Here is a 72,089-nt window from a genome sequence, read left to right on the forward strand (position 1 = left end):
TCAGTAGTCTACAGACCACCCTGTGGGAACAAAAAAGATTTATTTTCCTTTGTGAATAAACTGCTAGCTTATCTCAGCAGCACCGGCAAAATGTTTGCCATACTAGGTGATACGAACATAGATATGATGGCTGAAAATACAATAACACGAGAATATAATCACCTGCTTTACTCTTACGCATGCTCGAATATTATAACCTTGCCAACACGAGTTAAAGCACATAGCCAAACCTTATTAGATGTCTGTATCACTAATGTACATGATTCCACTGTGACTGCTGGTGTCATGTCCTTTGATATAAGCGATCATCTTCCAATTTTTTGCTTTCTGCCTTGTTCGCAGAAATACAAGCATAATGCGCCTGTATATTCCTACCGTCTCATAGATACAACGACGCTAGCCTATTTTCGCTCTCTTATTCGGGAAAAAAACTGGGAATCTGAACTAATTGAAAGTGACCCAAATAAGGCATACAATTCATTTTTCGATAAACTAATCACTTGCTACGACATAGCCTTCCCACAACATAGTGCTACAAAACGACCCAAAAAAATTAGAAAGCCGTGGATAGATGTAGAGCTTTTTACAAAAATCAAAAACAAAAATAAAATGTACCATACATTCCTTAGAACTAGAGACATGCTTAAATTAGCCAAATTTAAGGAGTACCGTAACCAAGTAAATTCAGAATTAAAAAAGGCAAAAGAAAAATATTATGAGAAGGTGTTCTCGCGCATATATACGAATCCAAGAAAAGTTTGGCTGGAAATTAAGAAAATATCTGGAGGAAAGGCTAGCCCTCAAGAGCTACAAATAGCTTCGGTTAACGGCACTCTTTCAGGTGAAGAAGCCGCCTCTATCCTAAACACTCACTTTGTTCAATGCTGCAGCAACATTTCTGCAGCAGATCCAGAAGGCAATTGAATGAGTCATTTGGGAGGGAGTGGCCGAATACTGCACCACGGAGGCCAATTCCTGTTCTGGTGAAGGAGTGTCTTGCTGAATATTAATGGGTCTTCCTAATTTGGTTGTACCTGGATTAGTATAGCCCCACTTGTTCTCGGCCTTTCTTTCGGTGTCAGGCGCCACTCCAAGCCTGGAGGTGTAGTGTACTGGGGTAGGTGAGTTTCCCACCTTCAAAAAAAAAAAAAAAAAAAAAAGACCGCGAAGATTCGACTTTCTGACTGTGGCAACCGAGCATCCACGCTAGCTCACTCAGATAACCCTGTGGGCTGTCAGGCCATCTTATGTTTGTGAATTGCAGCCCGGAGGACCCTACGTGCCAGGAAACGTGTTTGAATTATCCGTGATATACTGCTTTTGCTCATCGCAAGAGGTGACACAACACCCAATTTCTCATTGGTTCTAACATCGTGGTTTGGGAGTCACCCGTACGCATGCGGCCATGAACGCGGTTAGACACGCGACATATTTTCGGCGAACTTGAACAACACTTAAAGGTATTGTGAAAAAAAAAAGAAAATCAAACAAAGAAAAATTGTCAGTGCTTGCCGGGAATTCACGAGTCGCGTACGGACGGAGGTACACCAAACAACTTATGGTCACGCCTCCCTGCCTCAGGCATCGGGGAAGCCTTTCCGAACGAGACGGAATTGATACTGATGCGTCGCCCAAGGCTGAGATGTCCGGTGTGAGGAGAGTGCATTGGCAGAGACTTTCGCTCAAAGGGCAAATCCTGAGAGTGGCGAGACGGGCCGCCAGAACAATATGGTTTTGAGCCACGCGTAAAATGGCCGACCTTGGAAGCGAGCTTGCTTTATGCTTGGAAAGCGTTTGCACGATGCCTCCTTTAAGATACAGCCAATGCATCTGCGAACAGCTGCACATTATTTGTACACTTCGCGCGGGAAAGCTATCGACGGCCCTTTTGCCGCCGCACTTGCAATACTTGCAATTTAGCAGTGGCGAATACACGCTCGTAATCTGCGGTAGCCCAACCGGAAACACGTGAAAACGAATATAAGTGCAAATGTTGAAGAAATAAATGGACGCAAACTACGACCCTTCTTGACGTGCCGAAAATATGTATGTGAACTTTACAACTGCTGTCGCTACGTTATTTTTTTCCGTATTCTTTGCGTGATACTGCAAGCCTTCGCATCTCTTTTCTCTATGGCTTTCGCCGAGGGTACTCCACAGCCACTATCCTCACTGAAGTTACGCATGAAATCGGTCAATGTATTGATGGAAGGGGTCAAATAGATATGATCTTTATCGATTTCCGCAAAGCATTCGACAGAATATCCTATAGAAAGCTGCTTATGAAGCTGTCTCATTTCTTAGGTAATACCAAGCTATTCAAATGGATTGAGGCATATTTGTCACAAAGGGAACAATTTGTTTCATTAAATTCTGTTAGCAGTACCAATAAACCAGTTCGATCGGGTGTGCCGCAAGGATCTGTTATAGGCCCTTTACTTCTTTCCATTTATATTAGTGATATGGGAGCAGGTTTTTCGCTGCAAATATCCATCAAGCATTACGCAGATGACACCATTATATAGGCTAAAATATGCACTCCTAATGATCAACAGGAGCTTAGTAACCATTTACAAAAAGTCAGTCTCTGGTGTGATGAATGGCAAATGGAATTGAATGCATCAAAAACTGTTTGTATGCGTTTGACGCGTAAAAAAGATCCTTTAATATTCCCCTACAGCATTAACGGAGCCGAATTAGCTGAGGTTAAGGAATATAAATACCTAGGAATTCATGTCACACATGGTTTGAACTGGTCGGTACATGTCGACAACATCTGTAATAAGGCCATGTGCACACTTTGGTCGTTACGACGAAAACTTCACGACGCCACACCAAGGTAAAAACAATGGCCTACAAAATGACTGTATTTCCTGTACTGACCTATGCGAGCCATGTTTGGGAGCCGTACACTCAACAGAACGCACTAAAATGTGAGCGCGTACAAAACAGGGCCTTGAGGTTTATTTTTAACACATACGCTAGAACCCAGTCCGTCACCAAACTTAGAAATAGAGCTGGCCTCATGACTGTCAAGCAAAAAATGCAGCTTAACAGGCTGACATTCTTTTTTCACGTATTAAGCGGAGACTATAAAGTAGACTTAGAAAAACACATCACATTAGAGAGACCTGCTAACCCCAGAACAAAGCATCCAAAACATATTAAACCACTTAAATATAGAACAGAATCCTTCAAAAATTCGTTCCTGGTTCGAAGCATAGACGATTGGAACAACTTGCCACATGATACAGTAGAATGTACTGATTTACAATCTTTTGTAAAGGCTGTTACCAATTATTCGTAAACGGTTGAGAATGCGTTTTATTGTTAGCTGTTTGTCGGTTGCAGTTGTTTGGGCGCGTTACTTTTTGTTGACCCATATAGTGCTATAACTTACTCATTGTAACTCATGTTGTTTGTTGCTTCATATTTGTTTATATGCTGTGCCTTCCTAGCCTGATTGCTTTGTATTGAATTGTATGAACATCTACTATGTCTAGTTTGATGACAGCAATGTAACCGCAACTCCTGTCTTGGCTTGTGCTGACAGTATGAATAAATTATATTCGTTTTGCTGACGTTTTTTGGGGGAGACTGGGGTTCTGACCAGAAAATCAGCGCAAGGTATGTGAGTAGAGTCAGCCTAAGCCAACTTCGTTATCTTTAATGCCGGCAAACATGATTTAATTATCCGCGATATACCGGTGTTGCTGATCGCAAGAGGTGACAAAACATAGTATTTCTCAATGGTACTAACATGCTGGTTTCGGAGTCTCCCGTACGCATGCGGCCATGAGCGCGGTTTGATACACGATATAGTCAGTAGAGTAACTGGGTCGCAATCCAAACACTTCAGGTGAAAGAATACTAAATTTGTTTACGCATTTTATGAATCATCTTTCGAATATTTTCTCGATGACCTTGCTGCAGGAGGGTAAAACACATATTGGCCTATAGTTAGATAGTAATGAGCGATCGCTTTTCTTAAAAACCGGCGTAACCCTACCACGTTCAAGCTCGCCAGGAAAGGTCCCTGCTTTGAACATGAGGTTAATAATTTCAGAGAGTACAAATGATATTGATTTAAAAATTAATTTACTATGACCAGGATGAATGTTGTCTAGTCCCGCACTAACTAAATATAAATTGTTAACTACTGATACTACCTTATCAGGAGTGATTGAACACATATAAAGTGACTGTGCAAGACGCTTTGCTGCATATAAGTTCTGTTCAGCTTGAGTGGACATATTAGGAAAAAAGTGGCTGATAGCATCTACAATCATAAGTGGTTCTAAATAAGTTTTACCATCGTGGGAGATTTTGACTATGCCATGAGGTCCTTGCTTCCTGTTCAAGAATGACATTACTATTTGTCATTTTTTCTTCACGTCAGAGCCGCATTTAAGTATTTTTTCTTCATAATATCGGGTTTTAGCTTTTTTAAGTCGAAAAGAAAGTGTGTTGCAGAATTTATTGTACCGCGCACGTAGGCTTATATTGGAGCGATCGAATCCCAACCAAACTGATTCGATGTTTTGAATGTTTTGAATGTTTGGGCCATAGCCAGAGACGCGCCTTTGACAGTCTACATTGATACAGATGTCCTGAGAGCGCACATCCGACACCTGACTCGGATTCCCTCACACCATCTTGCTTGCTTGCCAGCAAAAAGGCCACTTTCAACTTTTGCTAAAACTATTGCAAGACATCAGTCGTACTTGCCATCAGAATTTACGCCCGCTTCACGATTGTCAGATCCATTGTGGTGTCTGCACCGGCCGCAAGTGCACCTGACAATTCCAGGAGTCAGAAAGAAAGCTGGAGCGCCATTGCAAGCTTTGAAGCAAGCAACTTTGGAGCACATTCACAACGTGCACAGATTCCGGAAACATGTATACACAGATGGCTCAGTAAAACCCAACAGCGCTGCTGCTGCAGTCATCATCCCGGCACAATCTGAGGAAATCAAATTAACAACTTCATGTGTGACCACATCGACGGGTGCAGAACTCGCGGCGCTCCGTGCTGCACTTGATTTCATTAAGCAGAAACCACCGCAACAATGGACAGTCTTCAGTGACTCCAAGGCAGCCCTTCAGTGCATACGAAGCCCAATGCGCCACGGACCCAATGAACAACTGGCCTCAGAAATTCGGCACATATATCATCAAAGCTATGATAAGGGACACAACATAATCTTTCAGTGGCTTCCAGGACATTGTAACATCAGCGGGAATGACCAAGCCGACGAAGCCGCCCGATCGGCACATGAAAGTGGTCAACGAGTCTTCATTCCGCTTTCGCGAACAGACGCTGCGGTTGGGCTGCGATTGATGTCCCGTGAGTGTACTTTGCCCCTGTGGGACTCAAATGTTTTCACCCTGTGTCGGTTGCGTTCGTTGTCTCCGGACATACGGATGCACCTCCCGCCTGGATTACCACGACGTGAACAGACCATGCTTTACCGTCTGTGGCTAGGCGTTGCCTTTACAAACGCCTACGCTTTCCTCATAGGAATGGCCAACAGCCCCACGTGCGACACATGTAACATCGACGAGACGCTCGCACACATTATCTGTGTCTGCCCGCGATACAGTGCTGAGAGACAAGTGATGTGCAGGGTACTGGACCAGCTGGACAATCGTCCACTTTCAGAACTAAAAGCTTTAGGCCAATGCTCCGAAAGAACATCCGCGTTGAAGGCCTTACTCGCGCTATTAACGTTCTTGCGGTCTACGGGGCTTCACGACAGACTCTAATGCCGCCCCCTACCGTTCTGTAGTGAACGCGCTTTGTTCGTGCTTGTCTCCCTTTCTTTCTATCTCCCCCTTCCACTCTGTTTCTCTTTTTATCCCTCTTAACCCTTCCCCCTGCGCAGGGTAGCCAACCGGAACTACCTCTGGTTAACCTCCCTGCCTTTCTCTGCATTATTTTCTCTCTCTCTCTCTCTTTGAATGTTTGATTATTCACGGACCAAAAAGTTCGTCCGAGGTGATGGCGGAGGGTGAGCCACCTGTGGCGTCGAGCGCATTTTCGCCATTTCTCTCGTGTACTGTTGTGTTTGACTTCGGTCGTCGTTCTCGAAGTATCTCCGTCCTCCCGTTTCTCTGACAGTCATACCATGGATTCCGACAGCAAACGCACCGTCGTGAAAGGCAAGTGATCGAATAGAAAACGCCGCAGGTCGATCAAAGACGGGAGTCAACAAGCCCCCGCAGGATCGCGACTTACAGGATTCACTACGTGCCTCTTGACCCCACGAATAAATTGAATATTGTGCACAGCAGAACCCCATGCCTGCCTTTAAAAGGTGGCCAAGGTCACTACCAGGTCAGTGAAGTCGGGGTCAATAGCAGGAAGAACAATGCAATTATTCAGTTAACCACGCCAATCATCCGGGAAAAACTGAAAGCCGTGCGCGTTCAGGGGCGTGTGTAAGTTCGCTCTTTTATTATGCGTAGTAGTCGCGACTACAATGAGGGTCATCTCTGCCGTCGCCATTCACATTGGCGACAATAAGTTGGAAAAGCAGTAGCCTTCTCCAATCAAGAAAAATGTCACTGTTTCGCCCGAAAGGCCAAGCATCAATTGCGATAGCAAATCAGTAGATATCTATACGACGTAAGGATAGTAGTTTTATCGGCCGTATAAGCTTGTAAGCATTTGCTTACTAACTAAATTAACAAGCACTGTGTCACGCGCGCACAGGTAAATATGAACACACCTCACTCGATGACCGCGGAGACTCGCTGTCAAAACGCTGGAGTACGTAATCGCGGCAGCAGCAACGAGTGAATTGAGCTTCGTGCATCTCTCGCTTCAACGCGAACGAAACGTCAAAATCACAGCGCATGCGAAGCTACCGGCACTGCTCGCATTCTGGAAACATCGCAGATCGCTTTGAAGATGACCGCGCGGGCGCGCACTTTGGCCACGTCTCAGATCGCTTTTAAGATACGGCGCCCTCACGGCCTCGCCGTAAGCAGAAGCCGCCGGAGAAGAACGCTCCCCCGCCCCTCACCTGTCCCCTATGTACACTTCCGCCGCGCCTTCCTTGCTAGCGCAGGAGAGATTGAGTCGTGTTGGCCGGCTCAGCCTCGCACACTTTCACTCGCACATACAGCACACGACGCACGGCGACGATTTTATCGCCTTTGGACTTTATACGAAGACTCACGGCGACGCCGACGGCAGAAATGCGCTCGAGTGTGCATATAATTGCTATGGCAATAATAAATATTTTCATCGCTTTGGCCACTCAAGAAACATTAGGCCGCTTTACGAGAGATGTGCCCTACCTGCTCACGCCAAGGTGGCCTATGCGAGGCATTCGGTCTGCACTTACGTACACCGACCGCTGCAGTGCCGCAAGTGTTCGGCACGTTAGCGCCGTTTGCAATGGCAAGGCGGCACCACGCCTGCGCTGCGCAACCATGACCCGCATTTGTGAAGGATTGACGCAGCGAAACGCTTGAATAGCGATGGCTCCCATGAGGCAAACTCCAAATGTTGAGCGAATATAAAAAGGAAATCGCAGCACTACAACACGTGAGTGCCAGCACTTTGACACAGAAAGTTCCGGCAGCATCAGTGCCCAAGAGCAGGAAGCGTTTACGTCGTCAGGAAATTCAAGAGGAGAACAGAAGCCCCCTGGCTTTAGTTGCGCATGTCGAGCAAAAAGGTGGTCAAGACAACGTCGAATGCGAGGCAATATATAAAGGGAACAGAAGCCCGGACACAAATACATGGCTAAGCTCACCAATACGAGCTCGGAGCTCCGAACATCAACTAAATGAACGAGTGGTCCTGCCTCCCCGTCTGAACAGGTAAGCGAGGCGATCCTGCGACAAATGATTGACGCCCTGTGGCAACTGCCATCTCGGTCAAATACGCCTGTGGAGAGAAGCGCTGTGCAAACCATGCAAGCCATAGATGGTCTCCTGGCGGTGTTCCACATGAACCTGGATCACTCTACACCATTGTGGACGTGCCGTGAAGGACGCACGTGCGGATTGCACAGAAACACTGGGCCGTGAAGCAGCTATCATCATCACCTTCGCCATACAGCCTTCACCTTCCTACCCTGTCGTTCCTCAAAACCCCTTCCCCAGTGTCGTCTAGTAGGCTAGTATCACATTACTAAGTCCGACCTCTCCACATTTCTTTCATTAACGTTCTTCTGTCTCTCTCTCTCTCTCTTGGCCAGGAATAGGTACATACTCAGCTGTCCGAGAATAGAGGTACGGAGAAAACACCGCAGGTTGACTAAAGACGTGAGTAAGCAAATCCCCGCAGGATCGCGACTTGCAAGACAGGACTACGTGCCTCTCGACACCTCGAATAATAAATAATATTATAAATAATTGAATTGATGAATCTGTATAAATAATAATAATAATATTAATAATAATAAGTATAGACAGGTAAGTATTAAGCGATTTTCATTAAGGAAGCTCTGAAATTTAAAAAAAACTTATTATGTGACATGTGCGCACGCCTTAAGGCATTACTTATTGCCTAATTACACGCAACAGAGGGTTGGCCACTGGTGTCACTTGGACGTGAACATGCAGTGCTCATATAAGTGGAAATGTAATTTTCTGCAAGATATTGGCCGCTGCGAAATTGGGTTCTGTTAGTTACAGGGAGATTCGCTAAAAAAAGTATTTTTTATCATGTTCTCCAAGCACTAAAAGCAACCGTGAACTTTCTGCAAAATGTAGAGCCATTTGCAGCAAGAAAAGGTCCTAAGAAGCACGGAAGTCACGATATCTTTAAAAATCGGGTAGCCAGACGCCGCCACAGTGACACGCGTGAAGCGTGTTGTGCGTGCTGGGGAGGTTGTAAAAATGGGTACAGGGGTAAAAAAGGGTTGCGTGCCCAAACACACAATTATTTATTCAAGCTTTACAAATGTCACATGCCTAGCTTAGGTTGCATCTAGTGTAGTGTCGCGAGCCCATATAAGTGTCTCCTCCACTAGCAGTCCCTGTGAAGACGGCCCTCATTCGACTGTTTTTAAATTATGGGGTTTTACGTGCCAAAACCACTTTGTGATTATGAGGCACGCCGTAGTGGAGGACTCCGGAAATTTCGACCACCTGGGGATCTTTAACGTGTGCCTAAATCTAAGTACACGGGCGTTTTCGCATTTCGCCCCCATCGAAATGCGGCCGCCATGGCCAGGATTCGATCCCGCGACCTCGTGCTCAGCAGCCCAACACCATAGCCACTGAGCAACCACGGCGGGTCACATTCGACTGTGTTAAAAAGAGGTGGGCAAAGATTGGCATCCCTCTGTCCTGCCGCCCAAAGCGCTTCCCGCCATTACTCGACCCTACGTGTAAAACGCCAGCGCTTCCCAGCCCAGGAGCCGCCTAATTTCTGCAACAAATTGCTCATTTGTAAGCACTAACGGCTAATGATCATAGTATTAGAGTTCGTTTATTATCCCTTACTTTGGCTGAGTGAGTTTTCCCAGTGACAACCCGTTCCGCTTTGATCGACAAATGTTCCTCTGAGGTATTTATCTCGGAAAGCCGAGCGAGAGGCTAAATTTATCTGCTAATGTGCCATGCTTGACGCAACAACGGTGTCACCTGGCAAGCACCCCATGCATGATAAAGTAATGAGTGCTTCTTCTTCACAACGATACCAAAGTCCGTCGCGGTGGTCTTTACGGGTGCAAAGATAAAAGCGATGGTATCGCTACACGTTCTTGTTGCATACGGTATTGGCAAGGGGCTCCCTGTGCTAACCGAACTGAAAGCGGTTTCACGTGAAAGAAAACAGATAGGCAAATGAACTGGCTGTAGGACTTGATAACAATTTCAAAGCTTGTGCGATAAAAACTACCTTTTTATGCTAGTAAGGAAGTTTCCTGCACATTATTTTCAAGCGATTCACTCCCTTATCTTTTTATATCAGGTTGACGTCTATGCCGAGAAGGAAAAAGAAATTAGCAGGCTGCGACGCAGCTTCTGAGTTTGCTTCATTTATTCGGTATTCCTTAAACGCGGTATTCCTTCAATTAAAACGTGCCCTGCTGCACTTACATTATTTTTCAGGTGCGTTTTATAGCAGTCTCCAAAATTCGTCACATTATCGCAATTTTAGAAATTGTTGCACGTCAGAAAAAAACCTTCCCACTGTCACCTAAAGTGACCTTTATGCCGATGTCACGAAATCACATCTTGTGTACGCTTCATGTTTATGTTTCTGTTTTGAGATACTCAGTTTTCAGTTTGTGCACAAGCGCATCACATAAAATACCATGGTAACAGTAATCACCTATTTATTAATTGCTTCTTGGACACACCCAGGCATGAACAAAGGGAAACAACATAGAATGGAAATAGAGATATTGTCCCTGCACCTTTAGTAAAATCGTTGATGGAGAATGAAATATGTGTTGCCCCATTACGTGTTAGCTCACTAATTTCGCAAATAACTAGGCCACAAGGTCTTCTTTCCTCGTTTGTTTGTTTCCAATCCTTATAAGCACTGTTTACCAAAGAAGGCAAAAGTAGCCTATATAGGACCAATTTCTCCTTCGCACACATTTAATAAAAACGGTTTATTATTGAGCAATAGTAGTATTGGTCTCGGTAGAGTTTTTATACAGTATCTTGAAGGAAAACAACCATCCGTGGAGATTATTCTGGCTTGACGGAAGCGGGAACATTTCAGTATCTATGTTATAGTGATGTAACCAACAATGGAATTTCTTTTGCTTCTCTTGGTGGCCTCCAAAACGTCCTCGTGCTTTCCTGCAGGAAAAGGCAGAAACAGAATTGCATAATAAAGCTGCAAGATGTACCACAGAACACAAGAAAATCATAACATATGCACCGCAATTTCTCACTTGCACTGCAAAAAAATTAAAGTGAGCGTCAAAAGTCTATTTTTGTTTTTCCTGTGAGCATCATCATTCATTATTTGAGCCCAGAACTGCAAAGCCAACATCATCTGCATTGCAATTGGAGCTACTGGTGCTGTGTTGTTAGCGCATGAAGTAGTGTAGAACAAAAATTTCTTTACTGCTAGTGGACAGGGAGAAGAAAGGGGAAAAAGGGGAAAAGGGGAACATTTATTCTCTCACCGTATGTGTTAGTAAACCAACTGTAACGCAATAATTTGTCGATTTCTGTTGTTATAATTTTCTGCATTAACTGATGTACAATGTGTGAAAATATGTAACGTTATGTGTGTTCGCTCACTGCCAATGAATTGCCACTAAGTAACGTATAATACACGCGTATTTTGCGGGTACGGGAGCCCCTGCCAGGCGCTGTGCGCCTTTTGCTCCTGCACCTTTCTTGACATTGTATTCAAGATGAAAGCAACATTAATTCATTCATTCCACATGTGCTCATCCATCCTGTGTGCGCTCTTCCTAAAAGACAACAGGCGCTAAAGCAACGTGCTGTTTCTGCGCTCAGACAGTGCAGCGAAGAGTACAAGTGCACACTTTCCAACAAGGCCCCGAAGCTGCGCAAGCTTATCTTGAGGGGGCATAATTGACGTGATTATTCGTACGATGACAGGATTCGTGTTTAACAAAGCTCCCCTGTGCAACATTTCAAAGCAGGTTTAAATTCCGCCTAAACGGTAGTTGAAGCAACACATGAATGACGTCGCCAAGGGCCACATAGCCGCGAACGCCCTGGTCGAACATCGCGAACTAACCGGACACAGCATTGACTGGGACTCGGTAGCCATCATCGCAACCGAGAAGCACTTGTCTACCCGTTTGCTTTTAGAATCGCTATACATTACGCCAACTTTGCGCACGATAAACAGGACGCGGAGTAACATTCCCAAGATTTATGGCGCCACCTAAGCCATAAATAGTCGCGCGCCCATGCTTATATCTTCACTGTGATCAAGAGACCCGTACGGGGACCGAAACGTCATTTTCATTAGATTTATTTCATTCTTCGCGAGTTCATGGTCTTTAGGCACAAGTATGTTTGCCCGCCAGACGAGTTTTCGTTGAACACTTGACTTTATTAGGGTATAACATATTACAGTATTACATGCTTTAGGCGTACAAATTTTCAGCGCCACACTTACAACTAGCAAATGTTTATAGTTGTAACAGAATTAGCTACAGCTTGAAGTAAGAAACCTCTACGTTGCTTGGTCTTAATAAATAATAAAACCTTAGTAATCTTAGGCCTAAAAAGCTTACCTCTGCTTAATGGACGCTGTTTTTGTGCGAGGCAGTAAATCCCCTAGAAAACGGAAAATGAATATGTTGTGATGACATAAAAGTAAAAAGCAGTTGAAAAGATCAACACTGCAACAAACATTAATGGTCAACAAGCCAATGAATTACGAAGTGTTAGGGAGCGAACGCTAAAAAGCTACTCCAGTAGACATGCAAAGGAAATATGTTTAGTCAATGAAGCCAGGTAACATATGGAGCACATAACAGAGGTCCGTAGGAGTTGCAGAATACGCAGCAATGCAATGGGAATGTAGCATAACATGAGAAGGTATAATAAGTAACCAAATATTGAACCGGCTAGAACACAATGTTATTGCGAGCGCTTTAAAATGATCATAAGGAAAACAGCCGTAGGAGACATTCTAGTTGATCAGGAACAGAAATGGAGTCCATCAAACACTTAAGCAAAAACGCGGTTGTCTGCAAGAGTAAAAAGAAATGGGTGCCGAAAGAAGACAAACGCAGCTCAGGACAGCAAAGGGTCATGCCGGCTGATGCGAATAGAAAACACTCAGATGTAAAATTCAGCTGGCCGCCGCAAGACAGCGGTGCCGTTCAAGACAAAGGCCACCAATCGCCAGTAGCTGCAACACATGCTAATTGTGATCAAGCAAGCCCGCTGATCATTATGTCTGTGTGTGTGTGCGTGTGTGTGTAAGAGAGGGAGTGTGTGTGAGGCGCTGTACGTGGTATTTGACAGAAGTTTTAGATGGAAGGCTAGCTGGAACAGCTGGAATCCAATGCTACACAAGAGAATCTAGCAGAAAATGGCAAGGTGGGCAGCCCTCGTCCCGTCGGGATTTTTGCTGTCGTCGGTAGGTGGTCGTGAAGGAGGGGCGAGCTTGCGGCATTATTCCGCGCGACGGGAAGCTTGAGAGGGTGGCGTACATTCGGTACGCCACCCTCAGTAGGCATCGATGTACGATGTCGTATTCAGAGAGGAGTGCGTTGAAGACATGGGAAAATAACATACGTTGTTGCAATCTCAGCGCTGACGCCCGTTGTTGCAAATGGGTCGCAAGCCCCAAGGGTAGCGCTGGCCTGGCGGCCTGGGGCACAACTGGAAGCATCCGAAGGTCCCAGCAAAGCATGAGTCGACTGGTAACAGAACAACTTGTTTATTCTAACATCGCAAAAGAGCGGGCGGTCAGGTCGACCGAAGTGGAGAGACGGGAGAGCACGTAACTCAACGGAAGAAATCGGAGCCTCTCTTGGCGTCCGGGGGCAGCTGCTCGTATACTCTCGGAGTTGAGGGCAAAAAGGAACGTCTCGGGATGAGGCCACGTGACGGCGGGCACGGACACGCTGAGAGACAGGTTGAGACGAGTGTAGTGACGCATCCGCCGGGCCGGCGCCGGTCAGACCTCCTCGCTTCACACTTGGGGAGCTCCTCTCCCCGGCTGCCGCGCTTTGACAAGCGTGGGCACCAACATGCACACACACACACACACACACACACACACACACACACACACACACACACGCACACTTGAAGACACGTGGCATTGAAACATGCCTGGACGCGCTTGGCGGGGAGGCGTATCGGCGGCGCTGAACGGGCCAAAATGTCCGCCGCTTTGAACGAAGCCCCGGCGTCCGTTGCATCCGCGCCGGCTATACCGCGCGTCGTAGGCGAAACGTAGCAACGTCCTCTTTGACGCATAATTTCGTGATGCACGCCGTCGCGGAGAATGAATTGTCGCAAGAGGAAGGATGAAACATCAGTTGCTGTAAAGGCTGGTAGAGCTGCAGTTTCCGTGTAGCGCGTGAACTGGTCCATGGCAACGCTCCACGAAAACATGCATAGGAGGCATGTACAAGTGATAACGATGAATGTAACAGTAACATATTGGGCGCTCACACTAATGCCCCCTAGCCGCGGAAGCAGCCGCCAGTCCACGTGGGAATATTATGAGATGCGTTTAATATATTGTTTTAAACTATGGACACGTGCTATTCTCTGCCCCACAGCAGTGGCAGTCGGAAGGAGCACGAACAGGCGAGGCGCGATAATTAACAGGCAATATATGCATCGTACCTTGGTAAAGTCCAATAAAATGAAGGATAAATTTTCCGCATAAGCCGGGAGCATACACAAGTGTTTGGATGAGAACCTGCTATCCAGGGAAGAAAGTCACGGTGTGGCGAGTGGAGTCGCAGCGGCCTTTGCGGTCTCCCTGGGAGATAACGGTATTAATAAGGGCGAAGTAACGGCAATGGGCAACGCGAGAAACGAACTGCTCGGAAAATGGAGCTACGGAGGGTTCAGGAAATGAGAAGAAAGAGGCATCCAGTACGAAGCTTAGATAGCGGCTATATATACACACGGAAAAAAGGTGAAAACCCGGTGGTGCGTTGCATGGCAGTATTGTTCGCGAAAATTACAAACGGCAGAATTGCGTCATAGTTCGTGTAGTCCGGGCAGATGAGCATTTCAGTCATGTTAGAGTACGATGGAAACCTTCTTCCAATTCATTTTCCTGCTAGTGGCAGCCATAGTTACCTTGTCTTATAAAACGTGCTTGACGCGCACAGAACTTCCGTAAGAATAGTACATAAAAAAGTCTCGCCGCCGTCGCTGAGGAAAACGCGCGGAGCTCCATGGCGTAAGAAATTTCGCAGGAAGAAATCAGGAGCGGAGCCTGATTGCAGAGTAGTTGTCTCCGAATAGCGAGTGGCATGATTAACAGCAGCTATCCCAATCCAACGATTGTCATCGGAGTTGAAAGGAAGAGGTGCGTAGAAGTCGATATCAACGATTTCGAAGGGCGAAGTGGGACAAGGGATAGGTTGGTGGAGACCAGTAGAGCAGACGTGGGTCGTTTGCGGCGTTGGCAAAGCACGCAAGAGGCGACCTACTTGACCACGGCTGAAGCAAGGTCAGGCCAGGAACGGCGAGTTTATATTCTGGTGTTCTTGTGGTAGCTGAGATGACGGGCCGTGGAATCGTCATGAAAGGCTCCCAAGGGTCCTGTTTGTAGCCATCGATGTGGTAAATGTAACGGCGACAAGCCCCGCCATGAATGTTGAACTGTTTAGGTTGTAATTGTCTAGCCTTGTGAGAAGTAAAGAAAACGAACACGACTCGGTGTGTACGCTGGTACTGAAATTCGACGCTGAGCTATCGGGGATGGGAAGAGTGTAGCGAGAACGAGTATCGGCGCCTTGGTGCTTCTTTCCAGACATTTAGGTGACATTGAAGTCATACTCCGGTGAGCAAAGCCTTCAACGACCAAGGCCTCCCGATAATTTCATGAGCGATGAATGCCAGCACAAGGCGTGAAGCTCGATAATTATTGTGAAGTGGTGCCCATAGAGATAAGGGGCGAAATGTTAGACAGCACAAAAAATTCTGTTGCATTCCACTCTGTGAAGGTGCATGGCCAGCGAATCTGTGTAAGTGGGCCCCTTAATGGCGAACTGTCCATTGCCGCGCGTGAAGCGCCGTACGCATATAAATGAAAGGCGAGGCGCGACTAATCGCCCCTCCATGATGTGGGGCTTCGGAAGATGATGAGGCACCGGGGGCATACATACACATGTATTGATGCAAAAGTGACACGACACCTTTTACTAAGGCATTCCGGCGCGTGCAACAGACACTCCAAGGGCGCACAGTGCTTCACCGTACCCAAGGCGATCGTGTGTTGGTCGACATCCCGCAGTGCAGTAATGGTTGTGAAGTCACTCGAAAACCACAAGCGGTCACGCACCACACAGGCCACACAAAATTCGCTCCCCAGAAACTCCCTCTGAAACCTGGCCGTTGCTCCGGTGAAACGTTCCCAATTCGCGGGATCGAGGCCACATGGACGGTTCGCATTTCTTTCCGCCTCGCCGTCCTGGCGAACAGCACGCTTACGGGACCGCCACCAGGGGAGAGCGGAAGGAAAGAAAAGGAGATACGCAAGTGCTTGGAACGCCGCCAAAGTGCAAACGTAGACGCGGGTTAAAGTGTAGTGTCCCTTCTTATCAGATTAATATCTGATACGAGTTGTATTGGGACCTAAGATGTTAAACTTATTTTTACAAGTTGGCGGAGTGCTTAAAGCCTGCTGCACTTGCGCCACGGGCCGGTCCCGTGTTACACTATCTACGGGATCGGCCCACGTAAGGAGAGAAATTCCCGGTCTACGCGGCTCGATAGACGCACGCAATTTTTTCTATAACCTAACCATAAGCAGCTTCTCTGTAAAACAGTACATGAGTATGGCTAATCTGTGCTTATCTCGTGTGTTATTGTCCTGCTCCAACAGAGACAGGAGAGTCTGCACCAAGCATATCTTGGTCCTCATCACAGGAGCCCTCATCTGCGCCAACAGGAAGGAGGTGGAGCCGAATTCGCAAGGCCTAATAGACTCACGCAATTTTTTCGAGAACCTAGCCATATACAGCTTCGCTGTAAAAACGCCGAGGCACTCCTCAGTCATTTTGCGATTCTTCTCTGCAGGATTTACTGAAAGACTTTCGTAACCAATAATTCGTTTACGGAAGCCATGGTCACCTTGCTAGAGAATGGCTCCGAAACCATTACCACTGGCGTCGGTGTGGAGGATGGTGGGTATGGTGCGATCGACGCGGCACAGTACCGGAACGGACGTGAGCGCATCTTTCGAAGCCTGAAAAGCACTTTCGCAGTATTTTTGCCAAACGAAGGGTAGAGCTTTTGCGGGGAGTTGATGAAAAGGGGACGCAAGTTCCGCGAAGTTCTGAATGACGCGTCAAAATTAGGAGGCGTTTCCGAGGAAACTGTGCCGGTACTTTTTTACGCAGTGTATGGGGAATGTTGAGGACTGCGGAAAGCTACTCAGGGTCCAGTCGAATCGTTTATTCACTGGCCTAGTGGCCAAGAACCTTGATGAACACGTCTTGTCGACGAATCAGCCTTTCTTGTATTATGCGGTAGTGCAGCCTAGGCAAGACAACCGAGCATTTCGTCAAGGTGCTGCAGACGTGAGAACACGGAAGAAAATACTATAATATGATCTAGATAGCATAGGCACGTCTTCCATTCTAGAACACGCCAGACACTCTATCATGCGCTCCAATGTGGTTGGCGCGTTGCATGGCCCAAAAGGCATTACATACTCGTGAAGCCCCTCTGCGGTGGCAAAAGCGGTTTTCTCCTTCTTGGATTTGGACAACGGCATCTGCCAGTAACCAAATCAAACATCAAGGCTGGAGAACTGTTCCGCACTTTGTGAAGTATCTAGTGCGTCGGCGATTTGTTTCACAGCACTAAACATCTTTGCACGTGATTTTATTTAGCGCAGGATAGTCGGCGCAAAAGCGCAATGAAACACCTTTTTCGGTAATAGAAAAACTACGGACCACCAGAAGCTTCCCGAAGGATATATGATAATTCATCGAAACATGTTGGATACATTTTTTTTCAATAATACTCCTATCGGTAAGAGACACGCGATGTGGCCAACAGTTAACAATGCGGGACAGGCACGTACCCAGGATTTTTTTTCGGGGGGGGTCCACCACCACCTCCATCATCATCATCATCCTGTTTTATGTCCACTGCAGGAAGAAGGCCTCTCCCTGCGATCTCCGATTACCCCTGTCCTGCGCCAACCGATTCCAACTAGCGCCCGCGAATTTCCTAATTTCATCGCTCCACCTAGTGTTTTGCCGTCCTCGATTGCGTTTCCCTTCTCTTGGTACCCATGCTGTAACCCTAATGGTCCAACGGTTATCTAACCGGCGCATTCCATGACCTGCCCAGCTACATTTTTTCCTCTTGATGTCAATTAGAATATCGTCTATACCCGTTCGCTCTCTGATCCAAACCGCTCTCTTTCTCTCTTAACGTTATGCCTATCAATCTTCGTTCGATCGCTCTTTGCGCGGTCCTTAACTTGCTCTGAAGTCTCTGCCCCATATGTCAGCACTGGCAAAATACACTGATTGCACACCTTACTTTTCAATAATAATGGTAAGCTTCCAGTCAGGAGCTGGCAATGTCTGCCGTATGCGATCCAACCCATTTTTATTCTTCTGTGAATTTCCTTCTCATGATCAGGGTTCCCTGTCATTAATTGACCTAGGTAAACATACTCCTTCACAGTCTCTAGTGGCCGACTGGCGATCCTGATCTCTTGTTCCTTTGCCCGGCTATTTATCATTATCTTAATCTTCTGCATATTAATATTCAACCCCACTCTTACACTCTCTCTGTTAAGGTCGCCAATCATTTGTTGTAACTCCTCTGCATTGTTGTTGAATAGAACAATGTCATCGGCAAACCGAAGGTTGCTGAGATATTTGCCGTCGATCTTTACTCCTAAGCCTTCCCAGTTTAATAGCTTGAATTCTTCTAAGCACGCAGTGAATAGCTTTGGAGAAATTGTGTCTCCCTGTCTGACCCCTTTCTCTATATCTATCTCCCTGCTTTTCTTGTGTAGAATTAAGGTAGCTGTAGAACCTCTGTAGATATTCTTACGCGAAGGACGAGTCAGTAAGACGAGAAACTATTTACAGATTATATTTACACAACGGTTGCAGCGCTGACCGGTTAGATTCACAGCGCGAGCCCAGTTCGTTCTTCCTCCTCTTTTCTGGAGTGATGGAGCCTACGCGCCTCGTTCAAACAAACGAATACCACACGCATGTAGCAATATTTTCCAAGCTTTTTACGTAAGCGTTCTGTACTCCTTGATTACATAGTGCCTCTACGATTGCTGGTATCTCTACTGAATGAAATGCCTTTTCGTAATCTATATAAGCCGCATAGAGAGGCTTATTGTACTCTGCAGATTTCGCGATAACCTGATTGATGACATGGATGTGATCCATTGTAAAGTATCTCTTCCTGAAGCCAGCCTGTTCCCTTGGTTGACAAAATCCATTGCTGCCCTTATTCTATTAGAGATTATTTTGGTAAATATTTTATATAATACTGGGAGCAAGCTAATGGTCCCATAATTTTTCAATTCTTTAACGTCTCCTTTTATGTAGATTAGTATAATGTCTGCATTCTTCCAGTTTTCTGGGACCCTTGCAGTCGATAGACACTTCGCATAAAGAGCCGCCAGTTTTCCAAGCATTATGTCTCCTCCATCTTTGATTAAATCGACTGTTATTCCACCTTCTCCTCCCGCTCTTCATCGTTTCATGTCTTGCAGGGCCCTTCTGACCTCATCGCTAGTTATAGGAGAGTTTCTGTATCCCGTTCATTACTGTTTCTAAGTGAGGTATCGTGACTCCTCTGGGTACTGTATACAGGTCAGCTTAGAATTTTTCCGCTGCTTTTACTATATCTTCGAGATTGCTGATGATATTATCCTTCTTATCTTTTAGTGCATACATCATGGTTTGTCCTATGCCAGGTTTCTTTTTTACTGATTTCAGGCTGCGTTCATTTTTTACGGCTTCTTCAGTCTTTCTCATGTTATAGTTTCGAATATCAGTTATTTTCGCCTTGCTGATCAGTTTTGACAGTTCCGCGAATTGCGTAACGCTGTGCGGCCGCCAGTCCCATACAACCGCGTAGAGCGCAGGACTGCGATTCTAGACGTACTGCGCTCACCGCGAAAGGTTAGAAAAACACCCACATAAGCACAGCAGAGAAGTGGCTACGTGAGGCGGTTCGACCGATAACTGTAGAAACGTCATTCAAAACAAGTAATTGTTCTCCACTTCCGGCGGCGTTTTCTCTATTTCCTTTTTAAATAAAAAGATGTTGATCCATAAATATTCTCATAAACAACGGTTAACTTTTTTATTATTTGCTTTGCTTGCAGTTTGGTTGTTGCCTTGGCTCTCTCCCTTAGTAGATCGCTTAATTTCTCAACTCCTTGCGATTTTTGTTTCCAGTTGCCAATTTTGCACGAAAAGTGCTATACAGTTAGGGAAAAACAGACGAGGTAACGGGCGACAGTCATCTTGCTTATGGGTTTAAGGGTTATTGCAGGGTTTCATGATGGACGCTCTTTCACATTATTTTATTTCCCACCTTATCTAACCCATATCACGTGTATATGGTTCCGGGCATCTGCCAGCGTTGCGGCGAGCCGTAACTCAAGGAAATAATGAAGCAAAGGGATAAGTTAAACGCAATGGGCGTTTTCTCCGGCCGCAACTCGTTCCATGAGAGTACAGACCAGCTGAGTAACAGCCGCATCCCTCTCCTGGTCCCAGGATCAGCCTAAACAAAGAAGGTTGAACTAAGAAAAGCAACAGCTATGCGCGTGACGGTTGAATAGATGGTGACAACTGAACGCATCTCGAGTTAATCGCGCGGGTGCGGAATCTATGAGAAAACTGCCCTTCACATTACAAGAGATGTCGATAACTACCGCCATCTAAAAGGAGTGAAAAAGGCAGCATAATGCTGACCGATGAACAGCTGCCAAGTCTCAACATTGATCTGGAGGCGCTTTAGGAATGTGTGAGGAGTGGTGGCGTGGGTGGGGAGGGGGGGGGGGGGGTTATGCCACATTGATTTCGGGGGGGGGCCGGGCCCCCCCGGGCCCCCCCTTGGGTACGTGCCTGATGCGGGAACCATCAGATGGTCTATTATGAGCTGCGGCAGTAGTGGTTCCATGGCAAGCAAACCTGGGGATGACGGCAGGTGTCAGATGTGGGCTTACGGTAGCCAACAGAACTATGGATTAGGAGACGGCGAGTTTGACTCTGGTAGTGTATTCAAAGGAATAACAGTCGCAACAGGCTTAGTGTGAACGTCGCAATTGGCTAATAACGGGCTCGGGAGTGCAGTTTATGGCGGTAAGGAATGGAAACCCTACGGAGATGCGAAGGAGGCCTGGGGCGATCACAATTCCTCTAAACAAGGTATGACGATACTGTAAAATTAATACATTGCCATCCACAATCTTGTCAGAATTAAGTGTGATAATTTATTCTCCGAAGGATCATCGCACGTAATCAGCGAAAGTGACGAAGCTGACGCGCCTTTTCTGAATGAAAAGAGAATGACTGGAAGCAGTCAAATGTATGTGGCACTGCCGCAAGAGATAAACGTGGAGGCAGAAAACAAGAAATTTTATCCCTAAATGAGTCCGCAAGTGTAAGTGTAAGTTCGCACTGAGTACTGCAAGTACAAGGCGATGACAAGTACGGTCACTGAGGAGGCACCGACTGTGCATAGCGCAATCGGGTAAATGGTGACGTCATCAACTCCACGCAAAAGAGGATCACTATATGAATTGGTCACTTTTCGGAGGCGGGAACATAAGTCGGCACGATCGATATAGCAGCACCTTTGTCTATAAGAGCTTCTGCATGCACACTTTCTACAAGCCCTAATAACAGGTTTGACGGTAGCTCTGGTGGAATTGCAGGCTGTCCGGTGGATGCAGTTATCCCTCCTTAACTGCAGCGTAGAGCTTTCCGAGTGGCCGTCAGAGAGCTGCGAGGCCGGCCGCAGAAACCACACTAAGCGACGACCTGGAGAAGGTGATCGACACCAGGATCACGGTAGTCAGCAGCTTGGAAGGAACTACTGGTGCAACGAAGGGTGGTTGGACGTCCGCTGGCAGCTCCTAGATGTACAGACGTCGCTACGTTCTTGAGAGAGGTAGCCGCGCCTCTCATCTTGCTGGCGCATTTGACAGAACCGGGGGATGTGGTCTCAAGAGCCGCAGCAGTAACAAGTAGGGCGGGCAGGACGCCAACCGGAGTAATATGGCTGTGCATGTACTGGCGGTTATATTGAAGTCGAACATACATGACCGGATGGTGTAGGCGCAGACATGGTGGTAACTGGGGACAGCGTGGCAACGTCGCCATACGTAGGCACAGGACGCGCGCCAGAAGCTTCTGAGCCCCTGAGACGCAAGGCTTACGCGATCTTCTCTTTAATGATTTCGCCCAAGACGGTCGGAGTAGGGAGGGTAGCTTCGGGAGCACAGAAAGAACATTACCCGTGGAGCTCATCGCTATAGATGTAACGGATCAGTGTTCGAAAGTCTATGGCCGTTGGCAAACGAATATCGGAGGCATTGCTGCAGAGGCTAAGCGACGGCTGTTCCTCAAGTTTCTGGTAAATTATGATGACATCCTGATTGCTGGCGGGGTTCAGCATAGCAAGGGCGTTAAGGGATCGCATTTATGATTTTAATAAAATCGCCGTATACGATCGCTCTAGGACATGGTGGAGTTTACGAGCACGCGCATTGCAAGGACGTCCTCAATGTGCGAAATGTAGGATTCTCCAGCGAATTCAATACGCTCTCCGAGTTTGTTTTTCGCAATCGCAGCGCCAATAATGCCAGCACCGAAAAATCTGACGGATTGATGAGTGAGCTCGTGCACGGAGCTGGTGCAGAATGGCCTGGCTCACGGTGCGGAAACCATGTAGACGGGAATATTCATCAGTTTCTGAGATCTGTCCTATCTGTTGAACTCGCTGACTAAGTCGTAGTTTTCGAGCCAGTCCTGGACGTAATCTGCTCGTAGACCGGTGAACACTCGGGGGTCACGGTGGCGACTGCTGATGGTCACTACTAAAGGATAAGGCCGTACAAAGGCGGTGGCGTCGGACGTGCCAAGATTGTCTTGAATGGATATGGCAGGCGGTGTTATGCGTCGCATTGGCGGAGCTCAAGGGAGAAATTGTGAGAAGACATGGGGGAACGAGAAGCAACCTCCAACACTTATGAGGAACCGCTTTATTCCCGCCGAGCTCGAGTTATGACGACGAGGACGAGGCCACGCACGCTGATAAGGAAACGTAGAGATGAGAATGTTTTACGCGTGATGATGGCATATGTAACTGAGGAAGATTAAAGTTACAATCCCACATTGCGCTCATAATATATATTTTGTAACGTTGTAGACAAGATGAAGAACAAGTTAGGGCCGAAACTGTCAGCCGCGAAAATGGCTCTTTACTAGGCGAACTTGTGCCTAGAAGAGCAAGTTATACTCGAAGTAGAACGATAGCTGCGAGCACAGTCGGCAATTGTCGAATTGTGATCCCCAGGTGAAGCACGACGGCAATTTATACATAATTACCGAAAGATTCAGCCATTGTTGCTGAAGGTTGCGTGCGTTTTAGAATTCACAGCAATTTTCGTTTCGCGCGAGAAATCTGACTACACAGGGTGCGGCGGCGACATAGATCAAAGATTGAATCCGCGACAACATTCGAGCAATTTCTGATGCCAGAATGCGCATCTGGCAGTGAGCGACAACTTTGTCATTCTTTTTAACCCGTGATAATCGGTCACTGGAAACGCGTGCCGATGACTTCTCCCCTCACCCTTTAAAGGTATCGCCCCGATGCTCCAATCATAACGCGAAAGCGAAACCTAGAAAAAAAACGTAGTAAGAAAGTTGCAAGGCAAATCAATCTTGAGTTAAAATCGATGAACGACTACGTCTCCCTGAGCGAGTTATGAACGAGACAGGAGCGGTACTGTACTTTACTGCGTCGCTCCTCGCGTCAGAGCAGTAGGAAGAGCGTGAGACACAAATATTTTTACCGCTCTATCCTCGGAATCGGCCCCCATTTGGACGTATCATGACGTGTTAAATGATTTTAAATAATTTCCGCAATTTTACGTCACAACTACGACACGTCGTTATGGGGGCAGGGCTTCCGTGGCGTGATAATTTCAGCATCAGATTTCTGTACTTGTGGTCCTCTGTTCGAATTCGGCTGTTGAACTATTTTATTGATTTACTTAGTTAAATCATCACCACTTCAGCATAATGGTAAAACAATGAAGCCGGTAGCAAGATAGCAGAATATTAGAGGAAGTAAGGCTTGTATCTTTACTGACAGAATGAATTGCAGTAAACATCTGCCGGCTATGTAAACATGCATGGCGTGACGTCATAAAGATCCCCAAAGAGTTCATGACAATATGCTGGAACGGTCAGGAAGGAGCGACCGATTCGTTACAGGAATCCCGTTTACCTCGTCAGCAGTATCTTGCGTAAATGGCAGTCTCGGCACGTCCTGATGTAGTGAGCGACGTCAACGATGAAGCGCGGCTAGTCATGCCTCTGTATCCTCGAAAACATGCCGAAGGACCGGAGCTGTCCAGCGATAGGGTCGTCATGGAGCATGTGCAGAACCTCTGACCACAGGCCCGATGGCGCAACGAGAAGATAGTTGGTAGGAACTTATTCTTCCCGAAGACGTTGTTTCGCAAAGGAAATCGCAAGGCAATTTCGCAAGGCAATGCGCGCTTAAATAGTTTCGGAACAAAGCGGGTCTTGCATTCCAAGTACTCAGCAATGTTTCTTAGCAGCTAGTCTCCTTGCTGCTGGTAGGCGAAGTCGTTTGCGCTTATTGTTCCTCAGAAAGTGTCCTCGTCTTAGTTGCCTTGCGGTGGAGGGCCGATGGGGGCGCGAGACAAGCAGTCGGCTTCAGAGTGTTTCCGTCCGGACTTGTAAATCACGGTGATGTCTCTCAGGTGTGGAGCCCGATGCTCCACGATTTCGATAGCGACCGGCTGGCGAAAGGTGTAAACCATACGAACATTTTTTTTAGTAGGACCCTGTCAATGCCTACTCAACTTGCGTCGGTGCGGATTTCAGTGCCGGCCTCTTCGTCCAAGAGGGCAAGTACTGGTGGTGTCTGCAGGCGTCGTTTAATCTACTCGAATGATTCGACATCTCGCGTTTTCCACTTGAACTCGACGTCTCATTTCATAGAAATCTATTTGAATGATTTGACATCTCTCGTTTCCCACTTGAACTCGACGTCTCATTTCATGGGATAAGTCAGTGGCTCTGCAGTGCGGGCCAAGTCCTTGGCATAGCGTCTATAGAAGGCGCAAAGGCCACGAAACTTGCGCATTGCGGGAATTTTGCTATAATAGCTGCCTTCTGCGGAACAGGGTGGAGTCCGGACTTCCTGATGGAGTGGCCCAGGGACAGGAGTTATTTGCACACGAAGCAGACCTTTTCAGGCTTCAGACTGAGTCCGAATGACTTTAGCACTTGTAGTACAAATTCAAATCTATTCTGGTGATCGCGAAAATTCGCGGAAAACACCACGACGTTATCTAACTAAAATATACACGTCTGCCACTTCACGCCTGACAGCACCGTATCAATCACGCGCTGGAACATTGCAGGCGCCGAGCAAAAGCCGTACGGCATGACTCTCAATTTGAAGAGGTCATCCGCCGTAATAAAAGCAGTCTTTTCTCGGTCGCGCTTGTGGTCGCGCTTGTGGATTTGCCACTAGACGGTATTCATATGCATCGAAAAAAAAAAAAACCTTGCATTGCAGAATCTCTACAGTACGTAGCCTCTTTGTGCGAAGGCCTTTATGTCCTTCTTGGTGACTTCATTGGGCTACAGTATTCGACGAAAAAAATACAGAATTCCATCACTCTTTTTTATCAATACAACAGGAGACGCTCAGGGGCTTCTGACGCTGGATGATTTTGTCACGCACCATTTCATCGACTTGTTACTTTACAGCTTCTCGTCCTCGTGTCGAAACTAAGCAGGGTTTCTGACGGAGGGGTCTAGGCCATTCTGCGGTTATTATCCGCTGCTGATTAATTGGTGTTAGTCGAATCATTGATGAGGCCAGAAAGGCAGTCTTTGTACTGCTGTAAGAAGCGTTGAAGCTGTATCGGTTAACACACGGGAGACATGGATTGATGTCGAACGTTGATTCAGGGAACGCGGGCATTGACGCAGATGCAGCAGAATTGGAAAGGGCAACCAGCCTGTTGGCTTGTAGAATTTCTGCCATGTATGCTATCATCGCATACTCGTTGAGGTGTTTGCACTCCTGACTGAAGTTTGTCAGAATCATTATTGCTTTCCTTTGATGCAGTCGAGCGATACTACTTGCGACGCAAATTTCTCGGTCGAGCCGTCGAGGTTGGTCATTCTCGACGACGTCTTCTAGAAGAGCGGGCGTTTCGCTTCCGACGCAACTTATGAATCTAGAGTGAATCTGGATGCTGACGTGATCTTTGGCCGCATTCAAGGCGCGGCAACTGAGACTCCTATCCAGCAGTATTCCTAGGTTCGTGGACAGCGTCATGGTCTTGGACTTATGTCGATGACAGCAACATGTTGGCCTAAGAAGTTCCTGTACAGGATTATTTCATGTAATCACTGTTGCGGGATAACAAACGTAGCAGGGTAACTCTGCTTATGAACTATTACTCTTGCCATGAAAGTTACAATTGGCGATATTTATTTACCTCCTTCTTCAGAGCCATTCCATGCAGTCTTAACTTTCATTAACTTGGCGGCGACAGATTCACTAATGATGGAGTTGTCGTCTGCAGACTATACCAGAGCAATGACTGTATGATCGTGGAGAAGCACATCGATATTAGTGGCTTTTGTCTTTTATTGCAGTGAGGTCGTGGTGTGGAGTCAGGGCTGCGGCGCGTCATCAAGTACGTTTTATGCGGCGTTTTTTTTTTCTGGCTTCGAGGAGCCGTTTGGATGGCGACGTGTCCTTTCGGCATCGTAGAGATGGTTTTCGCAACGTCATCGTCGGGGAAGGAGGAGCTTTCGTATTTCGACTAAAAGAAACCGCACCACCATCGGTTGCTGCTTTCAGTTTTCTGGATAAGGGCGAACGGACCGGCTACGGGTTCGGCCAGTTTACGGTCGGCGCTGAGGCAAGATGCAGCGACCTGGAGAAGGCGAACGGGAAGGCTGTCCAGGCCTCTGTTAAGTCGCTGCGAGTTAGTCGGCGATTTCGCGTGTTCGCTCGTCTTGCAGTGGATGCGCCGCGTTGACGGCGAACCCTCATAGTCTAATCTCGCTGTATGGGCATCGGCGGTAGACGTGGTCTGTTTATCCGCAGCGATAGCATAGCGGGCGGTGGCGAGAGGCACTACATACGTCTGCCTTCTTCGGGACCCTGCATGGGCTGTAGGTGGCGGTGTTCGTGGCGGCTGGCTACACCATTGCGGCGTTACGGGGTGCTGGCACTGGTGTGGAGCTGACAGCAGGCGATGACGGCGCAGATCATTGTTTCCGGCAAGGGCTGCAGCGATTGGTGCGCTCCCAGTTACACATCGAGAGCTCCCAGTTACCGCCGAAGTTGTTCTTTCGCGAATTCAGTGATCGAGGCTTAGTGTTTGGACTTGACCCTTCGGCGTAAATACTTAGCGATTGTATTGCCGTGTGCGCACTTCCAGTGTCTTCTCGATGGCCGTTGTTTCCGTTTAAATTTCTGCGACAGTCTTGATAGGGTTCTGGATCAATGGGCTCTTACTTTACACCCCGCATCAAGACGCGAACTTTTTTCTCTGACATGTCGATATTGGCGTGGCTAAACTGCTGAGTCATGTCCTCCGTGAACATTGCCACGTTCTCATTTGACACTCGCGCCCGGGCTTCTAGCAGGGCTTCGGCCCGTTCCCTCGGCACGACACTTGCGAAGCCGCTGAGACAGAAGTCCTACGTCGTTAGTGTCTCTCGATCCTCTAATCTAGTTTTAGCGACGCCTTCCAAGGCGTCGCCAAAACTAGATGCAACGAGATGCAAACAGTTGCAACTAGATGCAATAGCACCTCTCTAGATGCAAACAAGAGAGGTGCAATTTGTCCTCAGTGTTCCAGTTGTCGAGGGTCATGCTGAGCATAAAAAAGCTAAACCACTGTTTTGAATAGGTAATTCAATTATGCTCATTTCTTCTAGTTGATTCTTATTCTATATGTTGTCTGACCAAAATTTATAAGTTGTCTGTTTCTTTTAGTGTAATCTCTGACTCTACAAAGACAGCCTGTTGACAAAAGTCGTTAACATATGTGCTCACTTTAGGCGGCCCCCTTGTCTAAAAGGAGTTGCTTACAAGACTTCAAGCTGTACATTTATGTCGATTACTCTTTATTGACCGTCTGTCGATAAAACTAGCAAGGTGCATATTTCGCTTGGTATATAGCCAATACCGAGCATCATTTCTTCAGGCTATGGTCGGGAGAATGCACCCGATTAAACATCATGTTTTCTTCGAAGGGGGGACCCAATGCTAACGAGAATTGTTTTTTTTTTTTGCTTTGCATAATTCTTTGAATATTGTAGAACTTGGTCACTTCTAAAGTACAGTCTCTCGAACCCAATGGACACATCCTACGACTTGCGCACTTTTCAAAAATGCTCAGCAGCTACATCGAACTGATTGCCCTGAGTGGTCCCACCGTTTTCTGCATTTGCTCTATAGCTGGAAATTGCAACAATCTTAACCTACCTAATCCTGAAACAGTTCTCTATGCAATCGTAGAGTAACTTCACTGTTCAAGGACGTCGTCTTACGAATCTCGTGATGCAAACATTTCTTGAATCCCAACTATACTTGGAGTTAACTCTCATACATCTGGCTTTCTGTCTGTTTCGGTCTGAGCTAGAGCGCTGGAGGTTACACGGCGAAGAAGTCAAAAGGAAAAGCTCCGTTCAAAAACTCAGTGTCTCGGAGGCGAAAGGGCTCGCCATGGCACGCCATGGTAGCCGCCGCAGACTACACAACGCCGCACGTCATTGCAATTTCGGACCTACGCACAGCTTACGCAGATACGCGCAGTGCAAATATGAAATTAGTTTTCTGTCTATTTGATACCGCAGAGATATATATGTTTTCGTTGATTCACGTCAAGGGAGAAAGAAAATGGTAAATGAAAGGCAGGGAGGTTAACCAAGACTGAGCCCGGTTGCTACTCCACACTGGGGAAAGGTCGAAAGGGGAGGGAAAAAAAGAGAGAAAGTCCACTGTTGATATCGCCGACGTGGTAAAAGTTTTCTGCTCTATATTCAGTGACGCTCACTCAGTCCGGATCATAGACGGTCGCTCAATCCGGTAGCTTTCAAATATCGCAGCAGCACTTTTGTGGAGTTTTGCAGCTGCGATGTGCCAGGCCATGGTCGCGAGATCTTGCTCAAGGCGAACGGTTTTCTATCTAACTGATTTAAAGCCGTGCAGAGGTCGTGTATTTCATTTTCAAAAGATGGGCAGTAGCCCAGTAGATGTTCTAAAGTCTCTTCGACACCGCAGGCATTGCACTCGGTGCTATCAGCCATTCCATTCAAACACGTATATGGAGTGATGAATGCGACGCCCAAGCGTAAGCGGCACAGCATTGTTTCCTCATTTCGCGGAAGCCCATGTAACAGCCGCAATTGCATAGATGGGTCGAGGGAATGCAATCGATGCTGTGTGAATTCACGTGCGTGCGACTTGTCCAGTGACATACAGTGCGCTGGCACGCTTAAGTGTGGGGCTCCGTCTGTCGTCAATAAAGCTGTAGAAACAAGGTTCGCTCCTTCATGTGCTTTCCTAGCAGCTTCATCGACGAGGTCCTTCCCGGATATACCGCAATGACACGGCAGCCACCGAAACACGACGTCTTGTCCTTTCGCGATCATATGATGGTGCGTTTCTCGTATCTCCGACACGAGCTGTTCACAGGACCCGCGACGAGGAGCTGACGAAAAACATTGCAGGGTCACCTTCGAATCGCGGTATATCGCCCACCGATCAGCCAGTTGGTTCTTAATGTAATAAATGGTACCTCAGAGGGCAACCTCTGAGGTACAATCATCATCGACATCAAAACATTTATCAAGGGAGAACAAAAATTGGAGGAGGCTTAAGCTTCGCCTTCAAGAATGGAACGCTACAGCGTTCCCATCGACCCGCCAAGGGGTGTAAGACAATGCGCTACGGCGCAGCGATCACTTACGAGGCGCCCCGCATCGGACTTTGCACCCACCAATCACGCACTGAGCGTCAAGCAACGCAGCGTTCGGCGCGGCAACGAAACGTGAGCCTGAGCAAGCGGAACGAACCAAAGAACTCGGTGTCTCGGAGGGGGAAACGATGTACGCCAGCCAAACGTCGTGATCGGCACGGGCAGAGAGATAGACAGGTAGTGATCTAAAGAAAGGAAGGACGCTTGATTCTGCAACCAGTGAGGGAGCACAGCGAAGCGTCGTCAGGGGAGAGGGAGTCCGGGCCATGACGCGCCTCATACTGGTCCCCGCACAGCCCCAATGCGCGCGTGGCGCGCCACCTGTCGGGGCAGCGCCGTACATTGAGAGGAAGGGGTCTTCTGTGTTTGCCGCAAGATGGCTCTGCGTGCGTGGAAAGCGCGGAAGAAATGTAGCGGAAACGCATTTCACTACTCCTGTAACTGCGACTTCTGTAAGTTACATGTTCATAATTACCGATATACACCGCAGTATAATTTTCTAGGGCTTGCTTCTAAGGCAACATCGCATTCACTAGAGGCGCTTTTGTACCGCTTTGAAGCATCAAACTCGTAGGCTGAGTGGTAGCGTCTCCGTCTCACACTCCGGAGACCCTGGTTCGATTCCCACCCAGCCCATCTTGCAAGTTATTTTTTATTCATGAAATGCCTCCCGGGATTTATCGCTCACGGCCAACGCCGACAACCGGGTTTTCTGCGACCGACAACGCCGACAACCGGGTTTTCTCCTTAACGCTGTCGCGTTAAAACTTGACACACTCAGGTTATTCTTTCACGTCCGGCATTAGAAAACCGACGAAGAGGGCGATATAGACTCGAATGCAAGTAATGCGGTGAGCAGAATTTATGTTGCCCAAGGACGCTGTTTTGCCAACTGGCAGCAACGACAATGTAGTATCAGCCCAACAAAAATACTGGGGAAAACGGGAGCAACGGGACAGTTAGTCCTAAAGAGGGCGCGTTCTTCCCTCAAGGGACTAACTGCAGTACTGTGCGTGGCGTGTACGAATTTGGGAGAGTTAATGCCCACTCGCTGGTCGGAAAGAGAGCAATGGTAGGACGAATGACAACAGTTATTCCCCATGCACTCCGCTGTTTTCGTCCTTGTCGGGGAGTGACGCGGCGAAAGCGATATTGCCTATAAATTGTGAATAATGTGAACTTTTGAACTACATGCAAAGTAGTACTTTGTCTCGTCGGCAAAAAATTGCGTGAAATTTAAAAGGTGGAATGTGAAAAGCCATGTAATCAAGTGCACATCATAAGTGGACGATGTACAATGAACGCTCAAGTCACTGTTGGACTGCCAAACGTTCTTGGTGAATAGTGCCTAAGTTTCTTCCGTTCCAAGAAGATTAAAAACTTATGCGAAGCGATGCGTAGCTCAAACGGGGCACGCTAGGAGACAGAGAAGTCGGCCTTCTTCGTCGTCTTTCGTGCCTCGTTTACTCTCGCCGCACGCATGTCACTTAATGTGTCTCACTTTAAATAATGCTAATAAGGTTCGTTCAGCTTTCTCTTTGCAGTCGCTTATGGTTGTTAGCACACGAAACGTTAGACTCTCCCCGCATAGCATGCACAGAATGTCGAATCCATTTTGTATCACCGCCCCTACGTCCAGATGCTTAATCATGTCACAGTATCTTGTCTCGTCAACCGAGCTGCCCTGGTGTGCTGGTTATAGTACTACACGAGAGCATAAGGACATGAGTTCGAATCCAACTTTGGGACAATTTTATTTTTATAGCAATTATATGGATACTCCAGACGAATTTATGCCGTCGCCGTCGCCGTGAGGTTCCGTATAATGTCCTAGGGCGATAAAATCATCGTCGCGCGCCGTACGCTGTATGTGCGAGTGAAAGCGTGCGAGCGTGAGCCAGCGATCTGGGCTCATTCTCGTGCATGCAAGGGAGTAAAACGGAGAGGGAGCGCGCCGTCTTCCGTCGCACGCAAGGCTCAGAGGGGAGGGGAAAGAGAGGGGTGGGTTCACCTACGGACGGCCCGGACGGCCACGCGCGAGAGACCCGGCCGCTATATTTTGAAAGCCATCTGCGATGGGGATAGCGTCCGGCACGCGCTGTGTTTTCGCAGCTGAAGTCGCGTTGAGGGGAGACGCAGCCGCAAGGTCAGTTCACTCGTTGCTGTATCCGCGCTTCCTTACTCCGGCGTTTTGACAGCGAGTTTCTGCGGTCATCGAGTAAGATGTCTTCATGTTTGCTTGTGCGCGAGTGGGACAAGGCTTGTTAATTTACTTACTAAACCTATGTTTACAAGTTTAGACGGATGATAAAGCTACCAACCTTACTTGGTATAGCTGTCGACTAATTTGCTATAGCAATCGATGCTCGTCGACACTCAGCTTTCGGGCGACACTGCGACTTTCTCTTTCTCTTTTTTCTTCAGCTCTAATTTTTCGATCCGCGTATCAATGGCTAATTTCGTTATTTACTTGTTTAAGGGACATCGGAAAATATGACTGTTACTCCGTTGAAGAGCATCGCAAAACATCAACAGTTAGTCCTTGAAGGAGCAACCGTATGAAGAGTAACAGTTCACCCCTGGCAGTTACCCCCTAAAAAGATGAATTATTGTGGCAAGTCAGCTACTCCCCAAAAAGAATAACCTCGATAACCCATTTCGTCCTTTATAAGACAACTGCATTAGCCACACTTCATAGAACATTGTTGTTACTAAAGGTTCGCCCCATGAAGTCCCAACCCAATAACGAGAAGAGTGCGACACTTGTTTCAATACATTAGGAGCCCATATCAGAAGAAAATACTTACCTGCAGTATCTTTTACACTCCTGGCGATTTCCAAAGCAATTAGCCCATTCAGGAGCAAACCATGGCTCAGCGCTAGTTGAATACCTAATGCATTTCTGCGTGGTGTGGTTATAATAATACGCTTTATCTACACACTCCTTGCAAGGCTCGTATATTTCAGCGAAACACTTGGGCGGAGCAGGTTGTTCTGGAAGAACACGAAAGGTAAATACAGAATTTAGCCCACTTGAAGGAACTGACGTTCTAAAGTAAAGAAAAAAATAATCAAAAGCGCCTGATACTGTTTTCAGAATTCAAATGAACGCAACGCTGCCGCTAACTCTGACACAGCTAGAGAGAGCGACAGGTAATTTGTATCGACTTCGTGATACTCTATAAAAAGCACTACCAGTTTAAAAATAACTTAGTTGCAGAGATAAACGGCGTAAAGCGAGCGGCGGCCTACTTGAATCCTTACGATATAAAATATGCTTATGGTCGTGATTAATAAAAGATTTATTTTTTGAAGGGCACAATTGTTTCTTTGCTTAACCATTGTGGACTACGTCAGCGTCCACATGCAAGTCCAAAGTTGCTGGCTACCCTACCGTTCATGCGATGCCACCACACACTCATACGACCAAAGGGTGAACTTTTCGTAGTCACAAATCCAGGCCATGCCGCTTCTAGTTCTGCTCTTCGCTAAGTGCTGATAGCGTAATGTGTCAGTCTTACTTTTGAATATTAAGTTTCTTCATTTACAACAGTGAAGTGAAGAAAATGGCACAACGAAAAGAAACGGAGGCGCACCGTCCACGTTTAGTCTGATCTGAAGCAACCTGTGCTAACGACATGATCGCGACCAAGCTTGCTTACCACTTCCATAGAAGGATTTTACATAGACATAGTGTTGATAATGCTCTTATCTACAGATATTGTTCTAAGCTTTCGGCGATGTTCTGCCAGCATGCGCACCTCAGAGGGATTCTGAATTCAGGTACCGTATTACTGAAGGTATCGTGCCACCTGAGCAAAGCGCAGGGTCATCATCGAGCATCAGAGACAGCTTAGGTCGCGGTGAGCCACTTTTGGGGATCACAGAGGCAGCCACAGTGCTGCGTCCTAGTATTTCGTTACATTACGTTACGCCGGTAGGCGGTAGAGACTGCAACAATGGCATATGCGATGATGTGTTGAGGAACTGCACATAGCAGAACGATTGATTCAAGTATTTCCATGTTTGTCGACACGACGTGCTTGCCGAATGGAAAAAAAAAAGATTCTGCAGTGTGTGTGCAGTGGTAGGCCACCTATATACATTGTACTGCAATGTATTTTCGTTGTTCTAGAAAAGCGGTCTCCATATTAACTGCGGCCCACGGGCCGTAACTAACCCGCCGTAACGTACCCCGCGCGCAGAGATGTGGCGATCGGCCCACAGCCGGCGACGATCCAGCTGATGGTCTCAGCGGGGACAAGTTGCTAACCCCCCCCCCCCCCCCTGCAGGGATGCTCCACAACACCTTGCGCAATTGCGCTTGATTAGCGGAACCGGCATCACTTCAGTTACAATATGACGCAAGGACGGCACCTCGTCCTAGGCAGCGCCGACGAATCAGGCGCCTCATGCGACCATCGCATGAGGCGCGCCTGACGCTCCGATTGGTCGCTCCCCGCCATCACCTCAGAAGACGCGCCCGAGATTCCTCACCTTCGCCCAGGCACGCTACGCTCATAGAGTTTTCACCAGCTTTGTGCCAGCGAAACTACAGCACGTAAATAACCGTACATAGCACAAACTGCTCTCTTCAGTACAGAGCAAGTAGAAAGCATCAGTCCACAGCTTGGTATGGTACCGAGATCTTTCAAGAATTCTAAAAAAGTACAACCCACCTTCAGCTTGTAGTGCAGGAAAATAATATCTGTCATAACAGAGGGGGGCAAGGGGGGCATAAGTGAGGAGTTTAAAAAAGATGACTCGTAAGCAAACAATAAAAGCTGCTAGATTGTCGTATTCTGATAGCCAATCTTTTTTTTTTTTACCGCATGAAACACCTGGGCATGGCTTCTGTGCAGGATGCGCCGAGTTTCTCGTTCGCGCGAATTTTGCCCAAGTTTGCTCGACGGCAGTCGGTGAACGGAAATAGCACGGAACGCGCAAACATAGCCGACGAAAAATAAATGTCGAGAAAAGGTCGCGTATGACATCAGCGCACCCTGCGCGGCACACTGCTTTCGCGTTTAAAACGCAAAAGACTGCGCAACGAAACGTGTCAGCGCCGCGTATTGTTTCAAGGTATTGTCGCAACCTAAGAATACCATGACTGTCCAGTGGTCGATCTGCACACTTGCCTTGAGCAGTTTTCATGTCTTTCTGGGGATCGTCATGGGCATGCCTCCTTTTTCGGGCATCATTTTTCTATCCTCCGTCGAATGCGAACAGGGCACATGCGACGCATTCTAGCACCTCGGCAGCAACCAAACCTGCCCAAAACGTGGAATATCCTCTGTTGCCTCCTCGATCGGGCCAACAGCAAGAACACACAAGAGCCCAACTTGCAAAAGATTACTCACACCCATCCGGGCACGGACGCACAAGTTCTTCAAGAGCTGATAGATTGCTACGTATGACCTCAACCTGCTACACCTGCTCCAGCATGCACTGGCACTGCTAACCGCCACCTGGACGCACCCATACAAGCAGCGGAAGTACGTGAAGCGATCCACGCAGTCCGCCCTAACTCGGCCCCGGGGCCTGATGGCATTACTGATAAAATGCCTCGCAACCTAGATGAGGATATTATACTAGCCATCACAGCTTATTTTAACGCTTACTGGAAGCTGACACCTCCCCTCACAATGGAAAGAGCCCAAAATAATTATGATTACCAAACCAGGGAAGCGCCTCCTACTCGAAAACCTCCGCCCTATCTCCCTTACTTCATGTGTCGGAAAGGTCCTCGAACATGTCATCCTCACACGCTTACACAGACATATAAACGACAACCTCTTCCCCAAAACCATGGTTGGCTTCCGCCCTAAAATTTCTGCTCAAGATGTCATGATTCAGCTCAAGCACCAAATTATCTATGGCGATAAAAGTTCCAGGCTGGACACCAGAGCCATCTTGGGGCTAGACCTAACCAAGGCCTTCGATAACATCACGCATGAGGCCATACTGAACCAACTGGCTAAACTTCAGGTTGGACATCGAACATATAACTACGCCAAGCCTTACAGGTCGTACGGCCACCATCACCATCGGAGGGTGGCAGTCGCCAATTATTCACTTGGGCAGCAAAGGCACGCCGCAAGGATCGGTTCTGTCCCCTTTTCTGTTTAACTTGGCCTTGCTCGGACTACCGCCTGCATTAACTAGCATCGCCAACCTCAAGCATAGTCTCTACGCGGACGATATCACCCTGTGGGTCACCGGGGGCAGCGACGGGGGCATTCCAAGACACGCTGCGGCAAGCCATCAACGAGGTTGTTGCACACGTAGAACCGCGCGGCCCGCAGTGCTCCCCACAGAAATCGGAGCTCCTTCTATACAAGCCTAATTGGGGAGCTCGCCGCTGCCCTCGTCGCGCCGGACGACGCCTCGATGACGGTAGCTACGAACGCCGCGCAGTCTCCCTGGTATTCTGCCGCATCCACGAACCTTGCGTGCTCGTCCTTGGCGTGAAAGTCGATGAGGGCCTTGGCCCTCGCCGCTCTTCTCTCCTTGTTAAACTCCGGGTTCATGTTTCTCGGGATGAGGTCTACCCGAATCCGGCGCCGACTCCCGTCTGGGACAGAAACGTCGCTACTCGACTTTTTCGCCCCGGGCGTGAAGCCTAAGTATTGAAGTGTGCGCCTGCCGGCTTAGCTCATAGAGAGCCGCTCCAGCTGGGCGGTCCGTTGCGCTTCCGCAATTTCCTCGAGGGTATTGTGTGCCCCCAGGCTCAGGAGCTTCTTGGTGTTCGTACACTCGAATAGTCCGAGCACCGCCTTGTAAGCTCGGCGTATCAGGGCGTTGATCCTATTCTTTTCCCACTGCATCCAGTTGTGGAAGGCTGCAAAGTAGGTGACGTGGCTGATTACGAAGGAGTGCACAAGCCGAATCAAGCTTTCCCCCTTCATCCCGGCCTTGCGGTTGGGAGGAAGGAGAAGAAACGGCCATCGCTGTGGCTTTCGCCGTTACCAATGCACACTGCATCATCGGCAATTCAAAAATGGCCATTCGCAACTACACAAGAGGACTGATAGCATCCCAAGCGCAGAAAATACTCTCTGGCACTCCTCCCGCAAGGCAACGCCACGTCCAGATCATCTGGGCCCCTGGTTACTCGGGTCTGGCTGGAAACGAAGCCGCCCACAATGTGACCCGAGCTCTCGAATACCGGGCGCATCATTCTTCTCCTGAGTCTTCCAATCCTGACCAGCCCTCTGTTCTGCATCGCGGTCACACGCTGGACCTAATGGTCACGTTCAGAGAAATCCTCCTCCACTACCGCAGAGAGCGCTAGCCCTCAGCATACAAAACACTGAATAAATCTGAGTCCACAACTTGGCGACTACTTTAGACGTGAACGTTCCCGAAACCCGTGCTATACAACCACATTTACTCCGATGCATACTTCCCACTCTGCAAAGCATGCGAGGCCCGCGCTGGCCTCGATCACATCATCCGGCAATGCCCCAAAGCCTCGCCCACCAACACCTACCGCACCAAAACTACACGCATCATAACAACGGCCGAGCAGTAGGAGACTTCGCTGCTCAGCTTGGACACAGAGGAGGAGCTCTGGGTCCAAGACACCGAAGACACCGCCGAAAACAGCGTCAGAAAGCAAGGACTGGCCGCCGTCTGAGGAAGCTTGGGGACTGGGGGTTAGTCTCCCAACCCCCGCCACCCCTGGACCTCATCAAGGACATAATAAAGTTTTCCGTCTCTCTCTCTCCCCATTCCGTCAATCGAATGAGCTAAAATGCAACAAATAAAATAAAAAATTTATATCTTAAGGTATCTGTGTTTCTTCCCTCCGCCCAGTGACAAGCTGGACAGGGCGCAGGCGGCGGCCCTCAGGCAACTGCAGACGCTCACATACCCTATCCCGGCACAATACCACAGGGTCTATCCCGGCACATACTCGATAAATATATGCAATGTCTGCCACACTGATATTTATTTATTTATTTATTTATTTATTTATTTATTTATTGTGTCGATCCCATTTTTTCTACAAACTTCGCAGAACAGGCCCACACATTTTTCGCAGAACTAGCTATAACATCTCCAAATCGTTCTGCAGCAAGTGATACAGTGTGTATTCCTGCGGTTGATTAGCAAGTTCTTTTAGTTTTCTGTGGTTTCTACCGCGCAGGGTACGCGTGCACTCACTTAAATACGATGACCCTCCACCTCATGAACACCCTGTCCCCAATGATAAGTAGCGAGATTGAATGAAAGGAAAATGTCACACCCGTAACCAGACGGATACTATGTGTTCCTTTCGTTTAGCCTCCTTCAGCGTTCAAGGAAGCGTGGATGTATGCCCAATAAATGTTTTGTTAACTTTCTTTCGTTGAGCAATGTCTAACATGCAGCATATGTACGGGCCCACGTACATGTACCTCGCTTTATATATATATATATATATATATATATATATATATATATATATGGGGAGAGACAGAGAGAGGCTGCATATATCAAGCATGCACCAAAGACAGCCAGGCACAGGTGACAGATTTAAATAAGGTATGACTGCCATCGGGACACATCAGAAATGTTACCACACATGGTGGCTAATTTTTTATAGGAATGCTATGAACGCCAGCAATCTAATGCATCAGCTCATCAGAGGTTCATTAGGAAGACATGAGACAGTCACAAGAAAGTGCTCTGGACCGCACATTAGCAAGACATTTCATGCTCACAAGAAAAACACTCATCAAATATTCGTCCGAATGACGATGGCCAATATGTTTTAGAATGACATTAGGAATACGTCAAAAAATTGTAAAGAAATACACGAAAAAGTCAAATGGCTGTGATGTGAAAACTCATGAGACTTTAATTTGAAACTCATGTCATCTTTTCTTGAAGGGGCAGCGAAAGCTGCCTCGCGGCAGCTTGTTGTGCCGCGAGAGGAATCGGTCTCCGACCGATTTTTCGTGGTTTGCCGCGGCGTCAAGGAAGCCGCGAATGCCGGAGACCAATGAGAGCGGCCCCTTCTGTGACATGCGCGGGGAAAACTGGTTTCACGCGGACGCGGCCGACTGCTCGATTCGTACTCGCATGTAGTCTAAGCCCGACCGCTCGTTTCGTAGTATAGTCTGCTCGCCTCAGCTCTCTCTCGCGCTTGTTTTGGTTTGCTTGTTTTAATTGTCATGGTTTCCGATTTTTTTTTCACGATGATGACTCTAAACCGAGACTTCTCGCTGGAAAGGATTTTTGTAGACAGTGCGCCATATACGATTCTGTGCGACAAGACGGGCCTTGAATAAAAGGACGCGAAGGCAAGACTCAGTAGCTTATTCTTCTTGCCTTTTCAATGCGGCGGCGCCGCAACAGAAGGGAGCACACAAAGGTGGCTCGTCGTCTTCACAATACGAGTCAAGAACGAAGGACGAAGAACGTAAACAGAGCGCCGATCTGACAGCAGTCGAAAGCAAAAGCACAGGACATCTGGCACCTACAGGCAAAGTAAAAGAAAGAAGGCGAGACTTACATGCTGTCACGCGCGGTGTAAGAAGTATATATATTAGGCCGGGAGCCTTTAATGGCTCATTATCAAGGTCATCTGCGGTTAGCAGAAACTGTCACAGCTTTCCGGCCTCCTATAGACCTCAGACTCTGCCCAGGCGGCGCTGCGGAAAAACCCGTCACCAGCGCCCCCATCGCAGCCTTGGCGCGAACTGGGTAGTGCAAGGAGAGCTGTCCGCAAGCGAAGGTGCATAGGCCACAATGGACCTTTCTCTTTCGTTTGTGTTGAGGCACGGTTTCCTAAAAATCAAGGACTCGGAAAGCTTCTTCCGCCCATCTACGCTTCGGAAAGGAAGCTCAGCACGGCGAAGTACGTGTACAATATAAAATAAAGTCTCAGGTGCTATTTTGGCGTGCTGCAACTCGCAAGTACAGAGAGCATCAGGTTTGTCTACAGGCATATTAGCATAAAAATATAAGCATTTCAAATTTGTTCATATTGAATATGTCCTGAACACAAGACTTAAGTATCTCCTATATTTTGACGTATTTTATCGTAATGTTTAGTCTCGCAATTATTTACAGAGTAAATCCTTTCATGGCCTTTTTCAGGGCAGCAAACAGAAAACGTTTTCCAAGGCAGCAAACAGCGTGCGATCATAACGAAAGTAAGCTTCCTACAGTGCCTACGCGCCGCATCTTTCTTTCTCGCAGGAGCTACAGCATCGCTCAGTACCTTAATTCGAAGTTTTCGCAGACGCTTCTAGCAAGAAGTGCGCACAAATAAATGTAAATAAACGCGTCAATTTTTTTTCTTTACACACGTGCGTTACTTCGCAATTACTCATCCAGTGCTCCTACAGCAACTTTATTGCTGACATTTGAAAAACACTGTCTAGCAGGCTCAGCACATTGCGAAACGTGCTTGTTGTATCGGCGCAGGACATACAAAATACCGAAAGTAGAAATGAGCTCGCAATACAACGATGCTCTAGAACAGGATTTTGAATTCATAAACGATCCAAAATGTTTGATTAAGCTGACCTGGCAAATATCTCCGTTCCACTTGTTGAGTCATGCGGAGGCGGACGTCTGTTAAAAGGCGATATCGATGGCACATAAGCAGGATGGTTCGCAACGTTGTTTTTTCTGTTACCAACGAAGTGGCGGCTGCAGATTCTTGAATTTTCGCTTGGTTACCACGGTCCTCCATCAGGGCTACGCAACACAATTACAGAATAACAAAATTGTCGCACTTTCTCATGCGAGCCACTATGTTGTGGGGAATGCAAGTAATACGATTACTTAACAGGTTGAACGGCCCGTATCCAGCGCTCTCGCCTTTCCCCTTCATACGATCGCTATGGAAATCGGTAAAACTGAACGTTGTTATTCAGTCCTTCCCGTTCATGGCAATTTACAACACAACAGCAGCGTCGACTGCGGCGTTTCTTCGTAGCGCGCGGAGCTATCCCGGTTGCCGTCGTTTCCGCCATCGGTCTGAAGAGCGAGCCAGCAAGCGCTTTATGGCAGTTCGGCGGCGCGTCCGACTAGCGTAGAGAAATTCATAGTTCTCTGTCTAGGTGTTAAATGCGCAAAACACTCGTAATATGGACCAAAATCTAGTTAAATCGTTGTTTCGCAGTCGCTAGCTGCATAGGCAGATTAGCAAGGGAGTCGGGCTTCGCACTACTCAATTACTGCCTCTTCGCACCGGCAGGTGGCGCTACGCTTCTTGCAAAACTCCAGAGTCTGACGTCCATTGGTCTCCTTTGTGTAGTGACATCACTGTCGCTAGGCACAGGTGTGCGCCTCCTGATTGGCTCGAGTGCGTGACGTCACTGTCGTCAAGTGCAGGTGTCGGGGTGGTTCGGCTCCGCGCGGGATGACTCATCACATCGGCACGCGTGGTGGCCGTGTGTTCGACGGTGCACCCTGGCGTCACTGACGTGAGGCGCTTGAGGTGGTCTCCCAATTGGGCGCTGTGTGCCCTGACGTCACTGTCGCGAGGCGCGCGTGGAGACCGTCTGCTTGGGTGTGGTGTGGCGGCGGCGGTGGCGGCAGTTTGCGGTATTGTGCGGGAACGATGCCTCGTCTCGCCAAACCAGTATCAACCAACACGCGACGTGCGGGCGCCGCTGAACGCAAGCGGCGCTCAAGAGAGGCTGAGCTCATACTTCGCATGCATCAGGGCGGAGAGGCGCGTCCGACACCGCAGAGTACAGGGACGCGACGGGCCAACGCAAGAGAGGCAATGCGTTTGAAGTGACTCGCTGCATCTCCGGGTACCAAGGCAAATGAAGCTCGGAAGCGCCGTGACCGCCATCTTGCCGCGGCAGAGCAAGTACAAGTCAATCGAGCGAAGTGGATGATGAGGATGGCCAATTGCAGCGCGACACCGCCATGGAAGACGCCTCTCCTCCTGATCCACAAACGGCGCTGGTTTGAGGTCGGTGACTTCAATCAAGATGCTAGTGTGAAACACGATTTCATCCGAGCAATGTACACCTCCCTTATGCTCAGGTTGGATACCTTACCCAGCAAAGCCCCTACCATAACCATGGGAGTTGTCTAGACCTCGTCTTCAACACTCGCAGTAGTGTGACCAACCTTGACTACATATCGGTGCACTTCAGCGATCATAAAGCATCCATCCTGGATGTGGACCCACTAAACCACAAGGAGTTCACCGGCCATGAGTTGCAAGCCGACATTCTCCCAGATGACAGCTTTGAAATGATGGACTCAGAAGACATTGAAACAATAGACATAGGCGTAAACGACGTTGCAGGCATTTAATAAACAAACAAACATTCCCATAACAGTGTACGAGTTGTGTGCCTCCGTGGTCTTTCCGGCGCAACAAATCGTCATTGTCAATGGTGTCAGGCTTCCGCCGTTGCACACTTTAGTTTCGACAAAGTGTCTTCCGTTTTTTTCGTACACCGTGCTGGGGTGACGTCATTGCCGCAGCGGCTCGCCGCCAGTTGGTGTGGCAGCTCCGCCGCAGCGGCATTTTGCCGCAGCCGAGGCGCCGCGCGCGTTTTTCCGCTAGCGTTTATGCGCCTCTCGGGAACGCGACGTCAACACAAGGCGACCCTCCGACAAAACCGCGTCGTTCTCACCGCTGCTGCTGCCATTCATACTGCCGCTACAGCTACGAACTTGATCCTTCGTGTACTATTCCAGCATGCTGCTGTCATGTTCAGTGCTTCGCCCTTATGGCGACATAGTTATTTTTTTTCCACGGCGTTATCAATATATATTGCCTAGTATGAGGGGCATACAAGTAACCTGTGCCGAGCTTCAGCAAGGGAAGGGTAACACAGAACACGCCGAGTGTGAAATATATACAGTGTACATATATAATAACAATTTAGACTAAACGTACTTTTAATACAAACTAATTCTTTGGGAAGTTAACTGCTATAACTACTGTGTGTGAAGCGGCATCTTACTGCGGTGTTCTTGTCAAACTTAAAATGTCCCCAATTTTCCCATGCAATTGCTATAAATATGGCTGTGAGGGAGTGCGGTGCTGTAGAATAAAATTACGGATGTCTCAACTATATCCCTGAGAGTAGTTGGCAGTCGATGTGGCAATGAAATGTGTAGCAGAAACGAGTTTCTTTTATATTTATGCGCATGCTGAACGTAAACCAACAAGCCTAACCTAGCATACTCAAGCGATTCTTTGTGCGGCAGAATCCGTGATCTCTGTGCTCCGCGTTCTTGCCGATCATGTACTTCGGAGAAGAGAAAACCGATGGCCAACACCATTGGTTAGCCATCGGCTGGGCTGCTAATAAATCTACGAATGCGCTTTTCACTTGCTATATCGCAAACCCTTCTTCATTTTGCCTGCATCGAACAGCTACGCTCAAGGGCTTCGTCTTTCACAAGAAAATCGGTTTGCCAGCTACTTAACAAACAAGGTATGGCTAGGTGGTAGCGCGATCTCCGAGACTGCAATAATGAAAACTGAAGGTGCTCGGCGAATACAGCTGTTCGTAACATAACTAAAATGCACAATTAATCCGCCTGTTGTAGCCGTGCCTTAAATTCTTGTTGCAATGTATAGTTTGCGCACTTTTTATTGAATTTACAAGCGAGATAGCCCTTTCATAGAACTAAGGAGGTTGTAGACCGCCTTGCACGCTCGAGGTGAATTCGATGGTAAATGATTTGACATATACATACGACACTTTACGCACAAACAACACAGCATTCGGAAATCAATTGTTTCGGTGAGATCAGTGTCCTGTAGAAAAGTTAAAACTGCTTTGGTAGCGCCGGACGCACGGGCGCCAACAACCCACGGAACAAATTCCCGTTGCAGGTTAAAGTTCAAACCACGAGGTGCACTTAACGCAGGCATTAGGAAGGCCCTATGAAGTGCAAAGAAGTTTTAATTACAGATTAATTGTGCTATTGTTCCCGTAGGTTGCATGCAATACTGACGCGAGCCACACTTCTACACAAGAAATATTTTGTATACACAACGTCCAGTCCAGTACGCTATAAACATGCATGATCACGCCTGCGAAGTCCACGTGTCACTAAAAAATTGCACATTGATTTACTTGTGTGTGTTCCTTGTAAATATGTCGCATAAATACTGCTGCTCATAAATTAGGGTAGTCCTACTGCAAACATTAATAAACAAAACTAGTACAACAACTCACGTGGTGTGCAGGTGTTGTGGCAGTGGTAGAAGTCGAAGAAAGCGCTGCAGACTCCATCATAAGAAAAATGATCCCATCCGAAGTCTTTGCATTTTCCGGTATCTCCATCATAGCCGAACATGTATGTGACGTTCGGATAGCTAGCTTTCAGGTCATTACATGTACGGTTATCCCTGCGAAAGCAGCGCTCTACGCTCCGCTTCTGAGCGTAGTCCTCATGGTTCGTTCCTTGTAAAAGAGAACATTGCACTTCTTGTCAGAAAAGCTCCGCAATTTTTCATGCTAGCAAAGCTCAGCTAGCCATGTTTCACTTAAGTGAGAGCGCACGTGAGAAAAATCTTGCCGCAGTAACTTACTCGATATGACACCTCGAAATCTAGTGGAATCAATGCAACTTGCGTCACGGTGTCCTGCGACGGTAGCTGACTCGCCATGGCATTGCGCTACAGAGATCGAGGTCGCTGGTCGAATCCCGGCAAGCGGCGGCCTCCTTTAGATATGGGGTAAATGCGGAAACCCTCGTGATCTTAGATTTAAAAGCAAGTTAACAACCCTGAGTGGTCGAAATTATTCAGGAGCCGACCACTACGGCGTGCCTCTTAATAAGACTGGGTGTTTCGCACTTTAAACCCATCCACTATTTCTTACGCCCCGCTATTTGAATATGCCACGTAACTAAAGCAGGTGCGGGATAACCTGAAGTCTGAGCTTATACACAAAGCCTCTTTTATCTAATTAGAAACAACGAACCACATCAACACGGCAAAATTGCCGCTGATAAAGAAAGAAATCGAATTTCTGAGTGTTTCTTGTAAGTAATTGTAAGTTTGTAATTTATAGCATGATGCACCGAGAGTGCAAGGGAGTCAGTTGAAATTCAGTTGAAAGTTAGCGCTGCATCTTTTTAGTGTCTCCTCCGTAGCGCTCCTTAGATTGTGGATAACCAATTACTGCTTTTATAGCTGTTTCGTTCCCTTATCTACAAGAAATAACGGCAGAACGGCATATCACGATGATTGTCGATGGTAATGTGATCAGCATTTCAGCAGTGTAACAACACATCGTATTTCTTAAGTCACGTGTACATAACATCTGTAGTGGTTAATGTGGAACTTCCCCTGCTTCGGCTAACGCGACGTAAGCCGATATCGTCAAACTTTGCCATGACACTCGATTGACAAGAAAGTCATGGGGAAGCCGGGAGCAAAATGCTTATTTACGAAACGCTTAAAGACGCAGACTTGGCATGCATAAACAATTCGTACTTCTTCGCCTTTATTTCAGCTGGCGGCAGCTTGGTGCTTCAAATGACTGACGCGCTCATTGAGATTCAAAGATTCACGAGCGTCTCAGAATCGTTCTACCAATATTTCTTCACTATAAAACGCGTCATCTGCGATTTGTCCTGATCATGTGGAAGCTAGAGAAAGTCTGAACAGCTGTACATCTTATATTGTATATTTAATAGTTTATGCAGTTGGGCAAACCTTCCAATTAAGAAGAGACCTTATATTTCTAATATGCAGAGCGGCAAATAAGTTAACGCTTTTTCGACAGCCTGCCATAAATCTGCCACGTGAAAGACATTGCGCAAACGGCAAGAGCTCGAAGTAACGCGTTATTTAGCACTGCCAGAGGAAGTAAAATTCGTAGGAACTCCTAAAGGAGAAAACGCTGCTAGTGCCTTCTCTGTGCGCTACTTGCACGCGTCTTCCTGATTAGTTTTTGTTGTTCCTTATTACTCACCAGCCTTGGCTTCTGCGGACAATTAATTTGACTCAGAAATGAAATAACCCTAAACTTTAGCTATACTATATGCGTAAGCAATTCTATGCTTATCCAGCGAGAAAAACCGTCCGTCTGTCCCGCAAGACGATCGCTATCAAGATAAGGCCTGCACAAGCCAGCGAATTAACCTTCGTGCTGCCTCTCGCTTCGACGCCAACTAAGCGGCGAGAACACAGCGCTTACGAAGCTATCAGCCCTCGCCGCACTCACTCCATTGCAGTTGGCTTTCAAGATAATGCCCGCGCGCCCGCGCCATAAGCAGCCGCTGCATGAGTATGGTTGATCACGGTTGATAATGGCCTGATGCAGATGGATACGGTGCTAAAGAGCGATAACGACTCGTAATGATCGGCACGCCATCAGCGCACCTGGCGCCGCCACCTGCAGCACTTTGCTTCGGTTATCAATGTACCGCCGTCCGCACGAGTTCATGTCCCTGCAGCGCTGTCATTTATACTAGTAAAGTCGTGTTTTTTAACAATCATAATTAAACTGGGCTTCGTGGAGACTAGCAAGTGGCTCAGTGATTATGCATACTGAGACAACTCCCAGAGGTATTTCGAGCGTTACTTTTTTTTTTCTTGTTCGCTTCGACTATTTCGTTAGCCCAACCTGGTAGCGGGTTGTAGAACGTGTAGAAGCTCAAGCGGGCGCTTGTTCAGACATATAAACTGGCACCTCATTTTTCTTTCAGTTAGGAAATTTAAAAAAAATAACAAGAAAGAGTTAATAACACAGATAATATTTCCCACTGGGCGCGACGACATGTATCTGCACGGACACTAAGATCATCTCACCTTTAATAATATAGGACGTTAAACAAGTATTTCAGCATTGAAAGCAACCGAAGTAGTGTAATAAAGTTCGGTTCTTGCTCCCTGAAATTTCCATTAGCCGTGTTCATGCTCCTGCCCTACAGTAGGTTATGCCTATTTACAGTGTCCTTGATATGTAGACGTGCGTAGCCATATCTTACCTGCGTTTGCTGACAGCCACATGGTGAACGCTGCAAGGAATATGCCCAGATGTGCCATCTTTACCTCTGACCCAAAAGCAACAATACGAATTCAAATGGTAACTAAAGGTGGATGGGCTCGTCTCGTGCTTTTTCAATGTCGTTTGTAGCCGTGCATCAGCTACCGGGCGTCTAATTGCCCGACACCGAGTACCTAATATATGCTCTGGTAATGAGATGAACATACCATTTGAACATACGTCACAGCGCTTGGAAACTATGCATCTCATGTGATGTCATATTCTGCAAAGATACTCACAGCGCCTTTGACGCAAACGAATTTGTCAAAGCCAAGGAGAGCAGGCAATAATGCCTTGATCTTGTTCCTCTTGATATTTTCTATTTCTCTTTCTATTTTATTTTTTCCGCGGCAAAGCAGCGAGCTTTGCTGACGTAGCAGTGTTCGCCTACATATTACTCTGCAAATATACGGGCGGTCTGGCCATATCTCCATGTTGGATTCAAATTGACATCGTGAAGGTCAATAGTTGAACCCACTACTTTGGTATTAATTAAGGCGAAGTCCTCTCGTCCTTGAACAAGTTCTCAGGAACGGAGGAAGCCTAAAAACAGTGAAGAAGAAACTAGGAACTGGCAACTACCAGATGTATGCGTTAAGAGACAAAGCCGGCAATACATTACTAATATGGATGAGATAGTTCAAGTGGCTGAGGAGTTCTATAGAGATTTATACAGTACGAGTGGCACCCACGATGATAATGGAAGAGAGAATAGTCTAGAGGAATACGACATCCCACAAGTAACGCCGGAAGAAGTAAGGAAAGCCTTGGGAGCTATGCAAAGGGGGAAGACAGCTGGGAAGGATCAGGTAACAGCAGATTTGTTGAAGGACGGTGGGCAGATTGTTCTAGAAAAACTGGCCACACTGTATACACAATGCCTCATGACCTCGAGCGTACCGGAATCTTGAAAGAACGCTAACATAATCCTAATCCATAAGAAAGGGGACGCCAAAGACTTGAAAAATTATAGACCGATCAGCTTACTGACCGTTGCCTACAAAGTATTTACTAAGGTAATTGCAAATAGAATCAGGAACACCTTAGACTTCCGTCAACCAAAGGACCAGGCAGGATTCCGTAAAGGCTACTCAACAATAGATCATATTCACACTATCAATCAGATGATAGAGAAATGTGCAGAATATAACCAACCCTTATATATAGCTTTCATTGATTATGAGAAAGCGTTTGATTCAGTCGAAACCTCAGCAGTCATGGAGGCATTGCGGAATCAGGGTGTAGACGAGCCGTATGTAAAAATACTGAAAGATATCTATAGCGGCTCCACAGCCACTGTAGTCCTCCATAAAGAAAGCAACAAAATCCCAATAAAGAAAGACGTCAGGCCGGGAGATACGATCTCTCCAATGCTATTCACAGCGTGTTTACAGGAGCTATTCAGAGACCTGGATTGGGAAGAATTTGGGGATAAGAGTAAATGGAGAATAGCTTAGTAACTTGCGCTTCGCTGATGATATTGCCTTGCTTAGTAACTCAGGGGACCAACTGCAATGCATGCTCACCGACCTGGAGAGGCAGAGCAGAAAGGTGGGACTAAAAATTAATCTGCAGAAAACTAAAGTAATGTTTAACAGTCTCGGAAGGGAACATCAGTTTACGATAGGTAGCGAGGCACTGGAAGTGGTAAGGGAATACATCTACTTAGGAGAGGTAGTGACTGCTGATCCAGATCGTGAGAGTGAAATAATCAGAAGAATAAGAATAGGCTGGGGTGCGTTTGGCAGGCATTCGCAGATCATGAACAGCAGGTTGCCATTATCCCTCAAGAGAAAAGTGTATAACGGCTGTGTCTTACCAGTACTCACGTACGGGGCAGAATCCTGGAGGCTTACGAAAAGGGTTTTACTTAAATTGAGGACGACGCAACGAGCTATGGAAAGAAGAATGATAGGTGTAACGTTAAGGGATAAGAAAATAGCAGATTGGGTGAGGGAACAAACGCGCGTTAATGACATCTTAGTTGAAATCAAGAAAACGAAATGGGCATGGGCAGGACATGTAATGAGGAGGGAAGATAACCCATGGTCATTAAGGGTTACGTACTGGATTCCGAGGGAAGGGAAGCGTAGCAGGGGGCGACAGAAAGTTAGGTGGGCAGATGAGATTAGGAAGTTTGGAGGGTCAACATGCCCGCAATTAGTACATGACCGGGGCAGTTGGAAAAGTATGGGAGAGGCCTTTGCCCTGCAGTGGGCGTAACCAGGCTGATGATGATGATGAAGGCGAAGTTGCCATTAATACCCAAGAAAATTTTCACACGAGTATTTCGTTGATGTTTCGTGTCCGACGATATTTTCACACTGTAAATGCATTCTGAAAGTTTTGTGAATGGCGCTTTATTGTTTGAAACGCTACGATAATGAATTTTATAAAGTATGCTGGGCCTTTATGGGAGCAATATCTGGTGTAGGTCACGAAATGTATATGCTATATTTTGGAACTTCCAAAAACAAAAAGGCTTGCAGCGAAGAGTCAAACGAAATTTTGCGGAAGTTCTCGTAAGCTTCTATTAGGAAAATTAGCACTCTAGCGGGAAATATTGTTTGCTATGGAGGTGTTTTTACTTATGAAGTGTGTAACATGACTTCATCAAGTAACAAGGAAGGGCTTTGCTGTTGCTTTCTCAGGCGCAAAGCAAATATATTATTGACGCAGATCTAGACGCGATAACTGGTAATGAATACAGGCATTCAAAACTAAAGCATTCAGCAATTAGTTGAGTGGTTATTTAAACATTCATGAGACTGGTGAGATCTCCTCAAATGACAGTCGGTTCTAGCCTTTCAATGTTGTATGATTGCGGAGTGTCATTTTCGTTAAAAATTTCTGTCATTTCAAGAGGTGGGATCTACGTCTGGCTCACCAATCTGGGTTGCCCTACTTTTATTGCATAACTCATCTCGATTGGGGCTAACCTCCCTGTCTTTCCATCTATTTCTCCTCCTTCTTATCTCAATTGGCATACGAATACACATAGTTTGTTGTTTTCTGTTCCCTCCCACTCATTTTCCAATTTGTAATAGAGGATGCATGAATCATCTTTTTTTTTTAATATTCTTCATATCATATCTAAATGGTTTTCATTTATCTAAATTTACTCTAACACGGCTCGTTATATTACTAACAGAAGAAAACAGCATCGTCATTTTTGTCGGCAGTAAGAAAAACACCAGGGGCGCTATAACGTAAAACTATTCCAAACTTTTCTATTCCAATTCTGCTATCAACCCTCCACGATTGGTCACAAACATTTTTCGACCACCCCCACTTCACCTGTCTGTCACGCGACGTCACGAAAACCGCGATACCTTCCCATCTGATATGACGTGTACACACTGATTATGCATGATTTGACAGAAAAAAGGAATACAGTTATTTCTGATTCGACCCCTTTTCGCCATTAGCCCTCGGCTATTGGTAAAAAGTTTTCGGGCTGCACTCACTTCACCTGCCTTTCACGCGACGTCACAAAACCGCAAGAACTCACCGCGTCAAAGTGACGTGTATGCGATAAAGATGCATTAATATGCCGAACAAAACTGAATTTTCTTCGGAATAGCCGCAGGCTGCCCCGTTCCGAAAGGAATAGAAGATTGCTGCCGCCGATCGCTCAGATGCTGGCTACTCACACCTGCCGGAGAGCATGGGTGTATTTGCGTATAATAAACCTTCTTGCGTGGCCGTGTAACGTTTTCGAGCACTTTCGGCACGTTTACCCCCTCGTTCTGCCAACTCTTCTTCGCTTTTAGCGTCATTTTTGAGCTTCCGTTGCATGCCGCCGCGATTTTCGACCAGCCACCGCAAGCTAAGTAAGGGAAAGCCGACCAATCGTAGACGCCGGCACCACCCTCTTCATCCGGTTATTGACTTTCAGTGCGGTGGCTCGGCCCCATCGAGTGCCTCTCCACTTGAGCGTTCTCCTCGCCTCTTGTCAGCCAATTAGATACGACAAGCCGCTAGTGTAGGCAATGTTATTCGTTTTTCAAGCAAACAAAAGTGACCTCCTATGAACGAGGAGAGCGTTTGATTGGTCTGTTCAGACAACCCTGCGGATGACCGCCCGGTGCTTGCGTTGGTGGTTTCGCAAATTTGACGTCAGGATATTGGAATAGAAACATATTGGAATAGTTTTACGTTATAGGGCCCCAGGAGTAATAATAGCTTGTTGGTGTAATTCTAAACACATTTCTTTCCTGCAAGTCTTTGAAGTTCTTGTAGCCAGCGAGAAACATTTTGACGAAACACAGGTAGAAAAACCATCGAGAATCAACAGATCAAGCACACCACTTTAGCATACGCATAGACCAGCGTACGAGTACTTTGCAAATTGCACCTGCATTCATTTTCTTGCGACGATACAAATATGTGTTGTATATGGAATGTGATGCATTCAGTGTTTACATCTTTCTCTTCTGAAACTTACCCAAAAACTTCAGCTTCGAGAAGCGCATGCTGTGCTTGACAAAAAATAAAGAAGCTGCAAGCAGAGCCGCGCTTGCTCTATTCAGCACTTTTCCAAGTTTGGCGATGAATAGATCAAACACATCATGCAGCCGACAAAAAAACTACAATGCGGTCGTCTTCGTAGGCGCTTCTTAGCAAAATGGCGTACCAAGGAACACTGTGTGTTTCGCCTTCTTTTGCAAATCAAAATGGTACGGTACAATTAAAGGTACGCTGGGCGCTAATGGGTTAAGATAGAGGTAAGATACTCGAACCCACGACCTTTAGTGGGAGTCAAACCAACTTAGAGATATGAGCGAACAAGACTCCAAGTTGTATCCTAATTGACATCGTGAAGGTCGAGAGTCGCACCCACGACTTTTTGTGGCAGTCGAACTCACGACCTTTGGTGTTATCTACGGTGAAGTTAATTGAGGTGCGGTTAATTAGGATAGAGTTAATTAAGGCACTAGAACTCAGGACCTAGAATGGAAATATTGGCCCCGTAATATATCATAGGTTACTCACGTCAAGGTATGAATTCCCTAACTACAGTGTCTCTCATAGCCTCAGTGGTACCTCATAGAAGTCAAGGTTAATCAGTCAACATCAGTACAATGATTAGTGCCAGCGTTTCATAAATCCACCAGCTTCAAAGCAACAGGAGAAGCTTGATGTGGGCGAGTTGGTTTTGCATACCTGATGAAAAGAGCGCTACGAAGACGAGGACTAAAAGAACAACATGTACGACGGACAAGGCGCTTTGTCCGTCGTACATGTTGTTCTTTTAGTCCTCGTCTTCGTAGCGCTCTTTTCATCAAGTATTCAAAGCAACGCACATTCAAGAGCCCATCAGAGCACTGTTCAGCGCCGCACGCAAAACACGCAACGGGTGAACATTAGAGCTGGTATCTGATCAGTTCTGTTCAAGCCGTGTGTCTTGCTACATTGGAGCACTTTGTTCGAAACCGTGAGTGCACATATAGTATGAGGCCGAGATAGCGGTGCCGGAATCCAAGCGGCGCCAGACGCCGTTCTGTAAACATGCTAATGCGGAATGGCAGCATGAATGGAACTGGGGTTCGATTCATGCTGTTCGATATGTTCGATATTCCTGACAAATTTTGCATGTTCTGAAACGTCTTCAGCCTACTTTTATGTCCCCTGCAAGAACAAGGCTTTCCCTAGCTATCTCCAATTACCGTGCACCCGCTGATTCTAAGTTGTGTCTGCATTTTACTCATTTAATCACGCCACCTCATTGGCTGCCTTCCTCAACAGCGCTTCCTTTCTCTTAGCAGCCACTCTGTAACATTAATAGACCACTAATGGCTGTCGTCTGCTGTCACTTTTCTTTGTCGTCTGGTCTTACCGTAGCGTTGTTACTGGGTTTACGCATGCAAAACAAGTACGTTATGGAGTATTTGTAAGCGCCACGCTGCGCACTTTCTTACCAAAAATGAAGTGTCTCTAGTGATGTACGTCACTGAGGTTATACGTACGGGTGGCAGGAGCTCAGTCAAGCTGCGACGAAGCAGCTTTTTCTCTTGCCACCTTTTTCGTTCTCTCATGTATAAGAAAGACGAAAACAAAGGCTGATTCTGATATATATATATATATATATATATATATATATATATATATATATATAAAATCTGTGCATGTGTGCATGTGTGTGTGTGTGTGTGTTCAGCCAGCCTAAGGACGAGACATAATCGCAGCTTCACTAAATTCATGGGACATACCTATACATTCTCAAATACGGTGAGTGCACATCTTCAGTGCAACGCTAAATAAATATATATTTGGAAATATAGAAAATTACACGTCTCTCACAAGGCGCATAAGTGCCGCGATATGAGGCGATACCCCCAAAAGTGTCCTTCTTTTTACACCGAACCAAAGTTAACAATTAGAACGAATGAAAGACAGGCTTGATGTCCCATTCTATACGCGTGGTCATATTTATGTTTTATAGAATTTTCAGAAATCACCTGTTGAAGACAACATAGTTTTCCGTTCAATTCAATGCTCAGATCTTGAGTCCTTGAGCTGGAATATTAAGAGAGGCAGATATTACTTTGACACGAAATCAAAACACATATTCATGCACTTAACAAAACATCGCTAATTACGTTCTAAATTAAAGCATTACGGCACATATAGCAATCTACGAATTGCAGCCGCTGAGCTTGCAAGGCTTATCTACTTGGAAATAATTTCAAGAATGACACCAGTTTCGAGATATGCGCCATCAAACACGCCGTAAAGATGCGCTGTTGTTCCAGTTACTTTAACAAAACGCTTTTTTATTCAATGAAGCACAAAAGTAACTGGAAAAGCCACGTATTTTGTCGCACATTTTGGGAATGCGCATCTCAAACCTGGTATTATGATCGAAATTCATTTCAAGTGGCTAAGACTTGCAAACTCCCCGGCTACAACTCGTAAATAGAAATATGTCCAATAACGTAACTAACTGAAATGTTAATGATTGAGTTTTTCTTTATTACTTGAATATGTGTTTTGATTTCTCGTGTCAGTAAAATTTTTCTCTTCAAAAAATCCAACTCGGGGACAAGAATGGTTATCTCACACATGCGATTTTTAAAAAAAATTTTTAAAACTAAAAAATGATCGCCATTGCATGCCGCTTTTTGACGACACCCCGCTGACACTTCTGGAGGGATAAATCTTTGTAGTCCATTAGAATCGAGAAGTATAGACAAACTAGACAAATGTTGTCTGCTCGAAAGTTCTTACCCACACAGAAGAGGAATCGTACGCCTTCTTTCCATACGATTACCTACAAGAGGGCTCATGCGGCGATCATTCGTTCCGTTAATGAGACATAGTTTATTGAAAAGCATCACGCTTGTTCGAGAAGTCCATGTGGTAGTCGTATAAATTGTCATATAATTTAATTTGCCATTTTTCAACATATATTTCATCGCACTGACGTCACGCTTCATATCATAGACATGATTGCTGCCCGCCGAGCGCATAGGCTCGCTCACATCGTAGACAATAGGGTTAGCAAAAGCATGGGTACAGACAATATGCCACTTTGAATGCTGAATCGAAACTATGAGAAATATAACAGAAGGCTGAGGCTAGCATCACGGAAGACGACAGCGAATTCCCCAGCAGCAGCGAGTTTTGTTTAACAGAAAAGTTCAGCGATCTTTTTATTTTTCGACTCGCATGAAAAATTACACCCTCCAAATGGTCTGAAAAATAATCACACGCAGCCCTACCAGCGAGGGAAAGCTCGAAGTATAGAAATGCTCAAAACATATCAATGACAAGCTTGACGGTTGCCAGGGACAGATACCACACGTTTGTCTGCCAGGGCGAGTATGAAAAGTCAGTCTATTGCGCGCATACATAAACAGAGCCTATCAGAGATAAAGTTGAAGTTCGCAGCACGGCATTGGTGGTACTGCCTACGACGGCAGCGCACGCCTAACGCAATTATGCACTAAAACTGCCCAATTCACTTTCAGAGGAGTAATCAGAGCGCGCCAGAAAGATGAAAGCACGCACCATCCACGACTTTCAGTTGTGGCCTCTAGCCAATCTGCCGTAACTGCACGTTCCAACGCTTAATCGCGTAACATCCGTAAAACTGGAATGTTCGTAAGACTGCTACCAAAATATTGCAGAAATTCCTTGTAGTGTCGACAGCTGCGACGGCTGTTTACGTTTGTCAATTGACTTACGCTTACTATTAGCGCAACTACTGAAGTTCCCACCTGTGCTACCATTGCGTACACACCTTTGTCGACAGGCACTCAAAATATGCCTCGGCTTGCCACGGCGTGCCTCCAACAAAAGGTACAATTGAGGAAGGCCGCGTATGCCCATTATCGGTATACCTGTCCCACGAAAAACTTCGTGAATATTTACGCTTACTGAAACGACACCATTGCCAACCATTGACGTCGGTTCTACATGAGCGGCCGGACAGGAGTTTCACAAGTGCACTCCGCTGCCATCTACCCCACATAACATCAGGCTATGTCCTTCCATATCACCCCGTCAAACCACCGTGGGTGATGGTTCAACCTTCCGTATGCGTGCATGTCCCCGGCATACTAAAGAAATCATTGGTTCCCGTTAGCGGGCTACAACTTGCTCTGGCATACCTCTGGTCAGAATACCAGACATATGTTCATGTTTACACAGACGGCTCCGCGTCACCAAAGGCATCGACAGCAGCTGTGGTAATACCAGCCCAACAGATGACTCGAGGTTTCATACTTGATCATAATTCTACATCAACCGCTGCAGAGCTTGTGGCTATTCGGGAAGCCATTCACTACATCTGCGGGGAAAGACCTCAAGAGCGGTGCATTTTCACGGACTCAAAACCCGCGCTGCACATTTTGGGATGCTTCCTGCGCCACACCGCATATCAGGTTCTGGCACTGCAGATCACCGAGCTACTTTCATGCGCTCACGAAAAACACCACCGCACAGTGTCACATTCGATCCCGGGACACTGTGGGCTCAATGGTAATGAGATGGCCGATGCTGCAGCAAGGCGCGCCCACAGCAATGGCCTGCGAACTGTGGTGCCATTCTCCAGACCGGACATCACATGCCTCCTGTTGGAATTAATGAGCAGTGCGACGAGAAGATACTGGGCCCAGCCAGACGCTCGTCACGTCCGCCTTAAAAGGCTGGATCCCGATATGCACTTTCCTGTTCTGCGTGGAATTCCACGCCCTCATACCTGCCTGATACAAAGACTGCCATTAGGCGTCGCCTTCACGCGCAAATATTTGCACATCATTTGATGGACAGACTCCCCGGACTGTTCAGTGTGTGGCGTTGTAGAAACTATAGACCATGTGATTGTGGTGTGCCCTGAGCATGCGCGCGAAAGACTGACAATGGCAGCTACCTTGAGACATTTATGCAATAGACCACTGTCGGAAGACCTCTTGCTAGGCGCATGGCCAGAGTTGGCAGACGATGGAGACAATGCGTGCTCTTTCACGTTTCTTAGGCGACACGGGCCTGGACTCACCCTTGTGATAACATTTCACGCCCATACGCATATCGGACCAGGTCTCGGCCTAGTACTTACACTTGCCATTTATTATACACCAATCGAATAAGTAGGTCCTAATAGCCGACCCTTGCAGGTTTTTAATGAATATGCAAATCGCTGACATTAAGGCCCGGGTATGTATGACCACGTGGTAGTGACCATGGCACGTCCTGTCAAGTGCACGTGGCAATACAACAGACGAGCAAGCCATGTATGTGTTATCTGTAACCAATGACGACTAGCGAGCATGGCATCTGCACTGGGAATCAGGATTTATGTACAAAAATTTCGAGAAAAAAATACAGCTACCCTTCTGCGGTGAGAGCGCAATAACATTCCTTACATGACGTAAGTCTGTGATCGGTGTAACATATGTAGTTGGAGGTTATGAGCAGAGTTCAATTTTCTTCACATCTAACGTTTTCCAAGGAGCTTCCTACGTTTTTCCGCACACTTTCGATGCCGCCGTTCTGAAGGTCATTTTCAGCCCGCCAGCTGAAGCAGTGTATTTAATGACGTTGTTTATTTTTGAAGACTAATTCATCTTCGGTTGACGTCACCAAAGTTTAACATCTATAATGCAGCAAACGGAGCAGTAGCTAATGGGCATAAAGCAAAGCTACTACAGCAAATAGTGTATAGCTACTATACACGACGAAGCTACTACAGCCATAGCACATAGTGATAATGAGGACAATCACCCATAATGAGAACACATGTTTCAAAAGCAAGCGCTGCCATCGTGGCAGTATCCGTCCGAACATACAGACAACGTATTGTATTTGTTACAGATGACAGAACTGTCAGCCGGGCTAGTTCCTTGTGAGACATTTTTTAATTGTGCAGCGCAGCAAACTACACGTACGACAGAGAAGTGCAAACGGACAGCGCTCACTAAACCTGGTAGTTTTTACATTAGCAGAAGCAGTACGAAGTGCTAGCCGTCTATCTTCTTAAGAGGAAGCTTTAGCTCGGGTGCTCCTATGTAAATACACGTAAAAGGAGAATTCGTTTTTCTCGGCAACCAATTAACCAAATTTGACGAGGCTTGTTGCATTTAAAAGAAAAACTTAAAATCTAGTGACTGTTGGTTCCGAATTTTTGAGTTAGGTCGTCAATATTTTACTAAGAATTGGCAAAAATCGATAATTTTCAGAACACGAAACTATCAAGTTTACAACTCTGTAACTCAACAACGAAAAACGATAATACAATTCTGTGAATTGCATCTAATAGTACATCTAAAGCGGACAAAATTGATATGTTACACATGAATATAAAAAATGTGGTAATATGGAAATGCAGCTTTTGCAGAACCTTTGTAGCCAACTTAACAAATTCACGTAAGATGTAAAATGACATATCGAATTTGTCCGCTTTGAATGATCTAATGGATGCCGTTTACAGAAGCGTGATATCTGTTCTTGATGCAGAGCTATGAATTTGTAAACTTTGTGCTTCTATCTTTTTCCAAATTTCGAATTTTTGAAAATCCTTTTAACTGGAGTGAGCACCTAAAGTAAAATTCCCCTTGCATCAGCCACTAGATTTTATATTTACATCTCATATGCAATAAATTTCAGTAAAATCAGTCAAGGGGTTATCTCAGAAAAAAGTTCTTGCGTTTTACATGTATTCGAATAGGCCACGTCGGAGTTGGCCCCAGCTAAAGCTTCCTCTTTAACGCTAAGAAATCGAATTAAAAAAAAAAAAAACAGAGAGAGAGAGAGAGAGATACGAACGTTACACAGATTGCGTTGCTTTTCATGTTTTTTTTTTCGTTGTTATCTCGGTTTTCTTTGCGAAGGCGCATTCACGTTCGTGCTTATACCGCGTGTGCAATAAATATTCACCCGAGATTCAGCGCTGTCTATGTGTTGTCCGTGTTGTTTCTTCCGCTGGGCAAGGCAATTCAAAGATGAGTACATTACTTGATCATATGGTATGCAAAATTTCTCGGAATGCCGTGTACGCATGGAAGTTTGCCCAACAAAAGAAACACATGGTTCCATGTTGATTACAGAAACACATATCCCTTCTCGATCAAACATAATGTATGTATTTGCACATTGCACTTTCATCAGCTTGCTGTGAGAGCAATACACGGGCGCAATTTATTTTTCCACTTGTCCCTGTAAGACTTCGTCTCAGCAGTCGCTGCAATTACGCCCTGTAGGTACTACAAACTAGATTCTCATATGGCAAATATCTTCGGAAAAGTCATCTCCGAGGTGCTTGCGGGAAACATTTCTGTACCTAGCGCTTACTTTAGGGAAAGTCAGCTCTGAAAGGCATTTAGGTAATGACGCAAGCCACAGTATCTATATTGCCACTTCGATAGAAGGCATTCTAATACTTAATGAACAAAACTGACTTTGTTGTAACAACACAGTATATGAACACTTATTGCAGAAAGCTGGCCCTGCAACAACACAATGGAAAATGGAGGCTGATACAAGAACGTTCAAGGATAAACAAGGAGCCAGAAAATAGTGTAAGCACTACAGCACTGCTCCCAAAAAACGAAACAATGAAAATGTTTTTTTTTTCTGTCACGTTCCCACTCCTCGCTCCTGTCCCCCATTATTAGAAACCATGCCTAGGGACGCAAAACTCTATGCTACATGTGGTCACGTGGTATAGTCTATAAACAGGGATAACGTATCTCAGAAAGGCAAGCCAACGTTTAGATAAGACGACCTATCGTCGTCAAAGACGGCCTCGTCATCCACAGCGGGTTATTTTTAAGGGATTAGTAGAGTGACGTCGCGTGCGCTCGTTGTCGGTGGAGGCTGGCTGTATACGGCGATACTGAAAAGAAAATGAGTGCTGCCGTTTTGCGTCCCTAGGCATGGTTTCTAATAATGGGGGACAGGAGCGAGGAGTGGGAACGTGACAGAAAAAAAAAAGAAAACGATGTAGGAGGGTGGAATGTTAGAGGAGCGAGAGGTGAGAATGAGCCCTCATATCTGTCGTAAGGCGCCATGCGATGGTAGTTTTAGAAGAGCCGGACAATGTGCGAGTAACAAAAAGAAATGCATTGAAAGAATGACTTGAGTAGCGTAGCAGCAGCGCGTCGGGTAATTTTGAAGGCGTTAAGATGGCGACGCGGAGCCTGGTGGCAATGGATAGCGTCAGTAGTTAGGCGTAGGCGTCGTCACAGCGGTATACAGGAGTGGCGCTGCCATGTGCGGTCGAGGCGCCACTCCTGTGGCGCCTCGACCGCACATGGCAGCGGCACATGGCAGCGGCACATGACAGCGGTATCCTGGCGTGTCGAACTCTGGAATGCGTCGGTGTGAACAGAAGGAGGGCAATAAACACAACGAGGAAAGAAAAAAATACGGAAGAACAAATAGGAAGGTGACAGCAGAAAAAACAGGGGGGGGGGGGGGGGGGGGGTGGAGTGGAGGCGGTGTTCGAAGTGGTTCGAAGCATGGGACGTGTTTAGAGCACTTGGTCCGCACCCGACTTTCTGTGGTGTATTTTTGGGGCAATTAAGGTAATCAGAACCAGCGAACATGTTGCAATCTATGCGCACATGTTGAATCTAATTTGAATCTAAGCTTCAGTCAAGCAGTACTATTCGAGTTCTTTGCACCTAACGGTGATACCTGCAAATGAATTCACTTTTATACTAGGCTGCATCCTACCTTAATGAATTTCATGTTGCATTGATAAACGCCACAATCATAATCTCGTGTGCGTTTCTATACTTTTTTTTCATTCACTGCGCCGAAATGAAAAGAAACCATATTAGGTCAGTCAGTGCGCAGTCTGAGATTTCGACGCAGTGACGTTACCAGGACGAAAGGGAAGTTTGACATTTGCAGGAGGAAGAATGGTGATGACAGGTGATCGGATAGATATTACAAGTGCCGGAGAGCGTGTAAACATTCTGTGCCTCATCTCAGTGGTGTACACCAGCTCTGGATGGTGTTTTAAAGAACCATCTCTGGAGGATCGGCCAAGAACCCAGTGGCAAACACTGAATGATCCAATCAAAGAAAATCATGCGAATCGAAGAATCCACTGACAAATGCACTACTTCATCGAGATATCGGCTTGGTTGTGTGTACCCTTGTATGTACAGGTATTATGCTAAATTTATGTAATAACTGTAAAGGTAAACAGTAATAACCGTTTATACACACACACACACACACACACACACACACATATATATATATATATATATATATATATATATATATATATATATATATATATATATATATATATATATATATATATATATATATATATATATATATATGATGAGGCGAAGAAGAGGACGCCGGAACGTGGACGCAGCCGCGCTGGGCTCTCTTCCGTCCCCGAGAACGTTCGCTCTTTGTAGACATATTTTAGATACTTATATACTTGTAACATCTGGTGGAGGTGCTGGGTAGCCGACGGTGACCTTGCAGGCGTAGACGACGTGTCATCCCGAGGAGGTATTGTCACAAGCTGGATGTGACGTCCACTACCCCGTATAAATGACGTTCTTGATTCTCTCTATGGTGCCCAGTACTTTTCATCCATCGACTTTCGGTCCGGGTATTGGTAAATAGCTGCGGAGGATCTCGATCATGAAAGGACAGCCTTTATAACACCGGACGGACTCTACCAATTTACATTTCTGCCTTTTGGCTAATGTAACGCTACGGCCCCCTTTAAGCGCATGATGGACTGATTACTTCAAGGGTTTAAATGGATGACTTGTCTACCTGGACGGCTACCTAGAGAACCTTGAGCTATTCTCAGCCATTCTTGGTATTTCTCGCAAGGTTGGCCTGCAGCTCAACACGCAAAAATGCCATTTTGGCCATAGTCAGATAACTGTACTTGGTCATATGGTTGACGCTTCTGGTATCCGACCTGACCGGGAGAAAATGCACGCCGTCAATGACCGCTGCGCCGCACTCAGCAAGAGATGTGCGCAGCTTCGTAGTTCTTACTTCCGCCGCTTTGTTAATGATGTAGCCACCATTGCACGGCCTCTTACAGACCTCCCAAGGAAAGGTGTGCCTTTTTCATGGGGCACCTCCCAAGCTGCCGCTTTCTTTCGTCTCACGACCTTACTCACCACCCAACCTGTCCTCAGCCACTTCGACGTTTCAGCCCCTACACAAGCGCGCACCGATGCAAATAGCCACGGAATCGTTGCTGTCTTCGCGCAAGTTCAGCGTGGTCATGACCAGGTTATTGCGTACGCCAGCCGCCTTCTGTCCCCTTCGGAACGAAACTACTCCATTACCGATGGAGAGTGTCTGGCTCCTGTGGTTATTATATCTGTCCTATATGGCCGACCACAACGTTATAACCGACCACAAAGTTCACTGTGGGCTTTCTTACTTAAACGACCCCACAGGGAGGCTTGCGAGATGCGCTTTGCGGCTGCAGAAGTGTTCCTAATCGGTGGTCAATAAATGGGGGCGCCAGCACAACGACGCTGTCTGCTTACCCTTTTACCCCGTAGACACGCCCCACGTCGACGACACGGACGCTTCCACCTGCGTTGTCTCCGTCTCCCAACTTATGGACATGGCCAATGAGCAACGCCGTGACACCACTTTGCGAATCCTCATTGAGCGAGTTGAATCTGCGCCCACTGACCCATCAAAACGGCGTTTTGTACTGCCGTAATTTTCACATCGACGGTCCTTCCCTTCTCTGTGTTGTCCTTTCACACCTTCGCTCAGCCGTTCTCCATGAGCTTCATGACGCACCATTTGCAGGCCATCTCGGTGTCACTCGCACCTACAGCGGTGTCCGCCGTCGCTTCTACTGGTCAAACCTTTCTCGCTCTGTACGGCGATACGTTGCGCCGTAGGAGTCAGCACCGGAAAAAAACAACAGCAACGCTTCCTGCCGGGTACCTTCAAACCCTCGACATCCAATTGAGCCATTCTTTTGAGTGGACCTTCTTGGCCTTTTTCCCTAGTCCAAGTACGGCAACAGGTGGATCGCTGTGGCCACGAATTACGCGACGCGTTATGCCATAACCCGAGCTCCTCTGACTAGCTGTGCAAGTGACGTCGCGAAATTCCTCCTCCGCGACATCATTTTGCTGCATGGTGTTCTCCGACAGCTACTCACGGATCGTGGCCGCACCTTCTTTACCCAAGTCATTTCTTACATATTGCAGTCTTGCTCTACCACGCCCAAGCTCTCTACGTAGTACCATCCGCAGACCATAGCCTGACTGAGCGATTGAACCGAACCGTCACCGACATGTCAAAGTGCGTTTCGCCAGACCACCGTGACTGGGACGTTGCACTACCCTACGTCACGTTCGCTCACAATTCTTCGCGCCACGAGACTGCCGCTAATGCGTCGTTCTACCTGCTGTATGGTTGCGACCCTGCATTTCCCGTAGATGCTTCACTTCCCTCTGCTAATGCCTGGAGGCGCGGGTATGCCCGTGACGTCATGCCCATGCAGACCATGCGAGGCAGCTTGCCCGTACTCGTCTGCTGGCATCGCAAGGAAATCAAAAACGTGTTTACAATAAGCGGCACCATGACATCCACTTTTCACCAGGCTCCCTTGTGCTATTTTGGTCCCCTTCCCGTCGAGTGCGGATCTCGGAAAAACTCATTCCTTGCTACATGGCCCCTTACCGCGTCTTGCGTCAAGTGACTGATCTCACCTATGAGATCGTCCCCGTCATCTCTACCATATCATCTGGCCTCACCTCACTCGATGTCGTTCATGTCGCACGGCCAAACCCTTACCACACTCTACCTGACGGTCGCGTTTGACGCACTGGGACGGTGTTTTTGCGGCGGGCGTCGTGTTACGATGTGGCGAAGAAGAAAACGACGACGGTCCTGAAAACGACGGAAATGGACACAGCCGGGCTGGGCTTTCTTCCGTCTCCGCGAACGTGCGATGTTTGAAAATATGTTGTAAATGGTTTTATACTCGTTACAATATATATACCACCAAACTATCAACTCATGAAAACGGATTTAAATAACCTGATAGATAATCTGCCGGAACTCTACATCATCATCATCATCATCATCACCCGCCTAGTTACGCCCACTGCAGGGCAAAGGCCTCTCCCATACTTCTCCAACTACCCCGGTCATGTACTAATTGTGGCCATGTTGTCCCTGCAAACGTCTTAATGTCATCCGCCCACCTAACTTTCTGCCGCCCCCTGCTACGCTTCCCTTCCCTTGGAATCCAGTCCGTAACTCTTAGTGACCATCGGTTATCTTCCCTCCTCATTACATGTCCGGCCCATGCCCATTTCTTTTTCTTGATTTCAACCAAGATGTCGTTTACCCGCGTTTGTTGCCTCACCCAATCTGCTCTTTTCTTATCCCTTAACGTTACACCCATCATTCTTCTTTCCATAGCTCGTTGCGTCGTCCTCAATTTCAGCAGAACCCTTTTCGTAAGCCTCCAGGTTTCTGCCCCATATGTGAGTACTGGTAACACACAGCTGTTGCACACTTTCCTTTTGAGGGATAGTGGCAACCTGCTGTTCATGATTTGAGAATGCCTGCCAAACGCACCCCAACCCATTCTTATTCTTCTGGTTATTTCAGTCTCATGATCCGGATCCGTGGTCACTACCTGCCCTAAGTAGATGTATTCCCTTACCACTTCCAGTGCTTCGCTACCTATCGTAAACTGCTGTTCTCTTCCGAGACTGTTAAACAATACTTTAGTTTTCTGCAGATTAATTTTCAGACCCACCCTTCTGCTTTGCCTCTCCAGGTCAGTGAGCATGCATTGCAATTGGTCTCCTGAGTTACTAAGCAAGGCAATATCATCAGCGAATCGCAAGTTGCTAAGGTATTCTCCATCAACTTTTATCCCCAATTCTTCCCACTCCAGGCCTCTGAATACCTCCTGTAAACATGCTGTGAATAGCATTGAAGATATCGTATCTCCCTGTCTGACGCCTTTCTTTATAGGGATTTTGTTGCTTTCTTTGTGGAGGACTACGGTGGCTGTGGAGCCGCTATAGATATATTCCAGTATTTTTGCATATGGCTCATCTACACCCTGATTCCGTAATGCCTCCATGACTGCTGAGGTTTCGACTGAATCAAACGCTTTCTCGTAATCAATGAAAGCTATATATAAGGGTTGGTTATATTCTGCACATTTCTCTGTCACTTGATTGATAGTGTGAATATGGTCTATTGTTGAGTAGCCTTTACGGAATCCTGCCTGGTCCTTTGGTTGACAGAAGTCTAAGGTGTTCCTGATTCTATTTGCGATTACCTTAGTAAATACTTTGTAGGCAACGGACAGTAAGCTGATCGGTCTATAATTTTTCAAGTCTTTGGCGTCCCCTTTCTTATGGATTAGGATTATGTTAGCGTTCTTCCAAGATTCCGGTACGCTCGAGGTTATGAGGCATTGCGTATACAGGGTGGCCAGTTTCTCTAGAACAATCTGACCACCATCCTTCAACAAATCTGCTGTTACCTGATCCTCCCCAGCTGCCTTCCCCCTTTGCATAGCTCCTAAGGCTTTCTTTACTTCTTCTGGCGTTACCTGTGGGATTTCGAATTCCTCTAGGCTATTCTCTCTTCCACTATCGTCGTGGGTGCCACTGGTACTGTATAAATCTCTATAGAACTCCTCAGCCACTTGAACTATCTCATCCATATTAGTAACGATATTGCCGGCTTTGTCTCTTAACGCACACATCTGATTCTTGCCTATTCCTAGTTTCTTCTTCACTGTTTTTAGGCTTCCTCCGTTCCTGAGAGCCTGTTCAATTCTATCCATATTATAGTTCCTGATGTCCGCTGTCTTACGCTTGTTGATTAACTTAGAAAGTTCTGCCAGTTCTATTCTAGCTGTAGGATTAGAAGCTTTCATACATTGGCGTTTCTTGATCAGATCTTTCGTCTCCTGCGATAGCTTACTGGTTTCCTGTCTAACTGCGTTACCACCGACTTCTATTGCGCACTCCTTAATGATGCCCATGAGATTGTCGTTCATTGCTTCAACACTAAGGTCCTCTTCCTGAGTTAAAGCCGAATACCTGTTCTGTAGCTTGATCCGGAATTCCTCTAGTTTCCCTCTTACCGCTTACTCATTGATTGGCTTCTTGTGTACCAGTTTCTTTCGTTCCCTCCTCAAGTCTAGGCTAATTCCAGTTCTTACCATCCTGTGGTCACTGCAGCGTACCTTGCCGAGCACGTCTACATCTTGAATGATGCCAGGGTTCGCGCAGAGTATGAAGTCGATTTCATTTCTAGTCTCACCATTCGGGCTCCTCCACGTCCACTTTCGACTAACCCGCTTGCGGAAAAAGGTATTCATTATCCGCATATTATTCTGTTCTGCAAACTCTACTAATAATTCTCCTCTGCTATTCCTAGAGCCTATGCCATATTCTCCCACTGACATGTCTCCAGCCTGCTTCTTGCCTACCCTGGAATTGAAGTCGCCCATCAGTATAGTGTATTTTGTTTTGACTTTACCCATCGCCGATTCTACGTCTTCATAAAAGCTTTCGACTTCCTGGTCATCATGACTGCATGTAGGGGCATAGACTTGTACCACCTTCAATTTGTACCTCTTATTAAGTTTCACAACAAGACCTGCCACCCTCTCGTTAATGCTATAGAATTCCTTATGTTACCAGCTATTTCCTTATTAATCAGGAATCCGACTCCTAGTTCTCGTCTCTCCGCTAAGCCCCGGTAACACAGTACATGCCCGCTTTTTAGCACTGTATATGCTTCTTTTGTCCTCCTAACCTCACTGAGCCCTATTATATCCCATTTACTACCCTCTAATTCCTCCAATAACACTGCTAGACTCGCCTCACTAGATAGCGTTCTAACGTTAAACGTTGCCAGGTTCAGATTCCAATGGCGGCCTGTCCGGAGCCAGGTATTCTTAGCACCCTCTGCAGCGTCACAGATCTGACCGCCGCCGTGGTCAGTTGCTTCGCGGCTGCCGGGGACTGAGGGCCGGGGTTTGATTGTTGTATTCATATAGGAGGTTGTGGCCAAGTACTGCACCAGGGTGGCCAATCCTGCTCTGGTGAGAGAGTGCGTTACCGGTTCTGGTCCCCGGGATCAGGCCACCCTCCAGGCCTGTTTGTGCAATTTTCTCAACACGCGTGTTTTTTTGTATTTTCCGGTGGAGAATTGCGCGGCACCGGGATTTGAATCACGGTCCTCTTGCGCTGGAGACGGATACTCTACCGTCCCCGCAGGAGTTAAATTAAAAATTAATTGATGGGGTTTTACGTAACAAAACCACTTTCTGATTATGCACGCCGTAGTGGAGGACTCTTAAAATTTCGACCACCTGGGGTTCTTTAACGTGCACCTAATTCTAAGTACATGGGTGTTTTCGCATTTCGCCCCCATCGATATGCGGCCGCCGTGGTCGGGGTCCGATCCCGCGACCTCGTGCTCAGCAGTCTAACACCATAACCACTGAGCAACCACGGCGGGTCCCGCAGGAGTTGTACGCCTCATTTAACCTACAGTGGTGCCCTATTTGATCAGTCAAGGTGGACCAATCTGAGCTCGGTTATACCGCATGGATGGCACTCGGCTAGAGAACCTGGCATTTATGACCTGCACATGTGTGGCCACACATAATTGAGGATATATAATTTTTTTAGGAGGGTTTCCGTACAGTGATAAAATGAAGGAAAAGACATTAAAAAGAAAGAAAAAAAAAGGGGGAAAAAAAGGAACATCACATGTGATTTGAACTCGTGACTTTTCAATGTTGCCCGGAAACGTAGCTGAGTCGGTTGGTTCGTCAAGCCACCGGTTACTTTCAAGCGCCATAGCTCCTGCTCCGAGCCTCATACTTATGTGGAAAGGGACTGATGTTGTCCGCGACAGGCATAATTTCTTGAAGAAATGCCCGCCCGAGGAGAAGAGCGAACTCGAGCGGCTTTAGAGACTAGGAAAACTGCCTTAAAATATTTAGACTTGAGGGGAAGCTTCGTTAACAAACTATAACACGGCAATCAGCACTAGAATATAATTATAACCCTAATAATAATTGTAAACATTCATCTCATCTATAGGATCTAATGCGCGCGCTGTTGCTTTGTCTCTGCGTGTAGTAGTTAAGAGAGCCAGTTTAAGGGCGGAGAAGAAGGAAGGAGAGGAAAGCAATATTGCAGCGCCGTGGTTTTAAAGCGCAACCGTGGTAGGGAAACGGAAGGCGATATAAGCATGCGTGTCCATGATACGCACACGACAAACTGCCTTACAATATTTAGACTTGAGGGGAAGCTTCGTTAACAAACTATAACACGGCAATCAGCACTCGAATATAATTATAACCCTAATAATAATTGTAAACATTCATCTCATCTATAGGATCTAATGCGCGCGCTGTTGCTTTGTCTCTGCGTGTAGTAGTTAAGAGAGCCAGTTTAAAGGCGGAGAAGTGGGAAGGAAAGGAAAGGCTCTGAAGCAAACTTGCAGCGCCGTGGTTTTAAAGCGCAACCGTGGTAGAGAAACGGAAGGCGATATAAGCGTGCGTGGCCATAATACGCACATGACAAACTGCCTTAAAAAATTTAGACTTGAGGGAAAGCTTCGTTAACAAACTATAACACTGCAATCAGCACTCGAATACGACGAAAGAAATTATTGAGACGTGGAAAATTCCCTTGAAAAAAATCTGGTTTGCGAGAGAAATGCTTGTATGTATTGAACCTCTTAAAGATGAGGGGGGAAATATGCGCTCACCGAGAGGGCATTGTCAGCACGAGACCACCACCAGGCACCTTACAGAGATGTGGAGAGCTTCGCGGCCGGAACGAAGCCTCCCCTCTCCGCCGGCCAAGAGTGGAAAACGCGCTTTCCGATCGCTCAAGGTTGCGCGGGCTTAGTACAGCTCTAGCGTCTAGGAAAAGCTTAAACAGGTGCGAGGGCGTCACGTATAGCGTGGGAAGCTAGCCGCCAGAATAGCTATCTCAAGTACTGCTGCTGGCGAGGGCGAAATACCTTCGTGTAATTATAATAACCCTAATAGGACTTCTTTCAAAGAAAAAAAAACGAAAAAAAAGGAAACGGCTCAGAAGGCTATACTACGAGAGCTATGACTGATACATTTCTATATATATGTATTCATCTCATCTATGGGATCGCATGCGCGCGCTGTTGCTTTGTCTCTGCGTGTAGTAGTTAAGAGAGCCAGTTTAAGGGCGGAGAAGAAGGAAGGAGAGGAAAGCAATATTGCAGCGCCGTGGTTTTAAAGCGCAACCGTGGTAGGGAACCGGAAGGCGATATAAGCATGCGTGTCCATGATACGCACACGACAAACTGCCTTACAATATTTAGACTTGAGGGGAAGCTTCGTTAACAACTATAACACGGCAATCAGCACTCGAATATAATTATAACCCTAATAATAATCGTAAATCTTCATCTCATCTATAGGATTTAATGCGCGCGCTGTTGCTTTGTCTCTGCGTGTAGTAGTTAAGAGAGCCAGTTTAAGGGCGGAGAAGAAGGAAGGAGAGGAAAGCAATATTGCAGCACCGTGGTTTTAAAGCGCAACCGTGGTAGGGAAACGGAAGGCGATATAAGCATGCGTGTCCATGATACGCACACGACAAACTGCCTTACAATATTTAGACTTGAGGGGAAGCTTTGTTAACAAACTATAACACGGCAATCAGCACTCAAATACGACGAAAGAAATTATTGAGACGTGGAAAATTCCCTTGAAAAAAATCTGGTTTGCGAGACAAATGCTTGTATGTATTGAACCTCTTAAAAGATGAGGGGGGAAATATGCGCTCACCGAGAGGGCATCGTCAGCACGAGACCACCACCAGGCACCTTACAGAGATGTGGAGAGCTTCGCGGCCGGAACGAAGCCTCCCCTCTCCGCCGGCCAAGAGTGGAAAACGCGCTTTCCGATCGCTCAAGGTTGCGCGGGCATAGTACAGCTCTAGCGTCTAGGAAAAGCTTAAACAGGTGCGAGGGCGGCACGTATAGCGTGGGAAGCTAGCCGCCAGAATAGCTATCTCAAGTACTGCTGCTGGCGAGGGCGAAATACCATGTGTAATTATAATAACCCTAATAGGACTTCTTTCAAAGAAAAAAAAACGAAAAAAAAAGGAAACGGCTCAGAAGGCTATACTACGAGAGCTATGACTGACACATTTCTATATATATGTATTCGTCTCATCTATGGGATCGCATGCGCGCGCTGTTGCTGTGTCTCTGCGTGTAGTAGTTAAGAGAGCCAGTTTAGGGCGGAGAAGAAGGAAGGAGAGGAAAGAAATATTGCAGCGCCGTGGTTTTAAAGCGCAACCGTGGTAGGGAAACGGAAGGCGATATAAGCATGCGTGTCCATGATACGCACACGACAAACTGCCTTACAATATTTAGACTTGAGGGGAAGCTTCGTTAACAAACTATAACACGGCAATCAGCACTCGAATACGACGAGAGAAATTATTGAGACGTGGAAAATTCCTTGAAAAAAATCTGGTTTGCAAGACAAATGCTTGTATGTAATGAACCTCTTAAAAGATGAGGGGGAAAATATGAGCTCACCGAGAGGGCATCGTCAGCACGAGACCAACACCAGGCACCTTACAGAGATGTGGAGAGCTTCGCGGCACATACTCGTGCCTATTTTAACGCTCACAACACTTTCTGGGGAGACACCCGTTGTGACACGAGAGGTAGAGTCGTTCAAAATTTTCTTGCGACTTCTGGTGCGTGCCTATTTAATAAAAAAGAGCCCACCAATTACAACCTTCAACAGAACGCGTATTCGTCGATAGATCCAGCAAATGGCTCTGCATCTGTTCTGCCTGACCTGGAATAGAATATCATCAACAATCCTTTTGGCAGTGATCAAGTTTTTGTAACTCTAAACCTAAAAACGTCGCATGACAACCCTCTCCTTATTCGTCGGTGGAAATTAGCATCGGCTCACTGGAAGCACCTTAAAGGGTCAACTCATTCAACACGTCATTCTATAGATGATATCACTATAGACGATATCGTATATTTTACAGCTTTTATCATTGGCGCAGCAGAAAAGTTTATCCGACAATCGAACTGTTCTTCACATAAATGGCATGTTCCCTTGCGAAATTGCGAAATGCGTAAAATCACATAGAATTTAAGCACATTAAGTCACCGGCAAAGCGAACACGTCGTCAGGCAAAGAGAGAAAGGTGTCTTAGATTTGTGTAATGTATAAATATAAAAACGAGTCGAAAGTGTGCAATGGCCTAAAAAAACTAAAGGGGCAAGAAATCCACACGTTGTCTCTGGTGAACGACCGAGATAATACTTTAGAAGAGCAGGTGGACACTCTTAGGGAGCAGTTTGAGCCTGTGCGAAGCTCAATCCACTACTCACAATCTTTCCTCAAGTAGAAACAAATAGAAAAATGTAAGGGATTTGCCGCAAGTTCCAGCGAAAGGGGCCTTATAAGTGTTCTTTTAGTATTGCAGAGTTGAGGGCTGCCTTGAGTGCATGCAAGAGCTCTGCACGGGGACCTGACAGAGTCATTTATGACATGATTAATAACTTACACAATGACACAGAAGTCACATTGCTTGCACTTTTCAACATTTGGCGTGGCGGATACCTTCTACCCGCATGGAAAGAAGCAATTGCGGTCCCTGTTTTGAAGCAGGGTAAAGACCCTTCCCCAGCGTCAAGTTACCACCCAATATCTCTCACAAGTTGCCTTCGCAAGCTTTTTAAAAAGAATGATTAATTGGTGACTAAAACACTTCCTTAAACTTAACGAAATGCTTGATCCCTGACAGTGTGGCTTTAGAGAAGGGAGGTCAACAACTCATCAGCTTTGAGTATTGAAGTAAATGTCCCTGACACATTTGTACATAAACAGTTTTTCTTGTCGATATTCCTCGAGATCAAGTAGGCGTACCACACAACGTGGCGTTACGGAATCTTGAGAGACTTGTCGAGAATGGGAATCCGCAGCAATGTGCCAAACCTAATACGTAACTATTTGTCTAATCGTACCTTCCACATCAAAATCGGCAATGTATTCTCACGTCCATTTATACAAGAAATTGCAGTACCTCAGGGAGGCGTGCTGGTTGCACTTTTTTATCCTCAAGATGACCACGCTGTGGGCTTCGTTACCACCCGCCATAATTTGCAGTGGAACTGTCAGAACCTCACTGAATTTCTCTTGACGTCCACAGCTTCACAGGGCTGGGGGAGAGAAAGCTGAGAAAGAGTGAAAGGAGAGTATAAAATCACGCAGCATAGCGCCGCGGCGAGGGTGGGGGGAGCCTAGCGGGGGACAAGCATACAAATATGTTTCATATCCTGTAACCTTGCACTATGTGAGAAACAATTACAGCAGTACTTGAACAAGGTCACTAAGTGAGCAGACGAAAACGGGTTTAATAATAATTCTAACAAAAGTCCTTGTGTTCTTTTTACAAAGAAGAGAGGCCAAATTCTCGATCATAGTGCAGAGCTGTATGGACAACAGATACCTGTGAACAAAGAACACAGGCGTTTAGGCTTCATTCTTGAATCTAAGCCTTCTCTCATCCCGTACATAAAATATCTCCAAGCGAAATGCCTAAAAACAACAAACGCAAAAAAAAAAATTCTTTCTCACAAAGCACGGGGCAGCGACAGGAAGTGTTTGATGAACACTTACAAGAGCTCATTCGATCGCGACTGGATTATGGTGCTGTAGTA

The 72,089-nt window shown here is 46.7% G+C and overlaps 1 long non-coding RNA gene and 1 other non-coding gene across 2 annotated transcripts; one reads left to right on the top strand and one right to left on the bottom strand.

The window, feature by feature from the left end:
- Nucleotides 1–10,567: 10,567 nt before the first annotated feature.
- On the bottom strand, nucleotides 10,568–32,880 carry LOC126545913 (uncharacterized). The gene is made up of 3 exons (XR_007602472.3): nucleotides 32,700–32,880; nucleotides 12,200–12,242; nucleotides 10,568–10,775 (listed from the first exon to the last, which is right to left on the bottom strand). It is a non-coding gene; the product is annotated as an uncharacterized lncRNA (long non-coding RNA).
- On the top strand, nucleotides 16,157–16,353 carry LOC126546354 (U2 spliceosomal RNA). The gene has a single exon (XR_007602573.2). It is a non-coding gene; the product is annotated as a U2 spliceosomal RNA (small nuclear RNA).
- Nucleotides 32,881–72,089: the final 39,209 nt, after the last annotated feature.

The sequence above is a fragment of the Dermacentor andersoni genome, chromosome 10 (genome assembly GCF_023375885.2).
Source record: "Dermacentor andersoni chromosome 10, qqDerAnde1_hic_scaffold, whole genome shotgun sequence".
NCBI lineage: Eukaryota > Metazoa > Arthropoda > Arachnida > Ixodida > Ixodidae > Dermacentor > Dermacentor andersoni.